Here is a 72,089-nt window from a genome sequence, read left to right on the forward strand (position 1 = left end):
TGCTGAACAAAGTGACAATTAAGAACAAGTACCCTCTTCCCAGAATAGATGATCTATTTGATCAGTTAAAGGGGGCAACAGTGTTCTCTAAGATAGACCTGCGCTCTGGGTACCATCAGTTGAAAGTGAAAGAAAGTGATATACCCAGAACAGCTTTCAGGACCAGATATGGACACTACGAGTTTGTAGTCAAGCCTTTTGGTGTGACTAATGCACCTGCAGTCTTCATGGACTTAATAAACAGAGTGTTCAGAGGATACCTTGACAAGTTTGTCATCGTGTTCATCGACGACATTCTGATCTATTCAAGAACCCCAGAAGAGCATGACACGCACTTGAGAATAGTACTGCAGACCCTTCAGCAAAGGCAACTTTATGCCAAATTCTCAAAGTGCGAGTTCTGGTTAGAGCAGGTGGCATTTCTAGGTCACATCATTTCTAAAGAAGGTATCCAGGTGGGTCCTGCCAAAATAGAAGCGGTCAACAACTGGTTTAGTTGGGTATTACAGAAAGTTCGTGGAGGACTTTTCCAGGATAGCCTCTCCACTAACAGCCCTCACTAGGAAGAACAAGAAGTTTGAATGGTCAGACAAATATGAGCAAAGTTTCTAAGCATTGAAGAAAAGACTGACCAGTACTCCCATTCTGACTGTTCCAGAGAGTAACAAGAGGTTTGACATATACAGTGATGCTTCCAAGATGGACCTTGGAGCTGTTCTCATGCAAGAGGGGAAGGTTATAGCTTATGCCTCCAGACAACTCAAGGATTATGAGAAGAACTACCCCACTCATGATCTTGAGCTGGCAGTTGTGGTCTTTGCACTAAAACTCTGGCGACATTATTTGTATGGAGTTCAGTGCAGAATCTTCACAGACCATCAGAGCTTGAAGTATTTCTTTACCCAGAAAGATTTAAACATGAGACAGTGCAGGTGGCTAGAGTTGGTTAAAGATTATGACTGTGAAATTCTCTACCACTCAGGTAAAGCTAACAAAGTGGCAGATGCACTAAGTCGAAAGTCCAGTGCAACTCTAATGCACTTGTCATCATTAGCACTGCCACTGCAGAAGGAATTGTTAGATTTTGGAGTTGAAAATGTTTATGGGAAACTCTCTGCATTGACCTTAGAGTCAACCTTGCTTGAGGATATATAGAGAAAGCAAAGTGAAGATCCAGATATCCAGAAGATCAAGCAAGGGATACAAAAAGAAGAAAATTCAGAGTTTCGGGTATCAGACAGTGGAATCCTTTATCAGGGGAGTCGCCTTTGTGTCCCCAATGATGAGGAATTGAGAAAGAAGATTCTAGAGGAAGCTCATAGTACACCGTACTCCATGCATCCTGGTTCCATCAAGATGTATCAAGATTTAAAGTAGAGATTCTGGTGGTTCAGACTCAAGAGAGATGTAGCAAAATATGTCAGTACCTATCTGACATGTCAGAGGGTCAAAGCAGAGCACCAGAGATCAGGAGGAGTTCTACAGTCTCTCCCAATACCAGAGTGGAAGTGGGAAGAAATATCCATGGACTTTATAACAGGTCTTCCAAGAACTACTAATGGATATGATGCGATATGGGTGATAGTGGACAGATTGACCAAGTCTGCCCATTTTCTAGTCATTAAGGTGTCCCACTCTATAGAGCAATTGGCACAACTATATGTTAAGGAAGTGATCAGGCTTCATGGAGTCCCGAAGTTGATTGTTTCCGATAGGGATGGGCGTTTCACTTCTCATTTTTTAGAGTGTGTTCAAAATGCATTAGGCAGCAAACTCAAGTTCAGCACAGCCTTCCATCCCCAGACTGATGGACAGACAGAACGAGTAAATCAGATTTTAGAAGACATGCTCAGGGCTTGTGCATTGGATTTTAAAGGCAGTTGGTGCAAATATCTGTACTTAGCTGAATTCGCCTACAACAATAGCTACCAGGCCACTATCAAGATGGCACCTTATGAGGCATTGTATGGTCGAAAGTGTAGATCACCCATATGCTGGCTGGAGACTGGAGAAAGAAAAGAGATGGAATCAGAATTGGGCAGGCAGACCGAGATGATAGATGAAACCACTCAGGCTATCCAGAAGATCAGACAGAAATTTAGACTGCCCAGAGCAGACAGAAAAGTTATGCTGACATGCGCCGTAGGCCACTTGAATTTCAGGTAGGGGACTCAGTCTTTCTCAAAGTTGCTCCTATGAAGGGAGTGATGAGATTTGGCAAAAAGGGCAAGTCAAGTCCCCTCTACGTAGGACCCTATCTGATCACGGAGAGGATTAGGAAAGTAGCTTATAAGCTGGACTTACCACAAGACATATCAGCAATACATAATGTATTTCATGTCTCCATGCTAAAGAAGTGCCTTCACGACCCTAGCCAAGTGATTCAACCTCAGTCAGTACAGATCCAAGAGGATCTTAGCTATGAGAGCAGACCTACACAGATAGTGGACAGAGAAGTTAAGAGACTAAGGAACAAGGAAGTACCACTAGTGAAGGTCATCTGGTAGAATCAGAAGCACGAGGAAGTTACTTGGGAGTGTGAAGACAACATGAGACAGAAATATCCAGAATTATTTTAAGTTTGAGGGCGAACTTTTTATAAGGTACGGAGAATTGTAACACCCCAAATTTCATTATTTGGAGTTCTAAAAGTGCTTATAAATATTTATAAATGCTTTAGAAATATTCTAGAGATTTTTTGAAATTTTTAGAGTATTTTTATGTAATTTCGAAGGACGTTTGATATTTTTACCAAAAGAAACAAGTTGCAAAAAAATAAAGAGGTTGAGTCGAGGTTTGAACCGAAGACCTCTGGTTAAGCAAAGTCTTAATTTCGCAGGGCCGTGCTGATCAAAGAGAGGGTGAAAATACTTTAAGCAGTAGTAGATAACAGAAATATCTAGGTATTAAAATGGATAAGTTAAGAGAGGAATTGGAGTTATTTTTCCGTGACCTAAACCCTTCCCCTCTTCTCCCGACTGCGCGCGGCGTCTCTGCTCGGGCGGAAACGAAGCCAGAGCTAGGGCTTCGTCTCCGGCGGTCGGCCAAGGGTGGCTCCGTGAGATCTTCACACGTTCGTGACCGGCTCGTCGAGGAGAACCCGAGGGTACGAAGAGGAGGCCAAAACTTGCAATCTCCGAAACCCTAGAAGTCCTTCTTCTTCGGTTGTAAGTCCAAGAACAAGGTAAGTGTTTCTCACCTGCAGTACGAGTAGCTATTGGAGTTTTTTTTCTTCCTTATTGTTTCTGTTCGAAGCATATTATAAGAAACGGTGCTTTTGTGCTAGCTGCCGTGAACCTCAAAGAAAGGAAGAGGATGATTGGTATAGGTTAAGCATGTGGGTTGTTTTCTTCAGGCTTTGTATTGGAAATTCGGATTGATTTTTGATGTAAATCTTTCTGTTTATGATCTTAATGGGCATGATCAGTTCATATGGAGTTTTTCCCAGATTTTGGATTTTTGCTACTAGTAAATGAACATGAGATAGTATAGAATTTGGGTTTAAGCATGTGTTTGGCTTATGGTCACTACAATGCACGGCTATGTACAGAAATTCAGTTTCCTTTGTTTTCCTTGCCTTGGCACTGAGCATGAAGAACAACTATGTCTTTTTAGGTTTCCAGTAGCAAATCCTTTACTAGTTGCAATGTGTATACACTGCCACATTGTTGGTGAGCATGCCGTGAGTTTTTACCTTGGTTTTGGGCGCACTTACCATGAACAAATAGTTTTAGTTTTAGTTCTTAAAGTATGTAATTTTACATTTTGCAGATTTAGTTTTGTGTTGAATAATTGAGCATGAACAACCACCAAATTGTAGTGCAGGTTATTTCTGTTGGTTGGTTTTGTTTATGCTGCGCAATGGGCATGAACAGCCTAAGCCTAGTCTTAGGAGAATTCAGCAGAATTTTGTTAAGCTTGTATGCAGATTTTTGTTAAGCTTGTATGCTGATTTTTGTTCAGTTTTTTTTGAGGTATTCTTTTATTAGAAGTATTTATAAGTAACAAGTATTTTATTTGAAGAGGCTAGTACCCGACTTCCGACGTTGTCGTTAAATAAATCCAGGTGACCAATTCTGAGGTCTTAGCCCTGGTAAGACCAAGGTCTTTACCCTCGTAGGACTGGTGGCTTGCTACCTCAGTTTCTATCAGGGAGCGCGTAATGGTACTAAGCCTGGGCCCAAAAGATTATTATTTTGACGTATAAAAGTATAAGTTTGAACAAGTGAAATAAGCTTTACATGGTTTAAAGATCAGCAAGTTTAGTTTTCTTTTATGCTAGCATGTTGTTTAGATTTTCATACTGTTGTTAGATGAGCATGAGCAGCTTTACATGTTTAGCATTTCAGTATGTTTGATTCCTTTGCTATTAGATGAGCATGTGTAGTATTTCTTTTAAAGTATTCAGTTTTTAGATTTCTTTCTGTCAACATGTTCATCCGAGTTTTGTGAGTTAGATAACGTTTACTAAGCATTCGCTTATAGTTGCATTTCCTCTTACTGCAGATAAAGGGAAAGGAAAGGTATAGTGAAGGCGACAAGGAGGTGTAGGATGGATGTGTGATGTCTGGACTATGGAAGCCTTGGGACCTTAATTAAAGAATTTATTAAGTTTTTGTATTTAAGACTAGTTGTGAAATTTAGGTGGTTTTAGTCTTTCTTGCATTGTTGGAATAGTTCTTTTATGTTGATGGTTTTGTTCTTAGAATGTTTTTATGTATTTAGAACTTTTCCATTTAAATTGCTATGCACATTAGTTCCATTTTTCTTTGAGTTGTATTATTCTCACATGCATGTGTAGATTGATATGCTTTAGTTGTGAACATATGCTTGAGTAGAATGTTGAGAAGAGTTATTTAGGTTTCCTATTGTTTTTTAATTGCATGTCTTGAGTCTCTGAGAGTTTCAAGTAATACTTTCAACATGTGAGCAAGATTAGTTAAGTAAAGTTAGTAGTCCAGTGTCGTCTCACCCTCACAGACCAGTAGGGAGGAGGGTGGGGTCGTTACAATTCAAATAAGGAAAGTTTTTAAATTTAAAATCTCTCTTTGAAAACTTGTAGTTTTCTACAAAGATAAGATTTTTAAAAATTCAAAAATACCCCTCCATTTTTGAATTATTGTGGTCGGCCCCTACATGCTTGGGCACCAAGCAAAGGGCCAGCCATATTAAGAGGAGATGTGGTCGACCATTGCTTGGTCACCAAGCAATGGTCCGGCCCCCTTCTTGGACACCAAGATGGGCCTTTCTTTGGATGAACTTGTGGCTTTAATGAGGCTACAACAGGGACCTAGAGGAGAAATTGGTTTTGGCCTTCCGATTAACTTGAGTATCCCGTGTTCGCCCCGAACACACAACACAAGTTCATCGATAATAACTCATTCCATTAAAGAGTTATTATCACACTACCGCACCAATCCCAAATTACATTATGAGCTCCTGCTTATCATGAGTGTGTGTTGGGTTTTTCGGGACGCAAAAACCGCTTTTTGCGTTGCGAAAACCCCGAAACCCCAGCCACCGGATCCGTGCGAAGATTAAAATTTTGGAAACATTATGAGTACGAGTTTCTTACACTAGTTCTAAACTAGATCTACAAGGAGAAGGAATTTACCCTTGATGCAAAGCCCTTCGCAATCCCGCTCGTCCTCGGTTCGCCGGATCTCGAAAGTGTCAAAGTAGACACTTCTCTATGTGTATCCACACAAGCAAGAGATGGAGAAAAACCTCTAAGGATGTGCTAGCAACCTTAGAGATCAGTAATGGAGGAGAGGGAGAGCAAGAAGAAAACTAGAGAGGAAGAAGATGATGGAGTTACTCACACACCACACACAAAATGCACTAACTCCTCATCAAAAGTGGCCGACCACTTTAAGGGGGATTGTAACCTCCATGGGATGCCAAGAGTCACAACTCTTGGTAACTCCCATGAGGTGGCATTCCACTTAAGCAACCATGATGATGTGGAGCATCGTCATTGGACCACTTAATGCCAACTCACCAATGAGGTGGCAAATGGTCAAGTCAAAATTGACCCTTCATCTTCCTCTCAAGTCAAGTCAAACTTGACCACTTCTCTCCCTTGGTTGATCTAATCTAACCATTGGTTCAAGTCAATTTTAATTTAATGAATCTCTATTCATTGAATTAAATTGATTAAATGAGTCTAAGTCCAAATTAGACTCACTTAACACATGAACCAAATTGAGTCCAACTCAATTAACCTACTTTGGATTACTCTTAATCCAATCTGGTTCATCATATGAACCTAATCATTTAGGTTCATCAAATGAACATAATCTCCATCTAATTGTCCTTTATGTGTAATCCTATAGGTTCTTGTAACGTTGGCAATGCTCCTAAACCCATTTAGAAGCATAAGTAATGAGCGATATCTAGCAACACATCATTACTACCCAAGTTACAAGAATGTTGAGATCCAACATCACCTTGTGACTACTAATTATGACTCCTCACAATATATGACATTGTCCTTCTATCCTAGACATCTAGATTGATCAATATGAAGCATAGGCCGTGTCATCCTCTAATCAATCTAAATCTTGAACTCCAAGTAGACTCACTCGATCAAATGAGCCCATTATCTTATATTGACTCATTTGGGCATGACCATGCACTCAGTGGTCTCACTCTATCAAGAATATCGATGTCTCTCCCGTCATATAGGAGGGATAGATCCCATCTACATCACTCACATCCCTCCGCATAATTTGTTACATACCCAGTAATCACTTTTATAGTCCACCCAGTTACGGGTGACGTTTGACGAAGCCAAAGTTTGTAACTCCTTATGTAGGGAACCATAGTGACTTCAGGTCCAAGGACTAGTAGTCATACTAATAGTCACATGAGAAAGTATATGCCACTTATATAACGATCCATGATATTTTCTCATGGCAGGTCATTTAGTATACATTCTCCAATGCATACCCATGTATCAACTTGATATCTCTATATCCATGACTTGTGAGATCAAGTCATCTAGTTGACCTACATGTTAGTCTCGTCGCATTAACATTGTCCCTGAATGTTAATACTCGTCTAGGAATGATTAAGAGTAGTGTTCCCTATATCATCTTACTATCGATTCAACCAATCGATTGATATAGGTAAGAACCCTCTACTCAAGGATGCTATTATATTTAGTTATTTGGCACCAATACAAGTAAGTATAATAACCAAAACAAATGCCTTTATTTATATACAAGAATATGATACAATGAGTCCATACAACAATCATCAAATGATTGGCTCTAGGGCTCTAACTAACAATCTCCCTCTAGCACTAGTGCCAATTAGTGTAGGCTCTAAGGCCTAATAACCTAGTGTGACCATCATGCTTTCTCTGTGCCAAAGCCTTGGTAAAAGGATCTGCGATGTTAGCCTCTGAGGGTACTCTGCAAATCTTCACATCTCCTCTCTCGATAATCTCTCGAATGAGATGGAAGCGCCGTAGTATGTGTTTGGTCCGCTGGTGTGAGCGAGGTTCCTTAGCCTGCGCAATTGCTCCATTGTTGTCACAATAGAGCTCAATGGGGTCAGCGATGCTAGGAACCTCCCCAAGTTCAGTGATGAACTTGCGGATCCAAACTACCTCCTTTGTTGCTTCTGATGTAGCAATATACTCGGCCTCTGTCGTAGAATCAGTTATTGTGTCCTGATTCTAACTCTTCCATCTCACAACACCACCATTTATGCAAAACACGAACCCTGACTGCGAACGATAATCATCCTGGTCGGCCTAGAAGCTGGCATCACTGTAACCCTTTACAGCTAGCTCGTCATCACCTCCATATATCAAGAAATATTCTTTAGTCCTTCTTAAGTACTTAAGAATATTCTTGACCGCTATCCATTGACTTTCACTTGGATCTGACTGGTATCTGCTCATCATGCTCAAAGCATACGAGACATCAGCACGAGTACATAGCATGACGTACATGATAGATCCTATGGCTGAGGCATAAGGGATCTGATCCATGCGGTCTCTCTCCTCTCTAGAAGAGGGACCTTGAGTCTTCGAAAGACTCACGCCATGTGACATCGGCAGAAATCCCTTCTTGGAGTTCTGCATGGCAAACCGTAGGAGTACCTTGTCAATATATGTACTCTGACTTAGGCCAAGCAACCTCTTAGATCTATCTCTATAGATCTGTATGCCTAGAATGCGGGATGCTTCACCTAAGTCTTTCATTGAGAAACAAGTCCCTAGCCAAGTCTTGACAGACTGTAGCAAAGGGATGTCTTTCCCAATGAGTAGTATGTCATCCACATATAATATGAGGAAGACAACTATGTCCCCTACAACCTTCTTGTAGACACAAGGTTCATCTTCATTCTTGATGAAACCAAACTGTTTGTTTGCATCATTGAATCGAAGATTCCAGCTCTGAGAAGCTTGCTTTAGTCCATAAATGGATCTATGCAGCTTGCATACTCTACTAGTATGCTGTGGATCTACAAAACCCTCAGGTTGTGTCATATACACATCCTCGAGCAGGTTTCCATTCAGAAACGTGGTTTCGGCATCCATCTGCCATATCTCATAGTCATGGTATGCTGCAATAGCATGCATGACCCGAATGGACTTAAACATCGCTATTGGAGAAAAAGTTTCATCATAATCAATACCATGAATTTGCTTGAAACCTTTAGCTACCAAGCAACCCTTATAGATAAGTCCATCCATGTCAGTCTTTCTCTTAAAGACCCACTTACACCCAATGGGTTTTACCCCTTCAGGTGGATCAACCAAAGTCCATACTTGGTTAGTGTACATGGATTCCATCTCGGATGTCATGGCTTCTAGCATTTCTCGAAATCTGGTCTCAACACAGCTTCTTGATAGGAGGTGGGCTCATCCTCTATGAGCACAACATCATCATGGTCAGACAAGAGAAATGAATATCTCTCAGGCTGACGACGTACCCTATCAGACCTGTGAAGAGGTATGTCTACTTGAACTGGTTGTTGTTCCTCAACTCCTTGTGGAACAACATCATCCACAACACTTTGTGGTTCCAGTTCAACTTCCATCGAGGCTTCAGTACTATTGTTCGCATCTTGAACTTCTTAAGATCGAACGTACTCCCACTAGTCTTTCTAGAAACAAAATCCCTTTCTAGAAAAACCCCAGTCTTAGCCACAACTATCTTATGTTGACTGGGAATGTAGAAGTAATATCCCTTCGTTTCCTTGGGATATCCAATAAAATAGCACTTGTCGGATTTGGGTCCCAATTTGTCTGAGACTTGACGTCTAACGTAAGCCTCACAACCCCAAATCCTCATAAAAGATACCTGAGCATCTCTCCCAGTCCATATCCTATATGGTGTCTTTATTACAACCTTAGATGGAACTCGGTTGAGAATGAACGCTGCTGTGTCTAGAGCATAGCCCCAAAGGAATGTAGAAAGATCTGTGTGACTCATCATAGATCGTACCATATCTAATAGGGTACGATTCCTCCTTTCAAATACACCATTCCACTGTGGTGTTTCAGGAGGAGTGAGTTGGGATAAAATCCCACACTCAGCTAGGTAGTCACGAAACTCATGGCTAAGGTATTCCCCACCTCGATCTGATCGAAGTATCTTAATACTCTTGCCAAGCTGGTTTTGTACTTCATTCTTGAATTCTTTGAACTTTTCAAAGGATTCTGATTTATGTGTCATCAGGTACACATAACCATATCTACTGAAGTCATCAGTAAATGTAATGAAGTACCTATAACCACCTCCAGCAGTGACATTGAAAGGGTCACATACATCACTATGTATAAGACCTAATAAGTTAGTCGCTCTCTCACTGTGTCCACTAAAGGGAGTCTTGGTCATCTTGCCTAGTAGGCATGACTCGCATGTCTCATATGATTCAAAATCAAATGAGTCTAGCAAACCATCTTTATGGAGCTGGGATAAGCGTTTGTCATTTATATGACCTAAGCGACAGTGCCAGAAATAGGTTGGGTTCAAGTCATTTGATTTGAACCTCTTGGTACTTATATTATAGATAGGGCTCTCAAGGTCTAGAATATAGAGTCCGTTCATCAGAGGTGCACTCCAATAGAATATGTCATTTAAATAAACTGAACAACATTTGTTCTTTATTATAAATGAAAAACCTTTCTTATCCAAACAAGAAACTGAAATTATGTTCTTAGTTAAAGTAGACACATAACAACAATCATCTAACTCTAGTACAAGGCCAGAGGGCAGAGATAGAAAATAAGTCCCTACAGCAACAGCAGCAACCCGTGCTCCATTGCCTACTCGTAGGTCCACCTCACCCTTTGTCAATGCCCTGCTATTTCTTAATGCCTGCACATTAGTACAAATGTGAGAAGCACATCCGGTATCTAATACTCATGATGAAGAAATAGATAGATTAACTTCTATAACATATATACCTGAAGTGGAAGTCTCACTTCTTTTCTTCTTAAGATCTTCCAGGTACACCTTGTTGTTCCTCTTCCAGTGCCCGGTCTGACCGCAGTGGAAGCAGGTAGCATCCTTGGCGACCCCTCCTTTAGGCTTCAGTGCCTTGCCTTTGCCCTTGGCTTAGGACATTCCCTTACCTTTAGGCTTGCCCTTGCCCTTGTGTTTCTGAACCATCAGAATAGAGTTGGGCTTAACCTTCTTAAGGTTGAGCTCAGCAGTTCGTAACATACTAAGCAGTTCGGGCAGTGGCTTGTCAATTTTGTTCATGTTGTAGCTCATGACAAACTGACTGTAGCTCTCTGGCAAAGACTGCAAGATCAGGTCAGTGGCCAGCTCTTGGCCAAGTGGGAATCCCAATCTCTGTAGATTCTCTATGTACCCAATCATCTTGAGTACATATGGACCTACGGGAGCCCCATCTGACATCTTGCACTGAAATAGTGCCCTTGAGATCTCAAATCTCTCGTGCCGCGCTTGTCCTTGATATAGTTGACGAAGATGTTCAACCATATCATAAGCACCCATTAACTCATGTTGCTTCTAAAGCTCAGAGTTCATGGTGGCGAGCATTATACATGATACATCTAATGCATCATCTTGATGCTTCTTGTAAGCATCTTTGTCTGCTCGCGTGGCATTGGCAGGAGGAGCCTCCGGAATGGACTGCTCTAGAACGTACAATTTACCTTGTTGGGTGAGAACTATTCTCAGATTCCTGTACCAGTCCAAGAAATTTGCTCCGTTGAGCTTGTCCTTATCAAGGACAGAACGCAGAGAGAAGGTGTTAGTGTTTGACGTCATGGTAATCTACAACAGAAAAATGTAGAAAATAAATAAACATCATATTCTAGTAATCACTTAATTAGGCCTTTAATTAAATGATGCTCCCACTGAATTCTATAATTCATGTGGGACAAGATCCACATCATACTACGCCTTGAGTTAGCTTTGGCTAAATCCCCCAAGACTTAGTATGATCGGTAGGTAACTAATTTACCAATTACATCTCTATGCAACTCTTGTTTATAGGATCGAGATCCGCATTTATATTGAAACTCGAGTTAGCTTTGGCTAATACGCCCAAGAGTTAATATAAACGTGATTTTATCCTATCTTCCAACTATTGGATAAATACCTACAGTTAAACTTGATTTAACTAGTTATACTCAATCTAATTGAGTTTTACTCACCCATGCGTTGATAGGCGGGACCAAGATTGTCTCTCCGTACCCTACCAAGATAATATGTGGTGCTATGCTTTGGCAGATTCAACAACTACATGTGATCGAGGTAGTGATAGGTATCACGACATGGTAGGCATTACGAGTTGTCGTGATTAAGATCTAATCTAATCGACGAGGTGTATCATATACTCGATTTTGATCTAATCTAATCGTTAGGGCGCATCATGTACGCGATTGATCGAATCGAATCGTTAAGGCGCTAATTAACTACTTTACTAGTATGCATCAAATACACACACACAACCAATTAATTATACTATTTGTGATTAGTCATGGCCCTACTATGATCTTCTCAAGCCAATGAGAAGATTGGATGATCAACCTAAGGTCAACAGCTTCTTCAAGCTCGTCCCTTTGACCACCTTGTGTTGCTCGCGCCCTCCTCGTAGCTCCGTCTCGAGTGGACCGTCCACCGGCTCATTTTGTACATTACAAAAGGGTGAAACTCGAGTTACATTCGAGTCTAAACTATTTTTTGTTGGTGCAATATCCCTCAGGTCAAGGTTGACCTGGGTAACCAAGCTGAGTCTTAGTTTGGGTTTAGATGTTTGACAATAAGATATTGATTGAAGAAAAGTCAAGTAGGTCAAGGTTGACTGGATACTTGACTGGGAAGTCCTAACTGGGATGTTAGGCAAAATGAAAGTCCTGGTAAGTGAAGCCAGGCAGAAGAAAAGTCCTGGTGAGTGAAGCCAGGCAGAAGAAAAGTCCTGGTGAGTGAAGCCAGGCAGAAGGAAGTCCTAGTGAGTGAAGCTAGGCAGATGGAAATCCTGGTGAGTGAAGCCAGGTGAAAGTCCTAGTGAGTGAAGCTAGGCAGATGGAAATCCTGGTGAGTGAAGCCAGGTGAAAGTCCTAGTGAGTGAAGCTAGGCAGATGGGAAGTCCTAGTGAGTGAAGCTAGGCAGATGGAAATCCTGGTGAGTGAAGCCAGGTGAAAGTCCTAGTGAGTGAAGCTAGGCAGATGGAAATCCTGGTGAGTGAAGCCAGGTGAAAATCCTAGTGAGTGAAGCTAGGCAGATGGAAAGTCCTAGTGAGTGAAGCTAGGCAGATGGAAAACCCTAGTGAGTGAAGCTAGGTGAAAGTCCTGGTGAGTGAAGCCAGGCAAGGAAGGAAATCCAGATGGATCAAGGATGATCGGACATCTGGTGTTGGGAAGTCCAAGTGCAAAGGATTGACTGGATACTTGGCAAGGAAGGAAATCGGATGGATCAAGGATGATCGGACATCTGGTGTTGGGAAGTCAAGTAGGTCAAAGGATTGACCGGATACTTGGCAGGAGGAAAACCAGATGGATCAGGATGATCGGACATCCGGTGTTGGGAAGTCAAGTAGGTCAAAGGATTGCTGGATACTTGGCAAGGAAGGAAGTCGGATGGGTCAAGGTTGACCGGACATCGGTGGAAGTCAAGTAGGTCAATGGGTGACCGGATACTTGCACGACGAGTAAAAGTCAAGTGGGTCAAAGGGATTGACCGGACACTTGGTGGGGAGTCTGGCCAAGGGGGTGACCGATGCGAGGCATGATGTACCAACAGGTCAAGGTTGACGGATGTTGGTTAGGAGGTTTGGGACTTGGTTTTGGGCAAAAACCAAGTCTTGGATCGATCCGTGGATCGATCGATCGTGGATCGATCGGTGGATCGATCCGCATTCCAATGACGAAGCACGGATCGATCCGTGGATCGATCCGAGGTCGATCGATCAGCCGATCGATCGGGACGATCTTCGGCGTGATAGCCGGATCGATCGTGGATCGATCGGTAGCTTCTGACAGGCGCTCAGATCGATCCGTGGATCGATTCAAAGCCCCGATCGATTCGGAACATTCGAATCGATCGGGATCCGACCGTTGCGTCGGCCGCAGGCGAGCGTGGTCTTCGATATCTCTTCACGAGCTCTTCTCAGATTCATTCCAGCTCCTCCACAGCTCTCTACAAGCACGTGATCGCCAGTTCTTGAAGGTTCTTGGAGGCTTTCCAAGTCAAGAGGCGGATCTATTGCAAGAGGAAGAAGTTAGGGTTAGGGTTTTTACGGCACATCTTGTAAGCTTTTGCTTAACTTGTATTTCCCTTTCTTCTTCTTGTATTGAGAGTGTTGTAGGGCTTCTCCGCCTTTGGTAGTTACCATAAAGGAGTGTTATTCATAGTGGAGGGTGTGTGCGTTGGTGTGGATCCTTGGATTAGTCACCTCTTGTGAGGTGGATACCAAGTAAACTCCTAGTGTTAGCGTGTTTGTGTTTGTTTATGTATTTTCCGCTGCGCATTCTTGAAGAAACAAGCAACAACAAGCAACACCGAGCACCGAGCAAATGCGACAAGCTATTCACCCCCCTCCCCCCTCTAGCTACTTTTGGTCCTAACAAGTGGTATCAGAGCAAGGCCGCTCTTCACCGGAATCATCGCCGGAAGGGTCAAGCATAACAAGAAAAGCTAGAGGGGTGAAGAAGTTGGAGCAAATTCTTCAAGTTCAAGATTTTATCAAGCTCAACTTCAAGATGCAATTCCAAGATGGACTTGGATTTGACACAAGGGTGGCTCCACCATATTCATCTACAAGCTTTGATTCTTGGAAATCAAGAATCGAAAATTTTCTTATGATGGAGATAGAGCAATGGTTTGCTCTCATGGAAGGTTTTGAAGCTCCCACAAATTCCAAGGGCAAAGTACTCAAAAGGAGCAAGTGGAGCCAAGAGCAAGTCCAAAGGTGCGAGGCCAATGACAAAGTGACCAAGCTTTTGGTAAATTTATTGCCAAGCATCATCCTTTGCAAAATTGGAGAATTTGAAGATGCAAAGGATTTATGGAGCAAATTGGCCAAGCTTCATGAAGAGATCCCCTCCACTGTATAAGAGCAAGAAGTATCCGGAGAGGGTGACTCTTTGGAGCAAGACCAAGAGGAGGACTCCAAGGTTGAGAGATGCTCAACCTCCGAAGAAGAGGAAATCCAAGAAACTTCATCCTCAAGGGAATGCAACGAAGGGAACAAGGAGGGAGCATACTCCTTGTTTCATATTCAAGATGATGAAGCCTCCACCTCTAGGATTGAGGGGGAGCAATTCTTGGTGACACCGGATCAAGAAGAAGGAGAAGCTTCTACATCCGGGTCAAGAGACGAAGAGGAGGAAGTAGATTCTACCTCCACAAGTCAAGAAAAATCAAATGGAGGAGAATCAAGGTCCGATCAAGAGGAAGCTTCTACCTCCGGATCCAAAGAAAAAGATGCCACCCCTACAAGCAAAGGTATAAATATTTCAATTAATAATAAAAATCATATTATATGCTTTGAATGTAGGGAACATGGGCACTACAAGAGCAAGTGCCCTAAATTAGCCAAGAAGAAGGGCCAAATGGCAAAAAAGGGCAAGGAGAAGCTCAAGGAGACCACCCCCGGGACAAAGAAGAGCAAGGAGCACATTGTGTGCTTCTTGTGTCAACAAAAAGGACATTACCGAAGTCAATGCCCCAAGGGGAAGAAGATGGTCAAGGCTCAAGGAGGCACTAGTCAAGGGGGAGCCTCCAAGGTAAAAAGGAAGGTAACTTTCATTGAGCCTATTCCCTTGCAAAATGGTAAAAAGCACGCTAGGTCAAATTTTTATCATTTTAATGCGATTTACCATAAGAATAGGAAGCATGAGGGCTTTAAGGAAAAGCATGTGGCCCTACATGCCAAAACTACTATCCCTAAGGCTAGGAATGTAGGTAAAAACCTAGGCGATAACTCTAAGGATTTAAGATACAAGCCTAGAAATAAAAATGCTCATGGATCAAATACTAAGGACTTAGTGAGAGAAAATCAAGTCTTGAGGTCAAGACTTGATAAAATGGAGATGACTCTAAAAATGATGGAAAATATCCTATTAGGGCAAAGTGAGCATAACTTAGGTTTAGGAAAATCAAAGCCATCCAATGGCCATAAAGGTTTGGGATACAAACCAAAAGCTAAGAAGGATGTGCCTAGTTATCATAGGGTTCCATATAGTTATGGAACGAATCCTAAGTCTAGAGGTCAAGTCAAGGATACAAGGGAAGATATCCCTAGAAGTATCTTTGCAACCAAAGTGACTAAGACTTCTAAGAAGTCTAAGAAAGTCACGAACAAGGTTACAAGGGAGGCTATCCCTAGAGTTGACCTAGAAAATGTGACCAAGGCCTCTAAGAAGCCCAACAAGGTCACTAGGAAGGTATCTAGGGAAGTTATCCCTAGTGAGTACCTAGAGCATCCAAGGAGCACCAATAGGTGTTGGGTTCCTAGGAGCATCTTCTCTACCCCATAGATGGGTTAGAGAGTGTCAACTCCGATTAGAAGGGTAGTTAACCCAACTTTGAGGAAATTGACACTCAAGGAGCATTTTCAAGGTTTTTGTTAACCTTTGAAAATGAAATGGAATTATTGATTACTCCTTGAAAGAGTAAAATGTGCCTAATGTTGGAAGAATTGATTTTAATCTTAAATGGCACATATTGGAAAATTAATAAGAACTATCAAGTTGGGTTTTTGGTATGTTCTTAGGCAATTTAAGGCAATCCGGGCCTTAAATTTAAAAGTGCTACTCTTGAGGAAAAATGAAATATGCCAACATTTGAGGACATGTTTATTTTAATTGGCATAAATTAATCAAGGGAATAAGAAATGCAAACTTAGGCTTTGGCATTTTCTTGAAGCACTTTGGGCAAGCTAGGTTTTAAGTTTTAGGATTAGCTAAGATTAATGATACTTAGATAGGTAATCTAGGTATATTTTACTTATGCTAAACCTTGTCATGATTGTTTGCTCATAATATGCCATGACATCATATTTTATCTTATTTGTATTGTGCATTCATGACTTATCATGAAAAATACAAAAATACCATGTCATGCCATACATACATCATGTAGTTATAGGAATCTTTCTTTTGAAAGCTATTTTCTTTTGATGTATGCCATAACATAATCATGCATTAAGTTTAATTCCTTGTAATTAAGGACAAATGGCATCTAACGACACTTATTGACAAGTGACATCCTAGGTGGATGTCTAATATTTCTAAAATGCCTAGATAAATATGCATGATCCCTAGAATAGGGCAAAACCAAAATCTTACATCTCACAAAGACCTATAAGATGACTTGTATGTGTTTCAGTGCACATTAGATACAAGTGAGATGTTAGGATGATGAACAAAACTCAAGATGTTGATTTAGTGCATTCTTTTGAGTTTTAAGTTCATCAAAACACATAGTTATGTGTTTTCCCATCATTGGGAAAGCTAATGTACAAGTCATGTGCATTATGCCCAAGGAACATGATGGGATATTGGTTTTGAAAATGGTTTTAAAATGGTTTTGGAAAACCTTGGTGAAGGCTATCTTTTGATAGTAATCACCATTGAATAGTTAGACACAAACTTGAAGAAAAACACTAAAGTTTTTGCAAGTTTTCAAGTTTGTGTCAATCTTTGAAAATATGATGTATTTTCATAGAAAACTATTTTTCCATGATTAAGTATGCCCTAAATAATGTCTACACGAAATTTCATAATTTTTGGATTTTGTAGAATTTTCTAGGGGTTTCTGAAGTTGACTGAAATGGAATTTCAGCAACTATCGAGTCTCGATCGATCCATGGATCGATTGAGTTCTGAATCGATCCGTGGATCGATTCAAGCAGTATCGTGAGCAGAAGCTCGCTGGATCGATCAGCCGATCGATCCGAGTCTGAATCGATCAGTGGATCGATTCAGAAAGGTTCAATCGATTGGAACCCAACTCCAATCGATCCAAGTTGCTGATTTTGGTTGGGAAGGCCTGATTTCAGCATCTTTGAACCTCTTCGAGTCTAGGTAACCATTCCAAACCCCTTAAATACATTTGTATACATACAAAGGGTGTTTTCATGTTGAAAACAAGGATGGATTGGTTAACGAAGACTAAGTAGAAGTTTAGGTTGAGGTTGTTTCAAATTTTGAATATTTGAACCTCAAAACTTCTATATTTGGGTTTCCTAAAGGTTTAGGGATTCCAAGTCATTGTTGGTGCAATGACAGAAGTTACCACCATGTCTTTAGGGGGAGGGACTCTTTAAAGACATAAAAATTACTTTTCATGAACCTTGGAAGGTGGTTAACCTTCTGTTGCGAACTTGCTCAAGGTTGAGCATTTAAACTTGAAATGGGGAGAAATGGGGAGTGGATATCCTCATTATTTCAAGTGGACACTCAAGTGGTAGATAATGCTCAAGGTTGGGTAGTTGTCTACATTGAGGGAGAAGTTAAGGATAAATGAAGGGTATGGGACCTTCATTATCGTGTTGATCACAACGAGTGATGTTGTGAACAACGATGAGCAACTCTTCAGGGGGAGAGTCTTCAACAAATGGATTTGTTGAAGAGTGCCCAGAATTGGAGCATAGGTTGATGTGTGTCCAACGATGGGTTGATGTGTGCCAATAGGGGGAGAATGTATGGTTAAGCTTAGTCCTTCATTACCTATGGGAAGGTCATAGGGGGAGAATGAAAGGACTCATGAAAGGGAGTAAGTTAGGCTTTCATTACCTAGAGGGAGTTTGCCCTCTTAGGAGGAGAATGAAGAGCTTAATTTATACTTTCATTACCTAGTGGCATGAAGAAGGAGGCTATGGGATTAGCCTAACTTACATATGGGATTGTAAGTGTTATTGTGGTATTGTCAAACATCAAAAGGGGAGATTGTTGGTGCAATATCCCTCGGGTCAAGGTTGACCTGGGTAACCAAGCTGAGTCTTGGTTTGGGTTTAGATGTTTGACAATAAGATATTGATTGAAGAAAAGTCAAGTAGGTCAAGGTTGTTGGATAATCTAGGAAGTCCTAAGCGGGATGTTAGGCAAAATGAAAGTCCTGGTAAGTGAAGCCGAGTGAAGAAAAGTCCGGTGAGTGAAGCCAGGCGGAAGAAAAGTCCGGTGAGTGAAGCCGGGCGGAAGGAAGTCCTAGTGAGTGAAGCTAGGCGGATGGAAATCCCTGGTGAGTGAAGCCGGTGAAAGTCCTAGTGAGTGAAGCTAGGCGGATGGAAATCCTGGTGAGTGAAGCGGTGAAAGTCCTAGTGAGTGAAGCTAGGCGGATGGGAAGTCCTAGTGAGTGAAGCTAGGCGGATGGAAATCTGGTGAGTGAAGCCGGTGAAAGTCCTAGTGAGTGAAGCTAGGCGGATGGAAATCTGGTGAGTGAAGCCGGTGAAAGTCCTAGTGAGTGAAGCTAGGCGGATGGAAAGTCCTAGTGAGAAGCTAGGCGGATGGAAAGTCCTAGTGAGTGAAGCTGGCGGATGGAAAACCCTAGTGAGTGAAGCTAGGTGAAAGTCCGGTGAGTGAAGCCGGGCAGGAAGGAAATCCAGATGGATCAAGGATGATCGGACATCCGGTGTTGGGAAGTCCAAGTAGGTCAAAGTGACTGGATACTTGGCAAGGAAGGAAATCGATGGATCAGGATGATCGGACATCCGGTGTTGGGAAGTCAAGTAGGTCAAAGGATTGTCTGGATACTTGGCAAGGAAGGAAAACCAGATGGATCGAGGATGATCGGACATCTGGTGTTGGGAAGTCAAGTAGGTCAAAGGATTGATTGGATACTTGGCAAGGAAGGAAGTCGGATGGGTCAAGGTTGACCGGACATCGTGGAAGTCAAGTAGGTCAATGGGTGACGGATACTTGCACGAGTAAAAGTCAAGTGGGTTAAAGGGATTGACCGGACACTTGGTGGAGAGTCTGGCGGGTCAAGGGAGTGACCGGATGCGAGGCATGATGTACCAACAGGTCAAGGTTGACGGATGTTGGTTAGGGAGGTTTGAGACTTGGTTTTGGGCAAAACCAAGTCTTTGGATCGATCCGTGGATCGATCCGAGCTGTGATCGATCGGTGGATCGATCCAGTTCTTCACTGGGTTATCGGATCGATCGTGGATCGATCCGGAGGTCCCGATCGATCGGCCGATTGATCGGGCGATGCTTCGCGTGATAAGCGCCGGATCGATCCGTGGATCGATCGGAGTTTCTGAAGCGCCCGAATCGATCCGTGGATCGATTCAAACCTCCCGATCGATTCGGAACATTCGAATCGATCGGGATCCGACCGTTGGCGTCGGGTTTAACAGGCGAGCGTGGTCTTCGATATCTCTTCACGAGCTCTTCTCAGATTCATTCCGGCTCCTCCACAGCTCTCTACAAGCACGTGATCGCCAGTTCTTGAAGGTTCTTGGAGGCTTTCCAAGTCAAGAGGCGGATCTATTGCAAGAGGAAGAAGTTAGGGTTAGGGTTTTTACGGCACATCTTGTAAGCTTTTGCTTAACTTGTATTTCCCTTTCTTCTTCTTGTATTGAGAGTGTTGTAGGGCTTCTCCGCCTTTGGTAGTTACCATAAAGGAGTGTTATTCATAGTGGAGGGTGTGTGCGTTGGTGTGGATCCTTGGATTAGTCACCTCTTGTGAGGTGGATACCAAGTAAACTCCTAGTGTTAGCGTGTTTGTGTTTGTTTATGTATTTTCCGCTGCGCATTCTTGAAGAAACAAGCAACAACAAGCAACACCGAGCACCGAGCAAACGCGACAAGCTATTCACCCCCCCCCTCTAGCTACTTTTGGTCCTAACATTTACAACAAGAATATAAATGAAGGAAGTCACGACGCGCAGGTCGCGAATCACATATACAACACGCATAATCACATGACGGCACGTAGACCGTATTATAAAATACACCACAAATATTCCAATCAAATTGGGTCTTTTGGGTCATGACCATCACAAATTATACATAATTCTAAATTGTGTAATTTTCATAATTTTCTGTGAATTTAATACTATTTTTACAATTTTTATGAGTAAAGAATTCCCGGCAGTCCCGATTAGCGATTTTCAGGCGCAATCGCGGAACGAAGCCCCTTGCGGGGTCAGGGGCAGTACCCCTACCCGCGATATAACCATCACGAGTGTCCCTAAGCGATCCTACAGTGCCTTAGTACGCTGTCCCAAAACAATTTGGGGTGAAACCTTACCGTTTTGGAAAAATCTTCTCGGTAGTCGAAGCCAACAAGTGTCTAAACACTTGTGCTTCACTTCTATGAGAAAAATACCCATAAAATCTATAAAAATCGAAAATTCACAGAAAAGTATAGTACTGTAATTTTTCATAAAAAATACAAACCAAACTCATACACGCACTGCACGTGGCTCTGATACCACTGTTAGGTTTTTCGGGCCGGAAAAACCGCTTTTTGCGTTACGGAAACCCCGAAACCCCAGCCACCGGATCCGTGTGAAGATTAAAATTTTGAAAACATTATGAGTACGAGTTTCTTACACTAGTTCTAAACTAGATCTACAAGGAGAAGGAATTTACCCTTGATGCGAAGTCCTTCTCAATCCCGCTCGTCTTCGGTTCGCCGGATCTCGAAAGTGTCAAAGTAGACACTTCTCTATGTGTATCCACACAAGCAAGAGATGGAGAAGAACCTCTAAGGATGTGCTAGCAACCTTAGAGATCAGTAATGGAGGAGAGGGAGAGCAAGAAGAAAACTAAAGAGGAAGAAGATGATGGAGTTACTCACACACCACACACAAAATGCACTAACTACTCATCAAAAGTGGCCGGCCACTTTAAGGGGAATTGTAACCTCCATGGGATGCCAAGAGTCACAACTCTTGGTAACTCCCATGAGGTGGCATTCCACTTAAGCAACCATGATGATGTGGAGCATCGTCATTGGACCACTTAATGCCAACTCACCAATGAGGTGGCAAATGGTCAAGTCAAAATTGACCCTTCATCTTCCTCTCAAGTCAAGTCAAACTTGACCACTTCTCTCCCTTGGTTGATCTAATCTAACTATTGGTTCAAGTCAATTTTAATTTAATGAATCTCTATTCATTGAATTAAATTGATTAAATGAGTCTAAGTCCAAATTAGACTCACTTAACACATGAACCAAATTGAGTCCAACTCAATTAGCCTACTTTGGATTACTCTTAATCTAATTTGGTTCATCATATGAACCTAATTATTTAGGTTTATCAAATGAACCTAATCTCCATCTAATTGTCCTTTGTGTGTGACCCTATAGGTTCTTGTAATGTTGGCAATGCTCCTAAACCCATTTAGAAGCATAAGTAATGAGCGGTATCTAGCAACACATCATTACTACCCAAGTTACAAGAATGTTGAGATCCAACATCATCTTGTGACTACTAATTGTGACTCCTCACAATATATGACATTGTCCTTCTATCCTAGACATCTAGATTGATCAATATGAGGCATAGGCCGTGTCATCCTCTAATCAATCTAAATTTTGAACTCCAAGTAGACTCACTCGATCAAATGAGCCCAATATCTTATATTGACTCATTTGGGCATGGCCATGCACTTAGTGGTCTTACGCTATCAAGAATATCGATGTCTCTCTCGTCATATAGGAGGGATAGATTCCATCTACATCACTCACATCCCTCCGCATAATTTGTTACATACCCAGTAATCGCCTTTATAGTCAACCCAGTTACGGGTGACGTTTGACGAAGCCAAAGTATATAACTCCTTATGTAGGGAACCATGGTGACTTCAGGTCCAAGGACTAGTAGTCATACTAATAGCCACATGAGAAAGTATATGACACTCATATAACGATCCATGATACTTTCTCATGGCGGGTCATTCAGTATACATTCTCCAATGCATACCCATGTGTCAACTTGATATCTCTATATCCATGACTTGTGAGATCAAGTCATCTAGTTGACCTACATGCTAGTCTCGTCGCATTAACATTGTCCCTGAATGTTAATACTCGACTAGGAATGATTAAGAGTAGTGTTCCCTATATCATCTCACTATCGATTCAACCAATCGATTGATATAGGTAAGAACCCTCTACTCAAGGATGCTATTATACTTAGTTATTTGGCACCAATACAAGTAAGTATAATAACCAAAACAAATACCTTTATTTATATACAAGAATATGATACAATGAGTCCATACAACAATCATCAAATGATTGGTTCTAGGACTCTAACAAACAGTGTGTTAGTCTCCATGTGTTTAAGATAACGAATGTCCACTAATTAAGTAAGTTACTGATAACTCACTTAATTAATATCTATCTCCGTGAGTAGTACCACTCAACTTCATCATCATGTCGGACTAAGTCCACCTGTAGGGTTTAACATGACAATCCTTATGAGCTCCACTTGGGGACATTCTCAACCTAGATAACTAGGACACAGTTTCCTTCTATAATCAACAACACACACTATAAGTAATATCATTTCCCAACTTATCGGGCCTATTGATTTATCGAACTAAATCTCACCCTTTGATAAGTTAAAGAAATAAATATTAAATATATGTGCTTGTTATTATATTAGGATTAAGAGCACACACTTCCATAATAACTAAGGACTCGTTCTTTTATTAAGTCAGTACAAAAAGAACTTGCCTTAATTGCTCCTACTCAATACACTTAGAGTGTACTAGTGTAATTTATTAGTCAAGATAAACTAATACCTAATTACACTACGACTATTCCAATGGTTTGTTCCTTTCCATCTTAGTCGTGAGCAACTGTTTATAATTTATAAAGAACTGACAACATGATCTTCTGTCTGTGACACCACACACCATGTTGTCTACTATATAAATTAATTGAACAAATTACATTTAACAAATAAATGTAGATATTGACCAATGTGATTCCTTTATTTCAATAATAAATGTTTACAAAAGCTAGGCTTTTAGTATACACTCTAACACGGCCACCACCAAGGAAGAGAGGAGAGGAAAATAGAAGAAAGTTGTGTTTCATGAAGGCACCCCTACCCTCTCTTTTATATTTCTTGGTCTTGGCAAATAAAAATTTAATTATAATTAAAATTCCCTTATTTTCCTTGCCATTAGTTAAAAAGGAAAATTTAATTAAAAATTCCTTTTAACCCTTATTATGGTCGGCCCCTACAATTGCTCTAAATAAGTTAAGTTTTAAACACAAAATTAAAATTTTCTTATTTATTTCCAGAAATTTTTAAAATAAAAATTTCTCTATTAATTTTTTCCTTATTGTTGGTTATAAAAGGAAACTTTTATAAATTAAAATATCTCTTATTAAAACATATGGATGATTTCTAAAAAGGAAAGTTTTCTTCAAAATTAAAAGTTTCCCTTTAAATCTACAAATAAGGAAAGATATCAAATCTTTCTTTTAATCTTTTGTAGAAAGTTATAAAAGTAAAGATTTATAATTTTTAAACTCTCTTTTAAATAATGAACATAGTTACAAAAAAGGAAAGTTTTATCAAAAATTAAAATCTTCCTTTTAACTACAAATAAGGAAAGATATTAAATTTTTCTCTTGATCTTTTGTTAGAAAGCTATAAAAGGAAAGTTTTAAATTTTAAACTCTTTTTTAAAATCATGGCTTCCATATAAGGAAAGATTTTAAAAATAAAATTCTTTTAATTTTATATGGTCGGCCACACTAAGCTTGGGCTCCAAGCTATGACCGGCTATTAAACTTGGCTCAAGCCCTTGGCTTTGGCCGACCCAAGCTTGGGCTCCAAGCTTGCTTGGTCGGCCACCTAAGGGTGGGTAGGAAGTGAGTATTTGGTGGATATAATTCTCTCTATATAAGAGACTACGATACGGACTGAGAGGAGGAATTGATTTTGGTCTCCCGATGAAATTAAACTTCCCGTGTTCGCCCCCAACACCCAACTTAATTTTATCAATAATAATTCATACCACTAAAGAATTATTATTGAACTACTGCACCAATCCCAAATTATATTTTGGGCTCCTTCTTATCATGAGTGTGTTAATCTCCCTGTGTTTAAGATGTCGAATGTCCATTAATTAAATGAATTACTGACAACTCACTTAATTAATATCTTAGTCCAAGAGTAGTACCACTCAATTTTATTGTCATGTCGGACTAAGTCCACCTGCAGGGTTTACATGATAATCCTTATGAGCTCCTCTTGGAGACATTATCAACCTAGATTACTAGGACACAGTTTCCTTCTATAATCAACAACACACTATAAGTAATATCATTTCCCAACTTATCGGGTCTCTTGATTTATCGAGCTAAATCTCATCCTTTGATAAGTCAAAGAAATAAATACTAAGTACACATACTTGTTACTATATCGGGATTAAGAGCACACACTTCCATAATAACAAAGGTCTTATTTTTTTATTAAGTCAGTATAAAAAGAACTTACCTTAAATGATCCAATTCAATACACTCTGAGTGTACTAGTGTAATTTTATAGTCAAGATAAACTAATACCAAATTACACTACGACTATTCCAATGGTTTGTTCCTATCCATCTCATAATTTCAAAAGTTTTATAACCTTCCTTGGTTTCAAAAATTATTTTCATGTCTTTAAGGAGTAGCTCCCCCTCAAAACATATTCCAAGCTTCTATTATTGCACCAACAATGACTTGGAATTTCTAAACCTTTAAGAAACCCAAACTTTGAAGTTTTGAGGTTCAAATATCAATATTGAAATGCAAATCTCATTCTAAACTTCAACTTAGTCTTTCTTAACCATTCCAATCTTATTTTCATCAAGAAAACCACCTTAAATGATCATAAATGAATTTCTTAGGGTTTAGGATGACGAACATGGCTAAACATGACTTATTGAACTTAAATAAACTTGTTTAAGCTGAAAAATAAGCTGTTAAGTGCTTAAAGAAGGCTCTTAATCGCTTAAGACCAACCGTAATCGACTGAAGTTGGGATTCAATCGATTCCGAGGTGTTAATCGATTGTTGTAATCGATTAAACCTTTAAGCGATTGTTGTAATCGATTAAACCTTTAATCGATTACTCTAATCGATTCTATAAGCCTTTGTACTTATATAACTCATCTTAATCAATTGCTGTAATTGATTACGGTGGGATAATCGACTGCCCTAGTCGATTAAAATTTTTGATTTCTGAAATGGAATTTTGTCCAAATTTTATAAATACCCCAATAAATATATAAAATTATAAAAAACATAGAAATCCTTGTAGGCATTATTTAAGGCATACACTTTCATGTGAAAATAGTTTTATAAGAAAATACATTTTATTTTCAAAGATTGACACAAAATTAGAAATTCTTGAAAGCTTCAAAGTTTTTTTCAAGTTTATGTCCAACTCTTCAATAGTGATTACTATCAAAAGATAGCTTCACTAAGATTTTCCAAAGGCATTTTGAAATGATTTTCAAAACTAATTTCTAACCATGTTCCTTGGGCTAGATGCACATGACTTGTACATTAGCTTTCTCAATGATTGGAGAACACATAACTATGTATTTTGATGAAACTAATATAAATGTACTAGATCAACATCTTGAGTCTTGTTCATCATCATAATATCTCACTTAGCTTGTATCTAATGTGCACTAAAACACATACAAATCAACTTATAGTCTTTATGAGATATAGACTTTGGTTTTGTCCTAATATAAGGGTTTATGCATATCTATCTAAGCATTGTTAACTTGATCATCCACTTAGGATGTCACTTGTTGATAAATTCCTTTACCACATTTGTTGGTAAATGTCATTGTCTTTAATTATAAGGAATTTAAAATAATGCATGATGACTTATAACATACATCAAAATGAATATTTTTCAAAAGAAAAATCCTGTAGCTACATGATGTATGTATGACATGATATGATATTTTTGTTATATTTTTCATAATAAAAAGAATACAAAATATGATGTCATGACATATGTGTTGGTAGCTACTCGGAATACTATTCTACTTCCCCTGTACAAAAATTTGTACAAGCATAGAACTATCCTAGCTACCCATGTGCTCTACTGAAGTTAAATTTGGATTGCAAACAATGCTTAACATTATTAATCCAAATCGTCCTTCAGAAGTTAAACTTGGATTGAAAACAATACTTAATATTTTTACTCCAAGTTTAACCGATGTGATCTTCCTAAGTTAAACCATATTACAAAAGTTAATTAAATATCTATTTCAAAGATCGGCTTCCGGGTTAAACATGGCGAGACACTAGGCCTTCTTAGGTATGAGATCATCCACCACTTCCTAGACAAAACCTTTCAAAAAAATCAGATATTTAACTTCTTACAGTAAAATAGGTTTAACTACAGAGACCTCAATAGAAACACAATATCGAAACATGAAATCAAAAAATAAAATCGATAACAAAACGATAAACTAAAACTGATAGCCTTTTGTGTTTGGTTTTTCAAGATCTATACAAAGAAGATGAACTAGTTATGATGCGGAAACAAATAACTAGTTATACCTTTCTTTGTAGCTTATAGACCTCTTGATCTTCTGCTATATTCCTCTCCTACTCTTGGACGTCGTGTGGGCGACGATCTTCCAATATGAAATCCACCCTAGCTTCTTCCTTTGCTTCCAAGTTTCGGCCACCAACTAACCTTCAAGGGATGCTAGAAAAGAGAGCTTCCTTCTCTTCTTCTTCTCCTTCAAGCAACCGGCCACCAAGAGAAAACCAAGCTTGATGTCGTCGACCTCCAAGAGAGAAAACAAAAGGAGAAGAGAGAACGAAGAGGACCGGCCACCAAGGAAAGAGAGGAATTTCGGCCACAATAGAGAGGATGCAAGGCTTAGGTTGTTCTCTATGAGGCACCCTCTCCCTCTCTTTTATATTCCTTGGTGAATCCAAAATAGGAAAGTTTTAAAATAAAAAATTAAAACTTCCTTTTATTTCTTTACATGGTCGGCCACCACTTGTGCATCAAACAAGGAAAAATTTTAAACAAAAATTAAAATCTCTCTTTTAAAATCCCTTTTATGGTTAGCTATAAAAGGCATGTTTTACAAAATTAAAATCTTCTCTTTTAAATCTTTTTGTGGATGTTTATAAAAGAAAAGATTTAAAATAAAACTCCTTTTATATCATGGGTACAAAAAGAAAGTTTAAAATTAAAATATTTCTTTTAAACATTATAGATAACTACAAATAAGGAAAGATTTCAAATCTCTCTTTTAATCCTTGTAGAAAGCTATAAAAGGAAATATTTTCAAATTTAAAACTCTCTTTTAAAACCATGTAGAAAGCATCATAAAAGAAAAGTTTTTAACAAAATAAAAACTCCTTTTGTAACCGATCTAAAAAAGAAAAGTTTTATAATTAAAATCATCCTTTTAAATCCTTTTAATGGATTTCTATAAAAGGAAAGATTTTACAAAAAAAAATAAAACTTCCTTTTCTATGTGTGGATGGTGTTGGATCGAAAGCGCTAGAGGAGGGGGGGGGGGTAAATAGCGCTCGTGGCTTTCACAATCGATTTCGTAAAACATGAGTACTAAAGCAGCGGAAATAGTAAAATGCACAAACACATAGAATGTTGATGCAGGAAGCATCCGACGATCGAACTCGTATTTTGATAATGACAAAGGATTCAAAGTTAAGGTACCTTGTGATCTAACAAGTCTGCTTGAGTATTTCAGGAAACTTCTAGCTGCGGTTAGGCAAAGGGAAAAACCCTAGGGGGTGGTAACCCTAGGTCATAGGGGGAGGTAACCCTATGCGGAAAGTTTTGGCAGGACGATGGCTTCAGACAAAAGTCCTAGGGGGTGGTAACCCTAGGTGGAAAGTCCTGGTGTCGCTGTAACGCCCGAAAATTCTCAAAAGTATTTTAGAAATATTCTATGATTTTTCTGGAATTTTAGGATATTTTTACAGAATTTTTAGAGTAGCAGAAGTAGCAAAAATAAATAGAATCGTAAAATAGTCTACGCGGGAATTGAACTCGAGACCTATTGGGTCCTACGACTTATGGTGAACTCTAGTAACCAAGTGAACCCAACAGGGCCGTGCTGAAAGGAAAGGGGAACAATTATATTTATATTTGAGTTGGGCCGAATTAACCACTTAATATAAATAGGGAGGTTAAGTGAGGAGTTGTTTAGGAAACATAATTTTCTTTTCTCTCCTCACCCTAGTCATGCCGCCCCTTCTCCTCTTCTTTCTCTCGGCGCACCAAGCCCCAAGGGCTAGGGTTCCGTCCCAAGGGTTCCAAGGGCACCTTCCGGCGACAACTCCGGCACGAGGACGCTCCTCTCCGCGAGAGGAACACGTAGACGCAAGGAGATCGTCGAGAAGATCGTCTCCACCGGAAAACTAGCGACTAGATTCGTAAGAAAACTAGAGCAAGAGGTAAGAAACCCCTCACCTGCAGTATAAGTAGCTTCCGTGTGATTTTTTTATGCTTCAGTTTAGTAGTATGTAGATTTTCGACACAAAGGATGCGAATTAGTGCATACCAAGTGTTCGATTAAATTATTAGCACGGTTAAAATGCAACTTAAGCATTTTACTAGCTTAGCTAAATGCAATAGAGCATTCATTCAGTATGTTTAGCTTTAGTACAACTTATATGGGACTACGGTCCAATGGGTGGGCCCCCATAGTCGCCTCTAGGTTCAGATAACCTAGCTCTGGGTTCAGATAACCTAGAAATAGCAAGAACAGCAAAATTCAACAATAATCAGTATTCTATTTTATCAGTGGCACTGTACAGGATTAGATATCCATTAGGTTGGACTCCCATAGTCATCCCTAGGTTCAGCTAACCTAGTAAACTCTACTAGATTCGGAATTTGCAACCCCGGGTTTAGTTAGGGATACGCGCACAGAAAGTACAGTTGTCGGGCCCATCAGCAGCATGATTAGTATTTTCATCTATTATATATATGTAGTTTTTGATCTCTCACAAGATAGTTATGTGAATTCAGTATAGCTTTAGCATTTGTCTAGCATTAGCCTAGCTCAACTTTTTGGTATCAGTGTAGTTTTCATTATTGATACATGTGATAGTTCCATGATTAGTTTTGGTTTCCATGTTGTATGATGCTATGCCATGCTCTCACCTGTTCAGCATATATTTCAAATAGCATGTTTTAAAAGCATAAATTGCATTGTATGCATGTTTTTTTAGATAGATGGTTTCTTACTAAGCGTAAAGCTTACAGATACTCTTTCCTTATACTGCAGATAAATGTAAAGGAAAGATGGACTAGTGGAGGCTGGAGGGCAATGCGAAGAAGATGTGTGTGGAAGGAACCTGGAATAAAGATCTTGGAGAAATTAGCAAACCAAGACTTTAGTTTTATATAATGTTATTTTCCGCATTACTAGTTATTTCCATGCCTTGAATCGTGAACGACTTGCTTAGATTGTTAGTACTTATGCTCATACTCTTAGTTATGTAGTATTGGTATGTTTCCAGCTATTATAGAACTCTTGTAGGTGAGTTTGGCATGAAACAGTACTGAAATCAGAGGTTTGCTGCGAAATCAGAAACCCCAATCGATCAGCTGATCGATTGGGGGCCCTCAATCGATCAGCGGATCGATTGGGAGCCTGGTTCTGATAACAGTAAGCTTTTGGATCGATCAGCCGATCGATCCAGTCGTATTCTGTCGCAAACAGAGAGTTCAGGGATCGATCGTTCGATCGATCGGGAAATCGCTCCCGCGAACAGAGAGCTCTGGAATCGATCACTGGATCGATTAGCCAGTCTGGATCGATCAGCCGATCGATCCAGAATATTATCCCGAGCACAGTAGCAATCTGAATCGATCCATGAATCGATCCAACGGCTTGTAATCGATCGAGTTCAATCTGGATCGATTGGTAAGCTGGGTTTGACCCCGAGACCTTGTAATTCAGTTCCTTGACCATAAGGGATGTAGGATACGTCATGTATACCTTAGATTGCATCCTTCAGCACATGTAGGACCAAGAATTTGTATTAGCTTGGCAAAATTTTAAATTGGTACAGCTTTCCGCACCTAGACTTAGTAATGATCATGGATATAGCTTAGCACAGCATAATGTGACGGTCCGGCCTTACAGCCTAGCCAGTAGAAGGCGGGTCGTCACAGAGTGGTATCAGAGCAGAAAGTTCCATACTTCCTACACACACATCAGCATTGAACCTGCAGCTTCCAAGTAAGAAACGTCTCTCACTTTATTATGTTCTTTCTTTCATGTTTATAGATACTGTAGCATGTTGATGGATGATAGTACCTAACATGATAGTGATAGTAGTTATATAAACATGATTGCCTTAGTTATATATGTCCTCTATGTCTTTAGAAATGGCACGAGGACGCCCAGCTAGAAGGGCACCAGCTACTGAGCCCCAGCATGAGGCAGGCAGTTCAGTGCCTCCCCCAGACCTTACAGCAGTAGTGGCTCAGCTACAAAAGCAGCTAGCAGAACAACAACAGGAGATAGCCACCCTAAGGGCTAGTCAGCAGAACACTCCCACTGTCACTCTGGAACCTAACATGGCAACCCCAGCAGTTATAGCGGTTCCACCAGTCCAAGCTGCAGCACCGATAGCCCCAGCAGTAGGGGCAAGGAGGGAAGCCTATCTAATCCAGTGGCAGAAAATTAAGCCAGAGAATTTCTCAGGCACCAGTGAACCATGGGATGCCCAAGCCTGGTTCAAAACACTGGAGAGTACGATGGAGCTTCTGGACTGGCCAGAGCATGAAAAGGTGAAGTGCGCCTCTTTCTGCTGGACAGGAGATGCACGTATTTGGTGGGAGAGAATTAGAGCGAAGCGCCCAGTGAACCAGATGACATGGGCTGACTTCGAGAAAGAATTCTTCGAGGAGTTCTTTCACATGCGGGTCACAAACTGCTACTACGACGAGTTCACTGAGTTTCGTCAGGGTAACCTATCAGTTGAGGAAGCCGTGAAGAAATTCAATAGATTGGCTCATCTATGCCCTGAATTAGTAAGCACAAAAAAAGAACGAGTCTGGTTGATGCTCAAGATGCTGAGGTCGGAAATAGCAATGAACGTGGTTGGCGGCGTTCATATGCCGCAAACCACCGAAGAACTAGTCAGCAGTGCTCTGACCACCGAGCACTACCAGAATAATATCAAGCAGCAGAAGCAAGTCCTCTCAGAGTCCAAAGGGCAAGGAGGCTCAAGTACTCAGAAACAACAGGGCCACAACTTTAACTGGAAAGGGAACTCCAGCAACAAGCGCAAACCTGGGAGTTACCCGAAAGGAGGACCAGCTAGTAAACAGCCTAGTTATCCCAAATGTGCTACTTGTGGGAAACTTCACCCAGGAGTTTGTCGCAAGGGCACACGAGGATGCTTTGAATGTGGACAAGAAGGGCATATGGCTAAGCAATGCCCAAACAAGACAAGTCTTCCTCAATCACAGGCGATACAGTATGGAGGCCAGCCAGCACAGCTACATCAGATGCAGGCCGTTATAGAAGGTCCACACATCAGCCAGGGCAGACTAGAAGCCCCTCCAGCTACGACAAATGCGAGGATCTACTCCTTAACCAGAGAGAATGTAGCGAATGCCTCGACGGTTGTTATAGGTCAGATCAGTATTTTATAGCAAAGTACAACTGTCTTATTCGATACTGGGGCAACCCATTCTTATGTATCTAGGGCATTTTTCGAAAAGTTAGCAATACCTCCAGAGGTACTCCGTGGTCAAATTTTGACCACACTACCTTCAGGAGAAATTATGGCATCCACGCACTGGCTCAGAGCAGTGCCAGTCATTATAGCAGACAGAGAGCTCTTTTGTGATCTGATAGTGCTAGATATGACTGATTATGATGTCATATTTGGAATGGACTTCCTAATCAGATATGGTGCCTCTATCGAGTGCCGTAAATAGAAAGTCATATTCCAACCTGAAGCAGGAGTACAATTTGAGTATAGCGGAGGACCAAAGAGAAAAGCCAAGAAATTCCTCTCAACTCTGAAAGCACAGAAATTGTTGGATTCAGGATGTACGGGATTTTTAGCGCATGTAGTCAGTGCCAGTCAGGACAAGGACCAACAGCTAGCAGAGGTCTGAGTCGTATGTGACTACCCAGCAGTCTTTGTGAGATCTCGGAAAATTTAAATAAATAGGGTTATTTCAGAAATAGCCTTATAATATTTTTCCGGAATTTTTAGAAATTTTCTGGGAATTTTTCGGAGCTCGTACGACGAGTTTTGAGGGGATCAATTCCGGGTACGGATAATGCCTGTTTGGGATACCCAATTAAAGAGGAAATGTTTATTATTTATATTTCGTTTCTTTTTAATTCACTAAACCTATCGCCGAACCCGAGCCCCTCTTCTCCCCCGACTCCGGCCTCTTTCTGTTCTCTCCCTCTTGCGGACAAGCGACGGCGACGGGACCAGCTCCGGCGATTCCTTTGCCGGCATCGACGCCTGGTAACCAAGATCCAGCCGAGACCTTTTTTCATCCTAGCTTCGATCTCTTCTCCTCGCCACTGGTTCTTTCACAGGGATGAGCCGACACCACTGATCGAGCGAGATCCACCCGATCGCCGGCGAGGGTTTGCTTCCGGAGGTTTGAGAGTAGGGCTAGTTTCACCTGAGCCCTTCCTCCTTGTGCAACCGTGCCCTAAATCCCTTCCATCGGCTCCGATCAGTCGTCGTAGCGTCGACAAGCCGTGCCCTAGCTACGATCCTGGAGGCAAGGATCGTTTCCTTGCGGGCAGTTCTTGATCTTCTTCCTATTGACCTCACGGGGTCAGATCTTGATCCTCTTCCTTGAGGCCGATTTAGGTCACGGATTGGGCAATTTCTGTTGGAGACAACCGATTGGGGTAAGGTAGGTTGTTATTTTGGTTGGTGTTTGGATCAATGATCTGTGCTTGATTCCTTCTTGGTCTGGTTGATCCAGTAGGTTGATCTTCTGTGGTGTTCTTGATTCAGCACCCTTTGCTCCGGCAGCTACCTTCCTGAGAGCAATACTTCTTAGGGTGGATCAACAGAAGGGAGGGCTAAGCGTGAGGTATGGTGTAATTTGATTGTTCTAGATTGGAATTAGGGTTTGACTTAGTTGTTTATGTGGAGGGATTTTGATACATGTTGTAATTAGTTGTTAAATTGCGTAGATGTAATTGTGTAGAATAAATCCAATGAAATGGTTAGGGTTAGGGTAATTAACCCTAATCAACCGTTGGATTTCTAATCTAATTGGTGATTAGGGATTAGGTAACTAACCCTAATCGACCATTAGATTTAAATTGGTAAGTTGTGATTGTGGTGATTAGGGTTTTGCCCTAATTTAGTTTTGGGAATTTTATTTAGCTAGTTCATTTAAATTTAGCTAAATAAAATATGTATGTTGTTTGACACAGGACTCTGATTCGAGACGGCGTCTCGACGTCGACTTTGGATTGCGTGATTTGTACCTTCTATTTGAGGCGGGTACCCTCTGACTTATCTTTTGATAATGTCTTATGATATGTGTAGCTTATATATATTTACTAGTGGTAGATAGTAGATTATTCTCCCTCTTGGTCTTAGCTAGTTGATACCTATCACATGCTTCATCTGCTAGTTGCTTTACTTTAGGATTGGATACTGTTACCGCTTGCCATGTGTATATGTTCATAGAGATGTATATCTATAGTGCTCTACGCTACTGATTAGTTGCTGTACATGTGTGATACATGCTCTTGGATTCATGATACTTATATCCTTGTTATATGTGAGGTCTTTGGATTTATGCTGTTTTATATCATGGTTATATATATGCGTTTACCTTTTGGGCACACACATATATGGAGGAGGCTATGTTTAGGTATGACATACTGTAGCCGCATGCACCATATTGTATGATTGTATGTTGGGCGATTGACGACTCCATTATTGTTGAGCTCGTCGGCCGGCTACATGGACCCACACACAACGTGTTCACTGCATGGGTAGTGGCACAGCACTCAGGGTGTGTAGGGTAGATTGCCCGGTAGTGCTCCGCTAGGACGCTCATGGGTAGCGTGACAGGAGCGTGGTAGCACACCGGGGTCCATCCCCGTCACTGCGTACCGGGAGATGAGAGCGTTACGCTCCCTCACTATGTTTGAGGCAGGAGGATAGGTGTACTCCGACAGCATCCCGTTCACTCGGTCACTCATCAGGGGTAGTGACGGCAGAGTGCACGGTTGTCACAGCCCTACCCAGTCGGTCTCACCATTGTGTGTGAGACGGCTGAGCATGGCAGTAGGGGTGACCAGGACATGTCATTTGCATCATATGCACAGATTGCATTATTTATGATTGATGCATTTTGGTGATTGCATATGATTGACATGCATACAGGTTATATGATTTTGCTCTGACTATTTTTATCTGTGTATGCTCACAGTCATTCGCCCGAGCCTCGCAGGTGAGTACAGTTTATTTCAATTATGCACTTCTTATATTCTTGCAATAGATTGTATTTTATGCTTATTGTTGGTTACTGCAGTTTATTTAGTCTTGCATACCTGTTATACTTAGGAGACTGTACTATATAGATTGTACTGTCAGGAAACTGTACTATAGATCCTATGGTTTAGGAGACTGTACCTTAGGACATTACTAGTAGTTATATATTGCTGTACATGTCTATTGGATTACCTGCTGAGTTCTTTGAACTCATCCCGTTGTTACTACTTTTCAGGTTGAGACCGTCGGGAGATATTCCAGTCGCTAGCCCCATTATCGCGAGGATTTTCTTTGTCGGATTATAGTTTGCTTTTGCATCTTATATACTTGTATTGTGGGTTTGTATTGTGGACATTGAACATTCGGGTTTACTACTATTGTTTTCCGCTGCAGATATTTTCATTACTTCGTGGATTTGGTTTTTCTTCGATGTAGTGGAGTAGGATGTTTACATATATTTTCGAGATTTTATATTGTCTTTTCTTATTAAACTGCATGGATTGATTATATGTTGACTTATGTGGAATGTTGATATAAACTGCGTGGCTTGTTCTTATTTGTATTGTATTATTCCGGCCGTGTGTGGCCGAGGTATGGAGATATATGTATACTGTGCTTCATATTGTCCGCCGTACAGGGGAGATGCTGCCGAAATTTCTTCGGACAGGGACTACCTGGGGCGTGACAATTTATTTGGTATCAGAGCTTATCGGATACTGGTTCTTACGAGTTTTACGAGCTTATCCAGATATTTTCGGATTTTGCGAATTTCCGTCGATTTTCTCGTTTCGGAATTCCGAGGTATTTTGACGAGATTCTATTTGGGGCTAAGCAGCGACAGGACATCTCCAGACGGCAAATAGGTAAATGAGGTAATTTTTCAGTTCTTATACTTGTAGTGATATCTGGGTAACATTTTGTTACATATATGACACCTACACGTGTTCCGGTACCGAGACGTGGGCGACCACGTAAGAGGTCGATAGATTCTCTGGAGATAGAGTCTCCGGAGAGATCTGCTCGGGTCGAGCTTGTCCGTTAGGGACAGACTCGTCAGGATATTATATGCACGTTGGATTATAAGACCCCGACGGTTCCGACTTCAGAGGTATCTACCTCGACTTACCACTAGTGGTATTACCTTCAGTATACTTGACACCCCCTCCAGTCGTGCCTACTACTGTGTACTTAAGGTACGAGATGAGGCAGAGAACTGGTGGGACACGCAGCGCTCGATTATAGGCGAGCAGCATATTACCTGGACGACATTTAGGGAGGCATTCGAGAGTCAGTATTTTCCCCGGGCGTATCAGATGACACGACGACAGGATTTTCTGAGTCTTCGACAGAATAACCGCTCAGTGATGGAGTATAATGCCGAATTTAATCGGTTGGTTAGATTCTCCCCTGAGTGGGTTGTCGAGGGAAGATCTCGTATGCTTCAGTTTGTCCAGGAACTGGACGGACATCTGCAGGTGAAGATTACCGGTCTTGGTATATCATCATACACCAAGACACTGGATAGAGCTCTCATGATTGAGTCTACTCATCGGAGAGTGAATGCAGATAAGAAGAGGAAGCAGACTGATCGGATTTCGGGACAGATCCAACAGGCACAGACTACGGGACAGCAGCAGAGAAATCACCCTTAGATGGGTCAGAGTACTTCTAGGTCATCTGGCCGACCCCAGAAGTCAGGATGTTGTTCATCAGGATGTTCCCGGTCTTCTCAGCAGAACCGGAAACAGTCTACTGGTGACTCTTAATGCACTTGATATGGATCCCCAGATCACATCACCTCTGCATGCACCCTGGGACAGTCAGTTTGCTATTATTGCAAACTGCCTGGGCACTTGAGCCGAAACTATTCGCTGAAGGCTCAGCATGTAGCGTCCGGAGTTTCTGTTCCGAGAGGATAGTTTAGTCAGTCCAGGAGATCCGCAGTTTCTTGGGCTTGGTTGGATATTACCGACGATTCGTTGAGGGTTTCTCCAGCATTGCTATGTCGTTGACACGTCTGACTCGGAAAGGCGTGAAGTTCATGTGGTCAGAGGCTTGCGAGACCAGCTTCCAGGAGCTGAAGCGGAGATTAGTATCGGCACCAGTTTTGGTTTTACCTTCTGGTGATGACGGATTCGTACTTTATACAGACGCATCGCTTCAGGGCTTGGGCGCTGTTTTGATGCAGCACGGTAGGGTAGTCTCCTATGCTTCTCGTCAGTTAAAGGAGCATGAGAAGAACTACCCAGTACATGATTTAGAGCTAGCCGCTATTATCTTTGCTTTGAAGATTTGGCGACATCATCTTTATGGTATTACTTTTGAGATTCTTACTGATCATAAGAGTCTCTAATATATTTTCACCCAGAAGGAACTCAATCTCCGACAGTGGAGATGGATGGAGTTCCTGAAGGACTATGATTGTACTATTAGCTACCATCCGGGTAAAGCTAATGTAGTTGCTGATGCACTTAGCAGGAAGTTCAGAGGGACTTTAGCTTGTCACCGAGTTTTAGTCACGGACTTGATTCAGGGATTCTCCGAGTTGGGCCTTGAGGAGCAGGGACGGACAGAGCAGGGTATTCTTGTTACCATGGTTGCTCAGTCGTCGATCAGGATGAGGATTCGAGAGGCCCAGGTCGGAGATCAGCATTTACGGTTCATTAGCAGCCAGATAGCTTCCGGATAGCAGACCGAGTTTACACGAGATGATGAGGGGATTGTTTATTTCCGAGGTAGATTATGTGTACCTCAGTCTCACCCGGTCAGGGAGGAGTTACTTCAGGAGGCTCATCGATCTAGATTTGCTATCCACACAGGCGGGACCCGTATGTATCGGGATTTGAGGCGTTCCTATTGGTGGAACGGTATGAAGAAGGACATCGCGGAGTTTGTTGCTAGATGTCTTATCTGTCAGCAGGTGAAGGCTGAGCACCAGAGACCTGCTGGTTTACTTCAGAGGATCCCTATTCCAGAGTGGAAGTGGGAGCATATCACTATGGATTTTGTGGTAGGATTGCCTAGGACTCGACGAGGTCATGATGCGATTTGGGTAATCGTTGACCGATTAACCAAATCCGTACACTTTTTAGCGATCCGGAAGACTGATTCTCTGGATCGATTAGCTGAGTTATACTGTCGAGAGATTATCAGATTGCATGGAGTTCCGTTGAGCATCATATCTGATAGAGACCCACGGTTCACGTCCCGATTCTGGCAGAGTCTGCAGCAGGCCTTGGGCACACAGCTTCGTTTCAGTACGGCATTCCATCCGCAGACAGATGGGCAGTCAGAGCGGACTATTCAGACATTGGAGGACTTGCTGAGGTCTTGTGTCATGGACTTCGGAGGCAGTTGGGAGGACCACCTGCCATTAGTGGAGTTCGCCTACAACAACAGCTATCATTCGGCTATCCAGATGGCACCGTTTGAGGCGTTGTATGGTAGGCCTTGTCGTACACCCATCCTCTGGGAAGAGGTTGGGGAGGCCCAGCTGATAGGACCTCAGAGAGCTCAGCAGGATGCAGAGTTAGTTCGCACTATCAGACGGAGGATGTCAGAGGCTCAGGACTATCAGAAGAGTTATGTTGATCAGAGACGGAGACCCCTGGAGTTCTCCATCGGTGATCATGTATTTCTTAGAGTTTCACCCACGAAAGGGGTGAAGAGATTTGGTCTCCGAGGTAAGCTAGCTCCCCGATATATTGGACCATTCCAGATCTTGGAGAGGATTGGAGCAGTAGCTTACCGTCTGGCGCTACCACCATATCTAGCTGGCATTCACGATGTATTCCATGTATTTATGCTGAGGAGATACGTATCCGATTCGGCACATGTTCTGTCAGATATATCTGTTCCTATTCAGCGTGATGTTACTTACGAGGAGGTTCCGGTGCGGATTCTGGACCACAGGGAACGTGTTAAGTTTTGGATCAAACGTGTTAAGTTCCGCAGGCGATCCAAAATTTAATTTAAAAGAACACATGGTAGCTAGGAAAAGGTTCAGACCTTTGTACAAAATTTTTGTACAGTGGAACCTCTAGGCTTTCCGAGTAGCAACCAACAATTGGTATCAGAGCTAGGGTTTTGCCTCTGTGTATTTGGTATTAGTTTAATTATGCACATGTCATACATAATTTAGGCAGGATAATAGTAGGATGTGCTAACTTTGTGGATGCAGGATCCAACTATTATGGCTTATAGTTTTATGTGTGTGATTGGACCCTTGGACATGTCAAGGGCATTTATATGTGTGTGCATGATTGTATTATAAAATACAGCAGCTGTATTTAGTTTTATTAGGATTTTATTTTTGATCTAGATACATGTACATTCCTTTTATGGAATATAGGATCAAAATTGTAAAATTCTATTTATGTCGCGGATCGAATCTTGCAAAGCGTGGAACCTTCTAAGGACCAGAGGCGCAGTGGAACAAGGAGCAAGATGGATGCGACAGCTAGACCCGGTGGCGGTGGCCAAATATGGCAGCAGCTTGGGATGACAACACACGGAGGACAACTAGAGATAAAAGCCATAATAGTTGAAAATTAGATTTTCTATTTATTGCTTTTATATTGTGCTGTGTGTGCATGTTAGTATACATGACTAGTAGGCTAGCATAGTTAAAATTCCTCGTTTATAAATAACTAAGTGGGAGAGGGATTTTTAAATAAATCCCATGGTCTCCATTACTGGTTTGTAAGTGATGCAAACAAGCTTGCGCGTTGGCTCTGAGTGCCTTCCTCCATAACGGATGAGCTTGTTTGTGGATTACTAGAACAGACTTCCATTTTTGGATGACTATAGGAAGTTAATTAAGAGCGTGTGATCTTCCCCAACGGAAGGGGCATAATCTTATTAATGGACTTAGTGTCAAGTAATGGTATACACTTAGACACATCTAATAGTATCCTCCCCATCGGAGTCACTGCTATTATTTGTGTGACTAAATGAAACCAACTATTAATTTGTCATAAAACTAGGTTGACAAGATAATAAAATTAAAAGGGTTAAAACCCCTCTTACAAATGATTGATTTTGTATACGTCCACACTAACGTGGCATACAAAATTAACGGTGTTTGAGATAATTTTATTTGTCATAAAGATACGTTGACAAGATAGTTAATGGGTAAAACCCTCCTTTTACAATTATTGAATTTGTATACGTCCACACTAACGTGGCATGCAAAATTCACGGTGTTTGAGGTGTTGGTGAATTTAAATAATATTGTTTGAGGAATCAATATTTTATTTTAAATTCAAAAGGTTTTGACCAAATATTTGATCAAAGACAGATCAACTATTAATTTTATTCGTCATAAAGTAAAGTTGGCGAGATAATAAAATTAATGGATAAAATCTCCTCTTTGATTTTGTATACGTCCACACTATCGTGGCATACAAAATTCATGGGGATTTTAAAGAATTGATCTTGACCAAATATTTTTGTGATTCTTAGGATTTAAAATGTTTGTCAATCCCCTAGTAGTCATACTATAAGAAAGACTTAGCAATCCCAATTGTAATGATTGGAAATAGGACTTGGACATTAAGGTAGACTGTCTTCTTAGAACTAAGAACAATATAGGTGTATTTAATTCATTGGTTGAAACATGTTTAGTGGTGTTATCTACCAGAACCTGGAGTGTAGATACAGATGCCATTAATCATGTCTGCAATTCATTGCAGGGTTCCAGGAAACCCGGCAACTAAATGAAAATTAAAACACTGTCTACATGGGCACTACTGTAAAAATGGTAGCTGTTGCAGTGGGAGATGTTTATCTTTTGATAAGAATAAAACATGGATTTTTGAGTAATTGTCTTTACGCACCAAGTTTAGAAAGAACTAGTTTTCAGTTTCTAAACTATTCAAAGAACTTGATATTCTGCCTCTTTTAATAACAAAGTTGTTATTAAGAAAAAGAGGGAAGTTATCTGTTCTGGTACGTTGGTTGGCAATTTATAAATCCAATAACTCTCACAATGCAACAAATGGAGATTAGTAACACATCTTCTAACTTTAAGAGAAAGTAACCTTCGAAAATGAACCAATTATATCTTTGACTTCTAAGGCTAGGTTATATTAACTCGAGTAGGATTCATTGGTAGCTGATGAACTTTTGGGTTCATTAGTAGTGGAAATCTTTCCAACCTACGAGTCTTACTTGGAAGGAAAAATAACCAAGAAGCTTTTAAGTCTAAGGGGTAAGGAATCAAAGATATATTGGAATTGGTTCATTCTGATTTGTGTGATCCTATGAGCATCCATGCAAGAGGTTGTTTCAAATATTTCATCTATTTTATAGACAACTATTTGAGATACGGATACATTTACTTAATGTGCCGCAAGTCTAAGTGCTTTGATTAGTTCAAAGAATACGAGGCTGATGTGGAGAAACGGCAAAGTAAAAGTATCAAGACACTACGGTAAGATCGTAGTGGCAAGTACCTCTTGGGAGAATTTAGGAGTCATTTATCAGAAGTAGGGATTCAATCCCAATTAACTGCACCTGGTACACCCCAACAGAATGGTGTAGGAAAAAGAAGGTATAGGACTCTTATGGAAATAAGTAGATTGATGAGTTATTAAGAATATTATCAAAATCATTTTAAGGATATACTCTGGAAACAGGAGTGAATATAGTACCTTCTAAAGTCAGAACTCTCTACTCATATAGAATTGCTGAATATGCGTAAGCCTATTTCGAAGCATATTCGGATTCGGGTAGTCCAGCACATATGCAGAAGAGAGACAATGATAAGTTGGACAGGAATTCACTTGTTTGTGGGTTATCCTAGTGAAATGAAAGTAGGTTTATAGTCTTAAAAATCAGAAGGTCATTGTTAGCGTCAATGACCGATTTTTAGAAAAGGACTATGTAATAAACCATGTGCCTATAAGAAAATTTGTTCTTAAGGAAATAATAAAAGGCATGTCTAATCTAGTACCAACTGTACAAGATGAGATACCACAAGGAAACTGCAACACGTATCACAAATGATACACAATTGCAGAAAGTGCCTTGTCGTAGTGGGAGGGTTGTTTGGTAACCTAAAAAGATTCATGTTTTGGGAGAGTTTTTGGACTCGATCCCTGGAGGACATGAACCTGATCTCCGGTCATATGATAAAGCACTCCAAGATAAAGATGCAACATCTTGGCAAAGAGTAATGAATAAAAGAATTAGAATATATGTATTCTAAATCTGGAAGCTTGTAGAACCACCAAATGGTGTAAAAGCCTTTGGGTATAAAAAGGTCTATAATAGGAAAAGAGGGATAGACAGGAAGGTAGAAACTTTCAAAGCAAGGCTAGATGAAAAAGGAAACTTTTTCACTGGTAGCCATGCTTAAGTCTATCCGGATTCTTTTATCTATTTGGTAAGTGGATGTCAAGACAGCATTCCTTAATGGAAGTCTTGAAGAAAGCATTCATATAAAGCAACCAGAAGGGTTCATTGCAAAGGGCTAAGAGCATCTTGTGTGCAAGCTCAATCAGTCTATGGACTGATACAAAGCTTCAAGGTCTTGGAATATCCGGTTTATCAAAGTAATCCAGACCTTTGGATTTATTGAGTAAACGGATAAGTCTTGTGTATACAAAAGATGTGATGGAAACGTGGTGGTATTTCTTGTACTATACGTAGATAGCATTTTTGGTAGTTGGAAACAATATCAAAATGTTGTCAGAAGTAGGGGTATGGTTGTCCAAATAATTCGATATAAAGGACTTGGGAGAATATATATATTCTTGAGATCAAAGTAATAAGGGATCACAAGAAAAGAATATTTTACTTATCCCAAGCTTCATACATCGGAAAAATCCTTGCTCGTTTTAAGCATACAAAACTCCAAGAAAGGTTTCTTACCTTTTCAGGATGAAGTAACTTTATCTAAAGATATGTCTCTGTAGACATCAAAGGAGATAAAGGAAATAAAGGCAGTTCTTTATGCTTCGGCTGTCAGAAGCCTAATGTATGCTATGCACGAGATCAGAAATCTGTTTTGCCAAGGGCATAGTTAGCAGATATCAAAGTAACCCTAGACAAGGACATTGGACTGCAGTAAAGCATATATTAAAGTACCTTAGAGGCGCTAGAGATTATATGCTAGCTTACAAGGCAGTTAATTTGGTCCCTGTGGGTTACACGGATTTTGGCTTCCAATCGGATAGGGACAATAATAAGTCAACCTCGGGGTTTTGTGTTTACTTTAGGAGGTAAAGTCATAACTATGGAAGAGTGATAAGCATAGGTGTTTTTCTGGACTCCACAATAGAAGCTTAGTATATGGCAAGTCTCTGAGGTAGCCATAAAAGCTGAATGACTCAATAACCTCAAGATAGACTTAGATATGATTTCTGGTTTGTCCAAAAAATTATTACAATTTATTGTAATAAAGTTGGTGCAGTAGCAAACTCGAAGAAACCATAAGTCTATAAGGCAAGTAAACACAATAGAGCGCAAGTACCACCCAATACGAGGAATCGTATAAACGAGGAGAAGTTGTTGCCGCCTACATTGCATCAGGTGATGACCTATAGATCCTTTCACTAAGGTCCTTAAGGCAAGAGCTTTTGATGGGCATGTTGAAGGGATGGGAATCAGATGTATGGCAGCAGATATGGCAGCTTAGTCTTTTAGTATAAGTGGGAGATTGTTAGAGTGTATACTAAAAGCCTAGCTTTTGGTATAAACATTTATCTAGAAATAAGAATCACATTGGTCAAATGTCTACATTTGTGATAAATGTAGTTGTTCAATTAATTTATATTGTAGATAACATGGTGTGTGGTGTCACACACAGAGGATCATGTTATCAGTACCTTATAAATTATAAACAGTAGCTCACGACCAAAATGGAAAGGAACAAACCATTAGAAGGTCGTAGTGTAATTAGATATCAGTTTATCTTGACTGTATAATTACACTAGTACACTTAGAGTGTATTGAGTAGGACCATTTGAGGTCGTTTCTTTTATACTGATTTTATAAAGAAACAAAGACCTCGGTTATTATGGAAGTGTGTGCTCTTAATCCTGATATAATAACAAGCACATATATTTGATATTTATTTCTTTAATTTATCAATGGGTGAGATTTAGTTCGATGAATCAATAAGCCCGATAAGTTGGGAAATGGTATCACTTATATTGTGTGTTGTTGATTATAGAAGGAAACTGTGTCCTAGAGATACTAGGTTGAGAATGTCCCCAAGAGGAGCTCATAAGGATTGTCATGTTAAACCCTGCAGGTGGACTTAGTCCGTCATGACGATGAAGTTGAGTGGTACTACTCTTGGAACTAGATATTAATTAAGTGAGTTGTCAGTAACTTACTTAATTAGTGGACATTTGTTATCTTAAACACAGGGAGACTAACACACTCATAATAAGAAGGAGCCCAAAAATGTAATTTGGGATTGGTGCGGTAGTTCAATAATAATTCTCTAGTGGAATGAATTATTATTGATAAAATTAAGTTGTGTGTTCGGGGCGAACACGGGATGCTTAATTTTATCGGGAGACCAAAACCAATTCCTCCTCTCGGTCCCTATCGTAGCCTCTTAATTATAGATTACTATACCCACCTATACCCACCTTCTTACCCATTCTATAGGGGGCCGGCCAAGCTAGCTTGGAGACCAAGCTAGGGCCGGCCATGTTTTGGTTCATGGGTGAATTCATGTGGCCGGCCCTAGCTTGAACTCAAGCTTAGGTGGCCGACCCTATTAAAATAAAAAGGAATTTTATTTTTTAAAATTTTCTCATGTGGATAACATGATTTAAAAGAGAGTTTAAAAATTTAAATCTTTCCTTTTATAAGATTCTACAAAAGATTAAGAGAAGAGTTAAATCTCTTTCCTTATTTGTAGATTAAAAGGTTGATTTTAATTTTGGTAAAAACTTTCCTTTTAATCATGTTCATGATTTAAAAGAGAGTTTAAAATTAAATGTCTCTTTTATAAAGCTTCTACAAGGATTAAGAAAAGATTAGATATCTTTCCTTATTTGTAGATTGGAAGAGATTTTAATTTTTAAAGATAACTTTCTTTTTATCCACATGTTTAAAAGAAATATTTTAATTTATAAAATTACCTTTTTATTAACCATCATGAAGGGAAAATTATTAGAGAAATTTTTTATAAAATTTCCGGAAACAAATTAGGAAAGTTTTAATTCTTGATTGAATTAAATTTCCTTTGCTTGGTTTAAAGTGGCTGGCCACATTATTGATGAGAAAAAAATTATTTTTAATTAAATAAATTTTCCTTATCAATGGCAAAAGAATTAAGGAAATTTTTATTTAAATTTCCTTATTTGCTAAGGCCAAGGATTATAAAAGAGAGGGTAGAGGTGCCTTCATGGTGAACAACTCTATTTATTTTTCCTCTCTCTTTTTCTTCCTTGGTGTGGTCGGCCATCCTCTTCTCCTTTCTTCTCTTTGATGGCCGAACCTCATCCTTCTTGTGGAGACCCATATGGTGGCCGGATCAAGTTTAGAGAAGAAGAAGAAGAAGGAGAGAAAGAAAGCTTTGTTTCTAGCATCCCTTGGAGCATGGTGGTGGTGGCCGAACCTCTTCATCCTAGAAGAAGTTTTGATGGCCGAAATTTGCAAGGAAGAAGAAGGTGCTTGGTGGTTCTCATCTCGGAAGATCGTTGCCCACACAACGTCCGAGGTTAGAAGAGGAATACGATAGAAGATCAAGAGGTTTTTCTAAAAGGTATAACTAGTAATTTTTCTTTCCGCATCATACTAGTTATTTTTGGAAATAATACTAAATACAAGAGGCATACGATTCTAGAGTTTCGAATTTGTTTTCGATATAGTGTTCTTTTGTTTTTCTTTTCCTTGTGATTTGATTGTTCTTTTCGGTTAACCTAAAGTTATTTTAGGAAATTAAATATTAGCTTTCTATAAAAGGTTTTGTCTAGTCGGTGGTGGTTGCTCCCATATCCAAGAAGGCCATGTCCCTCGCCACGTCAGTACTGGGAACCGATTATGGAAATTAATATTTAATGGAATTAATAACTTAAGGTGACTTGGGTCGAACGTGTTAAGTTCCGCAGGAGATCCAAGTCAAAACCTAAAAGAACAAATAGATTAAGTTTTGGATCAAACGTGTTAAGTTCCGCAGGCGATCCAAAATTTAATTTAAAAGAACACATGGTAGCTAGGAAAAGGTTCAGACCTTTGTACAAAATTTTTGTACAGTGGAACCTCTAGGCTTTCCGAGTAGCAACCAACACTGTCAGATATATCTGTTCCTATTCAGCCTGATGTTACTTACGAGGAGGTTCCGGTGCGGATTCTGGACCACAGGGAACGTCAGCTACGGAACAAGACTGTCCGATTAGTTAAAGTCGGATGGCGGCATCATTCTGACGAGGAGGCTACATGGGAGCTCGAGGATACGATCCGAGCTCGATACCCTCATCTTTTTGCTTGAGGTATGTGGGTTAGAGTTCCTTTCAGTATTTATACCGTCGGTTATATTCTAGTGTTTGCTGTTGGTTATAGTGAAATTTGGGGCCCAAATTTTTATTAGTAGGGGAGGATGTGAGATCTCGGAAAATTTAAATAAATAGGGTTATTTCAGAAATAGCCTTATAATATTTTTCCGAAATTTTTAGAAATTTTCTGGGAATTTTTCGGAGCTCGTACGACGAGTTTTGAGGGGATCAATTCCGGGTACGGATAATGCCTGTTTGGGATACCCAATTAAAGAGGAAATGTTTATTATTTATATTTCGTTTCTTTTTAATTCCCTAAACCTATCGCCGAACCCGAGCCCCTCTTCTCCCCCGACTCCGGCCTCTTTCTGTTCTCTCCCTCTTGCGGACAAGCGACGGCGACGGGACCAGCTCCGGCGATTCCTCTGCCGGCATCGACGCCTGGTAAGCCCAGATCCAGCCGAGACCTTTCTCATCCTAGCTTCGATCTCTTCTCCTCGCCACTGGTTCTTTCACAGGGATGAGCCGACGCCACTGATCGAGCGAGATCCACCCGATCGCCGGCGAGGGTTTGCTTCCGGAGGTTTGAGAGTAGGGCTAGTTTCACCTGAGCCCTTCCTCCTTGTGCAACCGTGCCCTAAATCCCTTCCATCGGCTCCGATCAGTCGTCGTAGCGTCGACAAGCCGTGCCCTAGCTACGATCCTGGAGGCAAGGATCGTTTCCTTGCGGGCAGTTCTTGATCTTCTTCCTATTGACCTCACGGGGTCAGATCTTGATCCTCTTCCTTGAGGCCGATTTAGGTCACGGATTGGGCAATTTCTGTTGGAGACAACCGATTGGGGTAAGGTAGGTTGTTATTTTGGTTGGTGTTTGGATCAATGATCTGTGCTTGATTCCTTCTTGGTCTGGTTGATCCAGTAGGTTGATCTTCTGTGGTGTTCTTGATTCAGCACCCTTTGCTCCGGCAGCTACCTTCCTGAGAGCAATACTTCTTAGGGTGGATCAACAGAAGGGAGGGCTAAGCGTGAGGTATGGTGTAATTTGATTGTTCTAGATTGGAATTAGGGTTTTACTTAGTTGTTTATGTGGAGGGATTTTGATACATGTTGTAATTAGTTGTTAAATTGCGTAGATGTAATTGTGTAGAATAAATCCAATGAAATGGTTAGGGTTAGGGTAATTAACCCTAATCAACCGTTGGATTTCTAATCTAATTGGTGATTAGGGATTAGGTAACTAACCCTAATCGACCATTAGATTTAAATTGGTAAGTTGTGATTGTGGTGATTAGGGTTTTGCCCTAATTTAGTTTTGGAAATTTTATTTAGCTAGTTCATTTAAATTTAGCTAAATAAAATATGTATGTTGTTTGACACAGGACTCTGATTCGAGACGGCGTCTCGACGTCGACTTTGGATTGCGTGATTTGTACCTTCTATTTGAGGCGGGTACCCTCTGACTTATCTTTTGATAATGTCTTATGATATGTGTAGCTTATATATATTTACTAGTGGTAGATAGTAGATTATTCTCCCTCTTGGTCTTAGCTAGTTGATACCTATCACATGCTTCATCTGCTAGTTGCTTTACTTTAGGATTGGATACTGTTACCGCTTGCCATGTGTATATGTTCATAGAGATGTATATCTATAGTGCTCTACGCTACTGATTAGTTGTTGTACATGTGTGATACATGCTCTTGGATTCATGATACTTATATCCTTGTTATATGTGAGGTCTTTGGATTTATGCTGTTTTATATCATGGTTATATATATGCGTTTACCTTTTGGGCACACACATATATGGAGGAGGCTATGTTCAGGTATGACATACTATCTATAGTGCTCTACGCTACTGATTAGTTGCTGTACATGTGTGATACATGCTCTTGGATTCATGATACTTATATCCTTGTTATATGTGAGGTCTTTGGATTTATGCTATTTTATATCATGGTTATATATATGCGTTTACCTTTTGGGCACACACATATATGGAGGAGGCTATGTTCAGGTATGACATACTGTAGCCGCATGCACCATATTGCATGATTGCATGCTGGGTGATTGACGACTCCATTATTGTTGAGCTCGTCGGCCGGCTACATGGACCCACACACAACGTGTTCACTGCATGGGTAGTGGCACAGCACTCAGGGTGTGTAGGGTAGATTGCCCGGTAGTGCTCCGCTAGGACGCTCATGGGTAGCGTGACAGGAGCGTGGTAGCACACCGGGGTCCCTCCCCGTCATTGCGTACCGGGAGATGAGAGCGTTACGCTCCCTCACTATGTTTGAGGCAGGAGGATAGGTGTACTCCGACAGCATCCCGTCCACTCGGTCACTCATCAGGGGTAGTGACGGCAGAGTGCACGGTTGTCACAGCCCTACCCATTGTGTGTGAGACGGCTGAGCATGGCAGTAGGGGTGACCAGGACATGTCATTTGCATCATATGCACAGATTGCATTATTTATGATTGATGCATTTTGGTGATTGCATATGATTGACATGCATACAGGTTATATGATTTTGCTCTGACTATTTTTATCTGTGTATGCTCACAGTCATTCGCCCGAGCCTCGCAGGTGAGTACAGTTTATTTCAGTTATGCACTTCTTATATTCTTGCAGTAGATTGTATTTTATGCTTATTGTTGGTTACTGCAGTTTATTTAGTCTTGCATACCTGTTATACTTAGGAGACTGTACTATATAGATTGTACTGTCAGGAAATTGTACTATAGATCCTATGGTTTAGGAGACTGTACCTTAGGACATTACTGGTAGTTATATATTGCTGTACATGTCTATTGGATTACCTGCTGAGTTCTTTGAACTCATCCCGTTGTTACTACTTTTCAGGTTGAGACCGTCGGGAGATATTCCAGTCGCTAGCCCCATTATCGCGAGGATTTTTTTGTCGGATTATAGTTTGCTTTTGCATCTTATATACTTGTATTGTGGGTTTGTATTGTGGACATTGAACATTCGGGTTTACTACTATTGTTTTCCGCTGCAGATATTTTCATTACTTCGTGGATTTGGTTTTTCTTCGATGTAGTGGAGTAGGATGTTTACATATATTTTTGAGATTTTATATCGTCTTTTCTTATTAAACTGCGTGGATTGATTATATGTTGACTTATGTGGAATGTTGATATAAACTGCGTGGCTTGTTCTTATTTGTATTGTATTATTCTGGTCGTGTGTGGCCGAGGTATGGAGATATATGTATACTGTGCTTCATATTGTCCGCCGTATAGGGGAGATGCTGCCGAAATTTCTTCGGACAGGGACTACCTGGGGCGTGACAGTCTTCCCTGAGGAGTTACCAGGCCTAGCACCAGACAGGGAGATTGAATTTGAGATAGAACTCATTCCCGGTACGAATCCTATCTCCAAAGCACCTTATCGCATGGCTCCAGCAGAACTGAAGGAACTTCAGGAGCAACTATAGGAGCTGCTTGACAAGGGCTTCATACGTCCTAGTCACTCACCATGGGGAGTGCCTGTATTATTCGTGAAGAAGAAGGACGGGAGCATGCGCCTGTGTATAGATTACCGAGCACTGAACCAAGTCACCATCAAGAACAGGTATCCTCTTCCCAGAATAGATGACCTGTTCGATCAGCTAAAGGGAGCAGCAGTGTTCTCTAAGATAGACCTCAGATCATGTTATCATCAGGTGAAAGTTAAAGAAGGGGATATACCCAAGACAACATTCAGGACTAGATACGGACACTACGAGTTTGTAGTCATGCCCTTTGGCGTGACAAATGCTCCAGCTACTTTCATGAACCTCATGAACAGAGTATTCAGGGACTACCTAGATAGATTTGTTATTATGTTTATCGATGACATTCTTATCTATTCAGGAACTCAGGAAGAACACGTAGCGCACCTGAAAATGGTATTGCAGACCCTTCAGCAGAACCAGCTGTACGCCAAGTTCACGAAATGTGAATTTTGGTTAGATCAGGTGTCCTTCCTGGGTCACATCATCTCAAAGGATGGTATTATGGTAGACCCCAGTAAGATCGAAGCGGTGAGTAACTGGAAAAGACCCAAGAACGCCAGTGAGATCAGGAGCTTTTTGGGACTAGCAGGTTATTACAGAAAGTTTGTAGAGGACTTCTCCAGAATAGCCTCCCCACTGACAGCTCTTACCAGAAAGAACAGAAAATTTTAGTGGACAGAGGACTGTGAGAACAGCTTCAGTGAGTTAAAGAGGAGATTGACCAGTGCTCCCATTTTGACTCTATCAGAAAACATAGACGGTTTTGACATTTATAGTGATGCCTCTAAATTGGGACTAGGAGCAGTACTGATGCAAAATGGCAAGGTAATCGCCTACGCCTCCAGACAACTCAAGGATTATGAGAGGAACTACCCTACTCATGACCTCGAGCTTGCAGTAGTCGTGTTCGCTCTCAAAATTTGGAGACATTACTTGTATGGAGCTCAGTGCAGAGTGTATACAGATCATCAGAGTCTGAAGTACTTCTTCACTCAGAAGGATTTGAATATGAGACAGCGCAGATGACTTGAGCTGGTCAAAGATTATGACATAGACATCCTCTACCATCCAGGAAAAGCCAATAAGGTGGCAGACGCACTTAGCAGGAAGTCCAGCGCCACCTTACTATCCCTAGCAGCCATGTCACCGCCCCTACAGAAAGAGATCACAGATTTTGGTCTCGAACTCATAGTGGGACAGCTCTCTACTATGACGTTAGCATCTACCCTGCTTGGTGACATCCAGACAGCTCAGGAATAGGATCCTGAAATTCAGAAAATCAAGCAAGGGTTAGCAGAATCAGAAAGTAGAGAATTCAGAGTGTCCGATAGTGGGGTATTATACTTCGGTGACAGACTCTGTGTTCCAGATCAGGAGGAACTAAAGAGGAAGATTTTAGATGAGGCTCACAGGACTCCTTATGCGATGCATCCAGGTTCCACCAAGATGTACCAAGATCTAAAGAAATGATTTTGGTGGCCCGGGAGGAAAAGAGACATCGCTCGATATGTTAGCACCTGTCTGACCTGTCAGAGGGTCAAGGCAGAACACCAGAGACCAGGAGGAGTTCTACAGCCTATCCAGATTCTAGAATGGATGTGGAAAGACATTTCTATGGATTTTATAGTGGGACTATCCAGAACCACGAATGATTTTGATACCATCTGGGTAATAGTTGACAGATTAACTAAATCAGCCCACTTCTTAGCTATCAGGATATCCTACTCCATGGAACAGCTAGCTCAGTTGTATCTCAAGGAGATCGTCAGACTGCATGGAGTCCCATGAACCATCATTTCAGACAGAGACAGTAGATTCACATCACACTTCTGGGGGTGTGTACAGTCAGCATTGGGCACTAAGTTGAAATTTAGCACAACTTTCCATCCTCAGACAGATGGTCATACGGAGCGAGTAAACCAGGTACTCGAAGATATGCTCCGAGCATGTGCCCTACACTTCAAGGGTAGTTGCTACAAATATCTGAGTTTAGCAGAATTTGCATACAACAACAGCTATCAGGCCACCATCGTCATGGCACCTTACGAGGCTCTCTATGGGCGGAGGTGTAGATCTCCAATCTGCTGGTATGAAAGTGGTGAACAGAAAGAACTAGAACTTCAGACAGATCTAGTAGCAGATACCATAGCAGCTATACAGCAGATCCGCCAGAGGATAGAGACAGCTCAGAGCCGCCAGAAAAGCTATGCTGATATACGGCGCAGACCCTTAGAGTTTTCAGTTGGAGATACGGTATTTCTCCGAGTGGCTCCCATGAAGTGAGTAATGCGTTTTGGGAAAAAGGGCAAACTAAGTCCCAGTTATGTGGGACCATACCTTATCACTAAAAGAGTTGGCAAGGTAGTATATGAGCTAGAGCTACCACAGGAGATGTCAGCCATCCATAATGTATTTCATGTCTCTATGCTGAAGAAGCATATTCCAGATGCCACCCAGGTGATTGAGCCCCAGTCGGTACCAGTCCGCGAAGATCTCAGCTATGATAGTCGGCCTATTCAGATAATAGACCTAGCAGTTAAGAAATTGCGGAACAAGGAGGTACCATTAGTAAAAGTCATTTGGCAAAATCACACAGCAGAAGAGACAACTTGGGAGACAGAAGCTAGTATGAGGCAGAAGTACCCAGAGTTATTCTAAGTTCGAGGATGAACTTTTTATAAGGTATGGGGGATTGTAACGCCCGAAAATTCTCAAAAGTATTTTAGAAATATTCTATGATTTTTCTAGAATTTTAGGATATTTTTACAGAATTTTTAGAGTAGCAGAAGTAGCAAAAATAAATAGAATCGTAAAATAGCCTACGTGGGAATTGAACCCGAGACCTATTGGGTCCTACGACTTATGGTGAACTCTAGTAACCAAGTGAACCCAGCAGGGTCGTGCTGAAAGGAAAGGGGAACAATTATATTTATATTTGAGTTGGGCCGAATTAACCACTTAATATAAATAGGGAGGTTAAGTGAGGAGTTGTTTAGGAAACGTAATTTTCTTTTCTCTCCTCACCCTAGTCACGCCGCCCCTTCTCCTCTTCTTTCTCTCGGTGCACCAAGCCCCAAGGGCTAGGGTTCCATCCCAAGGGTTCCAAGGGCACCTTCCGGCGATAACTCCGGCACGAGGACGCTCCTCTCCGCGAGAGGAACACGTAGACGCAAGGAGATCGTCGAGAAGATCGTCTCCACCGGAAAACTAGTGACTAGATTCGTAAGAAAACTAGCGCAAGAGGTAAGAAACCCCTCACCTGTAGTATAAGTAGCTTCCGTGTGAATTTTTTTATGCTTCAGTTTAGTAGTATGTAGATTTTCGACACAAAGGATGCGAATTAGTGCATACCAAGTGTTCGATTAAATTATTAGCACGGTTAAAATGCAACTTAAGCATTTTACTAGCTTAGCTAAATGCAATAGAGCATTCATTCAGTATGTTTAGCTTTAGTACAGCTTATATGGGACTACGGTCCAATGGGTGGGCCCCCATAGTCGCCTCTAGGTTCAGATAACCTAGCTCTGGGTTCAGATAACCTAGAAATAGCAAGAACCGCAAAATTCAGCTATAATCAGTATTTTATTTTATCAGTGGCACTGTACAGGATTAGATATCCATTGGGTTGGGCTCCCATAGTCGTCCCTAGGTTCAGCTAACCTAGTAAACTCTACTAGATTCGGAATTTGCAATCTCGGGTTTAGTTAGGGATGCGCGCACAGAAAGTACAGTTGTCGGGCCCATCAGCAGCATGATTAGTATTTTCATCTATTATATATATATAGTTTTCGAACTCTCACAAGATAGTTATGTGAATTCAGTATAGCTTCAGCATTTGTCTAGCATTAGCCTAGCTCAGCTTTTTGGTATCAGTGTAGTTTTCATTATTGATACATGTGATAGTTCTATGATTAGTTTTGGTTTCCATGTTGTATGATGCTATGCCATGCTCTCACCTGTTCAGCATATATTTCAAATAGCATGTTTTAAAAGCATAAATTGCATCGTATGCATGTTTTGTGAGATAGATGATTTCTTACTAAGCGTAAAACTTACAGATAATCTTTCCTTATACTGCAGATAAAGGTAAAGGAAAGATGGATTAGCGGAGGCTGGAGGGCAATGCGATGAAGATGTGTGTTGAAGGAACCTGGAATAAAGATCTTGGAGAAATAAGCAAACCAAGACTTTAGTTTTATATAATGTTATTTTCCGCATTACTAGTTATTTCCATGCCTTGAATCATGAACGCCTTGCTTAGATTGTTAGTACTTATGCTCATACTCTTAGTTATGTAGTATTGGTATGTTTCCAGCTATTATAGAACTCTTGTAGGTGAGTTTGGCACGAAACAGTGCTGAAATCAGAGGTTTGCTGCGAAATCAGAAACCCCAATCGATCAGCTGATCGATTGGGGGCCCTCAATCGATCAGTGGATCGATTGGGAGCCTGGTTCCGATAACAGTAAGCTTCTGGATCGATCAGCCGATCGATCCAGTCGTATTCTGTCGCAAACAGAGAGTTCATGGATCGATCGTTCGATCGATCGGGAAATCGCTCCCGCGAACAGAGAGCTCTGGAATCGATCACTGGATCGATTAGCCAGTCTGGATCGATCAGCCGATCGATCCAGAATATTATCCCGAGCACAGTAGCAATCTGAATCGATCCATGAATCGATCCAACGGCTTGCAATCAATCGAGTTCAATCTGGATCGATTGGGAAGCTGGGTTTGACCCCGAGACCTTGTAATTCAGTTCCTTGACCATAAGGGATGTAGGATACGTCATGTATACCTTAGATTGCATCCTTCAACACATGTAGGACCAAGAATTTGTATTAGCCTGGCAAAGTTTTAAATTGGTACAGCTTTCCGCACCTAGACTTAGTAATGGTCATGGATATAGCTTAGCACAGCATAATGTGACGGTCCGGCCTTACAGCCTAGCCAGTAGAAGGCGGGTCGTTACAGTCGCGAACCAGGTGAAAGACTGGTCTAGCCGGGAAGCGGATGTCCAGCAGAAAGTCCGGAAGCGTCGAGTGTTGAGCAAAAGTCCAGTCGATCTAGAGGATCTCACTGGCAACAGGTAAATCTCCTGAGTGGAGTAGGTGAGAACGCGTTCCCCGTAGAGGGAACAGTAGGCGTCGGGTCGACCTAGGGTTTCCGGTCGGAAATCCGAAGTCAGACTCGGACAGTCCGTAAACTGTCATTATCATATCTATTATATTTTATGTGCTAACTTTGTGCTGCAGGGTATATTTGGGACTAATGTATCTTGCAGGGACCAAAGTGCAAAGATTAACCTCGGATGAACAGTGTCCGAGGCGCAAAACCTGAGCTGGCTGCGAAGCAAGCTTGGAGGCGCCTTGAAGGAAGCCAAGGCGCCTTGGATAGCTTGTTGAAGGCGCCTTGAAGGAAGCCAAGGCGCCTTGAACCTGATAAGGTTCGACCAGTTCAGCACTTATCTCCGCGGCTGACTCGACTCCTTCAAGGCACCTTGGTGAACAGTAGAAGGCGCCTTGAACAGCCTTTATAAGGGGTCTCGACCAGCAGCTCATTACAACAATTCCCAGGTCTTCTGTCTCCAACGTGCTGCTTTGAAAGACGCCCGAAAGTGCTGCTACAAGTTTACGACGACCCGAAGCTCCTAGATTCTACTCTTGTCGTCGGTATAATTAGTTTTTGCATTTACTTGTACTTCACTTTGTAATCATTTTATCGAGATTATAGTTGTTGCCCACGCAAAGCGATCAAGGATCGCGGGCCTTCGAGTAGGAGTTGATCAAGGCTCTGAATGAAGTAAAACTCTCTATGTCCTTCTGTTTGTGTTACTTTACTCTATTTCGCTGTGTTTTAATTACTTCGATTGTTTTACGATTCCGATAATCGAAAGAAATAGCCGCGAGCGCTATTCACCTCCCCTCTAGCGCGTCTCAATCCAACAATTGGTATCAGAGCGGGGTTGTTTTGAATTGGTGCAACCACCATTCAAAACATTTTTTTCGTGCCATTTATTTTTCGGAGTCAATTAGAAATTAGCCTGTAGCTAAACTTCTAATTCTTTTCAAAATCGGTTTTGCTCAAAGTTGGTCAATACCACTTGAGCTCGTTTTTTTTCTTTCTTCCAGCACTACTAATCCAAGACTCAGTCTTGGAATAGATCTTCTTGTTTCTATTTTTTCCAGATCTAAATGGCCCAATAAGAAGGATATAGCACTGTTCATCCCCCACTATTCTCCGAAGAAGACTTCGGGTATTGGAAGGGGCGAATGGAGATATATCTTAAAACCCAGTTCGACACCTGGATGATAGTCAAGACGAGACTACAATTACCAACTGATGAAGACGGCAAGCCCACATCTTGCGAAAAGTGGGAACCAGCCCTTATTAAAAAAGTAGAAGCCGATGCCAAAGCCACCTGCACCCTCCAGTGCGGTCTTACCAAGGAAGAGCTCAACAGAGTCGGTCCGTTCTCTTCCGCAAAGGAGCTGTGGGAGAAACTGATCGAACTTCACGAAGGCACCTCGGAAACCAAGGTAAGTAAGCGTGATTTGTTACTTAATAAACTATACAATTTAAAAATACAGGAAGGCGAGACGGCAAATTCACTACACGCAAGAATCCAAGATATCCTTAACTCCCTTCACGGAATCGGGCAGAAGGTAGAAAATAGGGATATCATAAGGTATGCTCTTAATTCATTTCCTAGAAGCACATTGTGGGCATCAATGGTAGATGCCTACAAAGTCTCCAAGGATTTGTCTTCGTTAAAATTAGATGAATTGTTTAGTGAATTTGAACTTCATGAACAAACTAATGCACAATCGACCGAGAAGGGTATTGCTTTGGTTGCAGGTACTAGTCGAACACGGGAACCAAGAGTACGACGAAAAATTGAACCGGAATCAGAAGATGAACCCGACTCAGAAGACTCAGAAGACGAACTAACCAGTGAACTAGTGAACCTCGTGAAGAAGCTCTACAAGAAGAAGAAGGGCTTCAACAAGAAAGACCTGAAGAAGGTAGTACAATCCAAGGAGGCCCAACCGAGCTCGAAGGTAAAGTTTGAGGTTACTTGCTACGGGTGCAACCAGAAGGGGCACATCAAAGCCAACTGCCCCAACCAAAAGGAGGTCAAAAAGCAAAGAAGAAAGAAGGCCCTGAAGGCAACCTGGGACGAATCTTCTTCGGAGGACGACGATGACGAACTCGATCAGACGAGTTTACTCGCGCTGATGGCCTGGGACCAGATCGTCGAGAGCGAGAGCGAGAGCGAGTCAGAGGCCGAGTCCGAGCAAAGCCACGGATCCGCATCCGTTTCCGAAGGGCCAGACTCCACTGTAAGTATTCCGAGGCTTAATAATTTAGTCAATTATTTATTACGCAAGTTAGCTAAGTCAAACCTTAGGATTAAATCACTTCTAAAGGAAGTAGTTGTCCTTAAAGAAGTGACTAACACTAATTCCTTACCTGATCAAGTTCAGACTGGAAATTCAACTCAAGTTCAAAAACTTGAGGAAGAAAATTCTAGTTTGAAAAATCAGATTAAGGACTTAAAAATTACCTTAGAACGGTTTTCTTTAGGTTCCAAGAATCTTGACCTAATTCTTGGGACACAAAGAGCCGTCTACAATGAACTGGGCTAGGATATAAAAGTAAAAGGAAATATAAATCTTATTTATCCTTAATAAACAAACAAAATAGTAAATCAGTCCAAGCATGGGTCCCCAAGTCCAAATTGATCAATCAAGTTGGACTTGGTAAATACTGGGTTCCGAAGGATCAAATACACTACCTTGATAGACCATATCGACGCCATGATCCAGGGGGAACAAAAAGAAAAATGATTTAAAAAATTTAAATTATAAACTCAAAATTCAAAAAATCAAATCAAATTAAAAATTTAAAATCAAATTAAAATTTTGAAATTAAATTATAAACTCAAAATTAAAAATTCAAAATCAAATTAAAAATTCAAAATCAAATTAAAAATTTGAAATTAAATTATAAACTCAAAATTAAAAAAAAAATCAAAATCAAATTTTCAAAATAAAAAATAGATGGAGGATCCAGACTAGCTGGCACCCCCAACTGAACTACCCGACAGGGTAATTGAACCTAATCTACCCGAAATGGGTAAAACAAGAGTAGATTACCCGGCAGGGTAATTAAGGTTAGATTAAATCGGGCTAGGTTTAACTTGACCCAAAGTACTGGTGAAGTTTTTGGATAATAGTACGTTAGGGAAGCTTGGGCATCGCATGTCTAGGAAGATATGGTTTTGACCTGGTGCATTTGGCCAAGTGGAACTGACCGAAGCTACCCTTAAATGGATCCTAACTAGTTAGACCAAGGATTAGTATTAAGTTCAATGGGTAGGACTATTTGGGAAACCTCGAAGGCATGGTTACTTTAATGAGCTCCCTGTGACTCACCATAGCCCAGAAGTTTATCCAAAGAATACTTACTTGTTGAACCCAAAGCTAAACCTGAATCTAACACAAAGTTAAACCAGACCCTTAAATTCAACAATAATTCATCTCACAACAATTATAGGTTTCCCTGATTGACAATTTAGATCGAGTGAGATGACAAAGAAATTAAAATTGACTTGAACTTAAATCAAGTTAATTAACAATTAAATTATCTTTAATTAACCTAAATCATTTTAAAACTTAATTTCAAAATTATTTTTAAAAAAACTTAATTTCAAAATTATTTAAAAAAAAAACTTAATTTCAAAATTATTTTAAAAACTTAATTTCAAAATTATTTTAAAAACTTAATTTCAAAATTATTTTAAAAACTTAATTTCAAAATTATTTTAAAAACTTTATTTCAAAATTATTTTAAAAACTTAATTTCAAAATTATTTTAAAACTTAATTATTTGAAAACTTAATTTCAAAATCATTTTAATACTTAATTTCAAAATCATTTTAAAACTTAATTTCAAAATCATTTTAAAACTTAATTTCAAAATCATTTTAAAACTTAATTTCAAAATTATCTTAAAACTTAATTTCAAAATTATTTTAAAACTTAATTTCAAAATCATTTTAAAACTTAATTTCAAAATCATTTTAAAACTTAATTATTTTAAAAAAAACGCCTCATGAAGGCGCCTCCCACACGGGAAGGCGCCTCCAAGCGCGGTGGGAAAATTCCCGCCGCATCTTCCTAAGGCGCCTCGGATCGATCCGAGGCGCCTCCAAAACACTACTTAAGGCGCCTTAAGATGCTTAAGGCGCCTTCAAACCCCAACTTTAGGAAACGAACAGATTCTTTCTGTTCGTTTTCTGTCGACGCCGAGCACGTCTTCCGCGTGCAAATTCTAGCAACCAAGGCGCCTTCAACCCGTTGATCTTCCCTCAACACTCAACAATGCCTCCTAGGTATAATCTCAACCCTTCCCAATCAAATTTTACATAAAATTTCTGCTTATTTTTGCCAATTTTTGGTAAAATCATTGAAAATAGGAAGCGCCGTCACGTTGATCCTACTCCAGCTTGACTTCCATCAGCAGATATCAGATTCTCTACTGTACATCTTAGGGATACCTTTGCTAATTACTCTTTTGAACCTATCAAACCTAGATATGTAAATAGGACCTTTTTTACCCAGTATTGTCAGCCATCTATCCAGATGATGGAGCACTATCAGCTGGACCAACTGGTTTACTGCACTGATACAGTGAATCAGGAATTATGTACACAGTTCTATCACAACCTTGAAAGGGTTGGTGATAGTAGGTATTCCACTAGAGTGGCTGGTGTTGACATTGAGCTTACTCCCTCATTGTTACGTACCACCCTAGGACTTAGGGCTTCAGAGTCTGCTTTCCTATGTTACCCCAGTAGGGACCTGCCATTTGGCGATCCTTACTCCCATATTACGTTAGATACTATCTATATGTATTTCTTCAGGGAAGAGAGACCTCTTGGCCTGACTGAGTTCAGGTCAGTCTCTCTTCGGGTTCAGGACTATGTGATGTATAGGGTCCTGACAGCATGTATTTTGCCGATCTCATCTCGGGATGTCCCGAAGATGAGGCCTTCACACTCATTTTTCTTGTACACCTTATGTCATTGATTAGATATCGATATAGCCTTGCATATGTTCCAGAACATTATTTGTGCATCTGGGACAGTCACTTCCAGGATAGTACACATGCCCTATTGTCATATTTTGACACGCTTCTTTTCGACCATAGAGGGTATAGATGTGACCAGGGGAACAGTCATTCCTCTTACTATATATGACGAGCTAGGATCCCGTAGTTGTAGACTAGCCGATGCTGATATCACTGCTGATGGAGTTCTAGCCTGGACAGGACGACCATAGATAGCGGCTGCCCCTATCGCTCCAGCAGCCGAGGATATTCCAGGCGAGGGAGAGGAGTGGGCTGATTTCTTAGCTGAGGATCTCTTCGCGGATCCCGCCCCGTCTGCCAGACCATCCACCTCAGCTGGACCTTCGACCTCTGCATCACTTTCCGTCGAGGACAGACTTGCTCGACTCGAGGTCGAGTCCACCCAGACACGTCGAATAGTTCTCTCCATTCGATCACAGATGGCTGCCGGATTTACGTCCCTCCATGACGAGATACGATGTCTAGGTCAGCCAGTACCCGAGCAGCCCCATGCACCACGACTTACTCAGTTTCAAATAATCTGGGTCTATCTTATTATTTTTCAAAATCTAGGAAAAATAGCTTTTAAAATTCCAATTTATTAGAGTTTTCAAAAGTTGGACTTAGCCTAAGCTTACCCCCTAGAAATCATGTTCCCATAGAATTAAGCCAGAGCATCTCACAAACACCTAGGTATACCTTGATTGTGGTTAAAAACATAGAACGGCGTGAGATGCATAGAGTACAGCCTGGACTCAAGAATGCTTATATCTATGCATCAATATGAGTCTGGGCGTTAAACACGCAATATACATCAATCAAGTCAAGTCTTCCAGCTCTAGTCAAGTCTAACTGGACCAAATTGACTTAACTTGACTAACCGTGTGAAAGTTGTTGCCCTATAGGCAATCAGCAAGTAGCTAAAGGTTAGATAGTTGGTAAAGGTCACTCAATTTTCTGGTTAAGCATGTTTTTATCTTTAGGGCTCTGATACCTCTTAAAATCAATCTATTAAACTTGATTCATGCTTGGACTTAAGGACCAACTGACTTCTTAAACCAAATTTTTTAGCTACCCTGCTCCCTCCTAGCCTTAAAATTTAATAAATATTGTTTAAAATTAAGCTAAGTTTTTTTAAGCCATAGCTTTCAAAATCCAATATGTAACGACCCAATTTTCCCTATTTCGAGTTTTAAAAGTCCATAAAAATATTTGGAAATGCTTTTAAAATATTCTAGAGATTTTTAGAAATTCTTAGAGTATTTTTACGCAATTTTTGGAGGTCATTTAGTATGTTTACAAAAAGAAAGAAAGTTTGACAAAAACTGTGGAAGGCGAGGTTCGAACCCACGACCTCGGGTCGGACTGACCCAAGTAAAACCGGCCCAACCAGCTGAGCTACAAGATTTTGTTAACCTTATATGGAGGAAATTAGGCTTATAGCATAGTTTTGATCAAAACCCGGATATAAGAAACAAAGTTAGGTTTTCATTTTTCGGAAAAAATTAAACCTAAACATTTTCTCTCCTCCTCCCTTGCGACGGCATCTCCTCTCTTCGGGCGAAGACCGCAGCTCAAACCTAGGCGATTCCGGCGGCCGGCGAGCTCTCTCCTCCACGGATTCTTCACGAAGCCGAACTTCTCTCGGCAAGGAGAGCGCGCGGGCACAAGAAGAAGTCAAAAGTTTCAAGCCTTCGAGCCCTAGGTCCCTTCCTCCGTCGGCTGTAAGTCATACAAGCAAGAGTAAGTACTACTCACCTGCGGTAGGAGTTGCTCCGAGCTTCGATTTGATTTCCTTGCTTCCGAATTTCACAGTGCCGAGTAGAATTTTGTGCTAGGGTTTTTCCTTCCTTGCTCTGTTTGTCAAGTCGAACGGTTATACCTAATTGCATGAGAGTTTTGAGTTTTGTAATGGAGATGCTCCAATTGTAGCAGACCGAACAACCCTTGTTTGAGGTTTTGTTTCTCCTTGTGATTAGAACTGCCGAGAGTTTTCAAGGCTTAGAGGTGTTCGGTTGGGGAAATATAGCACTCCCTGTTGGTACCATTAGTTCCTTGATTATGATATTGGTTCATGCTGTTAGTTTAAATTTATGCTATTACAGAATTGAAGCTCTTTATACCGGGTAGATTAGAGCATCTCTTGCATGGAATTTCTGTTTTGAATTCTTGTTGAACCGGACAACCCTGATTTCAGCCTATGGTTGTCTTTTAAGCGTGCCTTTAGTCTTAAATTTGGTACCCGTGTAAGTCTAATTGCTGCCATAAATTCCAGCAAAAAGGGATTCCTTTGCCCTGTTTTTACAGCATGATAGAAAGTGTAAAGTTGCATTCTTTTGCTTTTATTACAGCATACTTAGAAAGCCCCAAAATTAGCTTCCTTTTTGCTTTATTTTATAGCACGTTTAGAAGGCCCAAAGTTACCTTCTTTTGCCCTATTTTATAGCATGATTAGTAAGCTTAAAGTAGTTCTCTTTTGCTCCATTTTGTAGCATGATTAGCAAGATCAAATTAGTTTTCTTTTTGCTTTATTTTGTAGCATGATTAGTAAGGTTAGATTAGCTTTCTTTTGCTTTATTTTGTAGCATGATTAGTAAGGTTAGATTAGCTTTCTTTTGCTTTTATCACAGTATGTTTAGGAAATCTAAATAAGCTCTCTTTTGGTTTATTTTACAGCATGTTTAGTAAGTCTAAGTTAACTTTCTTTTGCTCTATTTTACAGCATGTGTAGAAAGTCCAAATTAGCTCTCTTTTGCTCTATTTTATAGCATGATTAGCAAGTTTGAATTAGCTTACTTTTGCTCTATTTTATAGCATGATTAGTAAGATTAGATTAGTTTTTTTTGCTCTTATCACAGCATGTTTTAAAAGTTCAAACTAGCTCTCTTTTGCTCTATTCTAGAGCATGATTAGTAAGTTCAGAAGTGCTTCTTTTCCTTTGTTTTACAGCATGTTTAGAAAGTTCAGATTTGCTTTTTTGTTGCTTTGTTTTATAACATGCTTAGAGAGAGTCTAGATTTGTTTCCCTTGTATTGTTTTTATAGCATGCTTAGTTAATTGTAATCCTACACTTGTTAGGTATATCTACAGGATTCTAATAAGTTCTAATAAAGGAGTATGAGAAGTATAAGTAAAGAAAAGACTAGAGTCTAGTTAAAAAGAGATAACTAGTAAATTAAAGTAAGAGGCTAGTACCCGACTTCTGAGGTTGTCGTTAAACAAATCCAGGTGACCAATTCCGAGGTCTTGGCCCTGGTAAGACCGAGGTCTTTATCCTCATAGGGCTGGAGGCTCGCTACCCCAGTCACTATTAGAGAGCGCGCAAAACAAAGATGGTACTAAGCCTGGGCCCAAAGAAGAAAAGAAAAAAAAAAGAAGAAGAAAAGAAAAGTTAAGAAGAAAGAAAGAAGAAGAAAGTAAAAGATAGAAATTAAAAGATTAATTTCTATTACAAGGATATAGGAAATTGAAACAAGTTTTATGCTTAGAATAAATAAAAAGTTAGTTTCTTTAATTCTAAGCTTACAGTGTTAATTTCCTTATTATCCTGTCAGTTAGTGAGCATGTTTAGTATCCAGTTTTATTTCTGTATACCATGAGCACATGCAGATTTACTTTAGCATTTCAGTTTCAGTATTATTGCATTACTTTTTATGCACTTCGAGTTTTTGTGAGATAGATTAGTACTTACTAAGCGTTTCGCTTATAGATCTATTTTCTTTCCTCCTACTGCAGATAAAGAAAAAGCTAAGATATGAAGGGAGGCGACAGGGTGGTGGTGATGATGAATGTGTGTGGTGATTGGACTATGGAGAGATCCAGAGAGTGCTAGCAAACTTGCAGGACCTAATGATTAGAGTTTATGCTTTAGTTCTTTTCTTTAAATACTGTTATGAAGTTTATGTGATTGTGATTGAGTTTGATTCGTATTGTAGCTTATTTATGTCCTATTCTGGGAGTTGTGTTTAGTTCTTGTTGCTAGTCTAGTCTTTTGGTTATAGTATGAATTTATTACTGTGTGGTTGTGAATAAAATGTGTTCCAACCGCATGTGGCTGCGTATATATCTTGTGTATTATAGATTTGGTCACCGGTACAGGGGAGACTCTGTCAAAATTTTTCGGTAGGAATTCCTCTGAACTGTGATAAATCTAACTGACTCTAACAATAGCGTCAGTGACACTAGATAGAGAGTTGTAGTTAGGTAACATTCGCCCTTAGAGAGTAGAAGTAAGAAGGGTGGGTGGTTACACAATACTTGCAAAGAACTTAGCTTTATTTTCTTTAAAACTTAGCTTACGTTGAAATCTAACTTTTTAAACTGTTTAAAGCACAGTTTTCAAAAATTAAAAAGCTACTTCAAAGTATTTTCTTTCTAAATAAGAAAAAATTAAAGTTTTACTAGCTTTTTAAATTGTCAAAAAGATCCACTTTCTAGTCTCCAAAAAGCTAAACATCAGTTTCTCACTTAGCTAAATTGTTAACTATTTTTTTCAAAGTATTGTTAAATCAAATGCCTATTTTTGCTTATGTTTGATATATGGCAAAGGGGGAGAGTAGAAAATTCAAAGTAGAAAAAGTAGAAAATTCAAAAATAAATAAAGAGAGAAAAGTTCAAATAGAAAAGTCAAATACTTCAAACTTAAAATAATGAATATTAAAGGGGGAGCTACAGTTAAGGGGGAGCCTATACCTTAAATTATTTGTTAAGCTTGCTTTAACTGTTTATTTTTTGTTTGTTTGATATCTGTTTACTTAACTTTGAATTCAAGTTGTCATAATCAAAAAGGGGGAGATTGTTGATGCGGGAAGCATCTGACGTTCGAACTCGTGTTTTGATAATGGCAAAGGATTCAAAGTTAAGGTACCTTGTGATCTAACAAATCTGCTTGAGTATTTCAGGAAAGTCCTAGCTACGGTTAGGCAAAGGGAAAAACCCTAGGGGGTGGTAACCCTAGGTCATAGGGGGAGGTAACCCTATGCGGAAAGTCTTGGTAGGACGATGGCTTCAGGCAAAAGTCCTAGGGGGTGGTAACCCTAGGTGGAAAGTCTTGGTGTCGCAAACCAGGTGAAAGACTGGACTAGCCGGGAAGCGGATGTCCAGCAGAAAGTCCGGAAGCGTCGAGTGCTGAGCAAAAGTCCAGTCGATCTAGAGGATCGCACTGGCAACAGGTAAATCTCCTGAGTGGAGTAGGTGAGGACGCGTTCCCCGTAGAGGGAACAGTAGGCGTCGGGTCGACCTAGGGTTTCAGGTCGAAAATCCAAAGTCAGACTCGGACAGTCCGTAGACTGTCATTATCATATCTATTATATTTTATGTGCTAACTTTGTGCTGCAAGGTATATTTGGGACTAATGTATCTTGCAGGGACCAAAGTGCAAAGATTAACCTCTGATGAACAGTGTCCGAGGCGCCTCCATGGAGCTTGGAGGTGCCTCGGGTGCAAAACCTTAGCTGGCTGCGAAGCAAGCTTGGAGGCACCTTGAAGGAAGCCAAGGTGCCTTGGATAGCTTGATGAAGGCGCCTTGGAGTGATTGGAGGCGCCTTGAACCTGATAAGGTTCGACCTGTTTAACACTTATCTCCGCGGCTGACTCGGCTCCTTCAAGGCGCCTTGGTGAACAGTAGAAGGCGCCTTGAACAGCCTTTATAAGGGGTCTCGACCAGCAGCTCATTACAACAATTCCCAGGTCTTCTGTCTCCAACGTGCTGCTTTGAAAGATGCCCGAAAGTGCTGCTACAAGTTTACGACGACCCGAAGCTCCTAGATTCTACTCTTGTCGTCGGTATAATTAGTTTTTGCATTTACTTGTACTTCACTTTGTAATCATTTTATCGAGATTATAGTTGTTGCCCACGCAAAGCGATCAAGGATCGCGGGCCTTCGAGTAGGAGTCGATCAAGGCTCCGAACGAAGTAAAACTCTCTGTGTCCTTCTGTTTGTGTTACTTTACTCTATTCCGCTGCGTTTTAATTACTTCGATTGTTTTACGATTCCGATAATCGAAAGAAATAGCCGTGAGCGCTATTCACCCCCCCTCTAGCGTGTCTCAATCCAACAATAGGGTGGGATTGTTGGGGTTGCAAGGTTACAAACATAGTCCCATATTAGAAATACATGGGAAAGATCATGAGTTTATAAGAGAAAAGATATCTCCATCGGCATGAGGCCTTTTGGGCAGAGCCCAAGAGCAAAGCCATGAGGGTCTAGGCCCAAAGTGGACAATATCATGCTATTGTGGAGATATCTAAATTCTTTTCGATCCAACAATTGGTATCAGAGCCCGGACTGCAGGAAGGTTTAACCGCCGACTGTGCACAAGTGCTATGGTCTGATTAAGTCATGTGGGTACAATATTGACCTCGAACAAAGAAAGTGGGGGCTCCTATGTTCGGATCAAGAGGATCAGACACCAGGCAGGAAGTCCTAGTTGCGACTAGGCAAGGAAGTCCTAGTAGGTCGGGTGGACCGAGGGGCAGGAAGACCTGGTGGGTCGAGGATCATACGTGGGAAGCCTATGGTCCTTTGTTTGAGGGGGGGGGATTGTTGGGGTTGCAAGGTTGCAAACATAGTTCCATATTGGAAACACATGGGAAAGATCATGGGTTTATAAGAGAAAAGATATCTCCATTGGCATGAGGCCTTTTGGGGAGAGCCCAAGAGCAAAGCCATGAGGGTCGAGGGCCAAAGTGGACAATATCATGCTATTGTGGAGATATCTAAATTCTTTTCGATCCAACATAGAAGACACGAGAAGTTACTTTGTTCGGAGCCTATCTCGACTCCTACTCGAAGGCCCGCGGTCGTTGATCGCTTTCGGTGGGCAACAACTATATAACATAAATCTTTACAAGTAGATGAGTACAAGTATGAGCTTAAAAGAAAGATTATACCGACAAAATACAATATATTAAGAGTGGTCGCTGATTGTCGGAGCAGCAGGGCGTTGTTGAAGCGTACGGAGCAGCACACTAGAGTGCAAGAGATCTTCTGTTCGAGAGTGATTTTGAAGTTGCACTCTAAGCCTCCTTTTATAGCCTCTGCAAGTCTGATCCAGATCCCCAAGTCTCGGGATCAGCTTTGGCCCGAAGCGGATTGGTCGATTGATCCTCATGTTTGGTCGACCGATCAGATGATCTCCACTGCATCTGATCCGTCGATCCATCGCTCCGCTTCGATCTGGTCAAGCTCTATCCCCGGGTTCGGTCGACCGACCCCAAGGTCCGGTCGACCGATCAATCTCCTCTGACCCACTCACCTTGGCCTGATCCAGTCGACAATATCCCAGGTTCAGTCGACCGATCCCAAGGTCCAGTCGACCGATCTCTGGTTGAGCCCGATCCAACTTTTGGAAACCTGATCTGCTAGCTTGGGGGTTCGGTCGACCGATCCCCGGTTGACCGATCCCGGTCAGTTCTAACCCTGCACAAAAGTATTAGTTTCCTGCAAAACAGAGTTAGAACACAAAAGATAATATATATAACTAAATTTGACAGTCCCCCGACTATCCGGGTCTGACTTTGAATTTCTGACCGGAAACCCTAGGTCATCCCGATGCCTACTGTTCCCTCTACGGGGAACGCGTCCTCACCTACTCCACTCAGGAGATTTACCTGTTGCCAGTTCGATCCTCCAGATCGACTGGACTTTTGCTCAGCACTCGAAGCTTCCGGACTTTCTGCTGGATGCCCGCTCCCGACCCATCCAGTCTTTCACCTGGTTCGCGACATCAGGACTTTTCACCTAGGGTTACCACCCCCTAGGACTTTTGCCTAAAGCACTCGACCTGCCAAAACTTTCCGCATAGGGTTACCACCCCCTAGGGTTTTCTACCTGCCTAACCGCAGCTAGGACTTTCCCGAAACACTCAATCAAGCTGTTAGATCTCTATTAAGCTTAATTTTGAACTTCTTTGCCATTATCAAAACAACGGTTCGATCGTCGGATGCTTCCCGCACCAACAATCTCCCCCTTTTTGATTATGGTAACTGAAATTCAAAGTTAAGTAAAATAGATGCATAAAGTTTAAGTAAGGAATCTTTAAACAAATAAATGTTAAATGTGAGCATAGTTAAGCTAGAACTTAATCTTTGTGAGGCTCCCCCTTAATAAAAGCTTTCTTTATAACTTTTACTTTTGAATTTTCCTACTCTCCCCCTTTGCCATTTATCAAAAAATAAACCAGTTTGAAAAAATCTTAACTTTTCAAAAAGGACTACATAAATATAAGGCTTTGAAAGAAGGGAAAAACAATACTTTTATAACACTTAGCTTTTTATAACCAATTTTCACTGAAAAATTCTTAGCTAAGTGAGATAAAGGTCAAGAGAGATATTTTTCTTTCAACTGAGTTAAAAGAAAAGAAATTGACTTTAAGAGATAAATTTAGACAAATTTAGAGACTTAGTTGAATTCTTTGAGAATATGTTGTAATATTTGAAAAGCATCTTGAAACATCCTTTAGGTAAGTTAGAATACTTTGAATGTCTTTAAAACAATCTATTGGAAAAAGAATACTGGGCTTAAAAAAAATGTTAGAGATAGTAAGTTTGAAAGACTTAGATAAATTTGAAAAGCTTTGTTGACAACTATCAAATTCAAAAAAACTTTTAAGAAAAGCTAACGCTAAAAAGAACAAGAGGAAATTTTGGGAAGTAGAAGCTCAATTTTATAAAACTTAGTTTTTGAACAATTCTTAGCCAAAATTTGAACACTTTAAAAATGATATTGAAAACACTAATCTAGAAATGATTTGGATAAATAACTAATTTTAAAACTTTTTAAAGGCAAGGGAGGAGCTTAAAACCTTAATGCCCAAGCATGAGTTAAATAGATTGCAAATTAGTTAATTTAGTAAGGTATCAGAGCTCTAATGTCCAAGCATGAGTAAGCCTAGAAATTTAAAATCAAGTATTTATGTTCTTGGCTATATGTCTAACCATCTAGCTACTAGCTGATTGCCTAGATGACAACAACTTTCACTTGGTTAGTCAAGTTTAAGTCAATAAATCCAGTTAGATTTGACTAAGGCTGAACGACTTAATTGATTAATGTATAGAAAGTGTTTAACGCCCAGACTCATATTGATGCACAGATATAAGTATTCTTGAGTCCAAGTTGTACCCTATGCATCTCACGCCGTTCTATGTTTTTCAAACACAAGTAAGGTAAGCCTAAGTGTTTGTGAGATGCTCTGGCTTAAACTAGGGGAACATGATTTCTAGGGTTAGAGCCTAGGCTAAGTCCAAAATTTGAAAATCTAGTAAGATTGGGATTTTGAAAACATATTTTTCTTAGAATTTTAAAACTGGTAAAGATGATTCTGAAGATGATGATTTTAAAAACAAGTAATTCGAGAACAAGGTAGGAAACTATTTCGAAAATTAAGATCTATTCTACCCAACACATTCCTATCTGCCTTCTAAGTGCACTGAACTCAAGTTCAGGTAAGAGTTTTGTGAAGATGTCAGCTAGGTTTGATTTGGACTCAACATGGTTGAGTACAATTTCACCCTTAGCTACATGATCCCTTACAAAATGGTGTCTCACCTCTATGTGTTTGGTCCTAGAGTGGTGAATTGGATTTTTGGTAAGATTAATTGAACTTATGTTATCAATTAAAATCTTTGTATTTTTATATTCCAGTTGATAATCTTTTAAGGTATGCATCATCCATAAAAGTTGAGAGGCACACTCGCCTAGGGCTATGTATTCATCTTCAATGGTGGATAGAGCAACACAGTATTGCTTTCTGCTTGACCAACTTACTAGGCATTGACCTAGAATCTGGCAGCTACCACTTTTGCTTTTTCTGTCTAGATTACACCCAGCATAGTCTGAATCAGAATAGCCATAAAGGTCAAACATGCAAGTTCAGGGATACCAAAGTCCTATATTTAAGGTGCCCTTAATGTACCTAAGTATTCTTTTAACATATGTTAGGTGTGACTCTTTTGCACAAGATTGGTATCTTGCGCACATACCTACTGCAAATAATATATCTGGTCGACTTGTAGTTAGGTAGAGTAAGCTACCTATTACACTCCTATAGTACTTTGGATCTACTGGTTTTCCTTCTAGGTCAGAATCAATATTGATATTAGTTGCCATTGGAGTATTGATTAATTTTGCATTTTCCATGTCAAATTTTTTAATTAGTTCTTTAGCATATTTGGATTGATAAATATAAATTCCATCTTTGGTTTGTTTTATTTGTAAACCCAAGAAAAAGTTAGTTCCCCAATCATACTCATTTCAAATTCATTTTTCATTAATTTAACAAATTCTTTTAAAAGTTTGTAATTTGTTGAACCAAAAATTATATCGTCAACATATATTTGGGCTATAAAAATATCTTTTTCTAAGGTTTTACAAATAAGGTCTGATCAATTTGGCCTTGTTTAAATCCTTTGGATATTAGGTAGTTAGATAGACGTTCATATCATGCCCTGGGGGCTTGTTTGAGTCCATATAAGGCCTTTTTTAGTCTGAATACATGGTTTGGGTGGTCTAAGTCCTCAAATCCAGGGGTTGGCTCACATAAACCTCCTCCTTAATAAATCCATATAGGAAGGCGGATTTTACATCCATTTGGTATAACCTAAACCCTTTATGAGCTGCATAGGCTAACAACATCCTGATGGATTTGAGTCTAGCTACCGGTGCATAGGTTTCATCATAGTCTAAGCCCTCAACTTGACTAAACCCTTTGACTACTAGTCTAGCCTTATTTCTTATTATTTCACCCTAATCATCCAACTTGTTTCTAAATACCCATTTTGTATCTATTATTGATTTGTCTAAGGATTTAGGTACAAGTTCCCAGACTTGGTTTCTATCAAATTGGGCTAACTCTTCCTGCATAGCAATGATCCAGTTTGGGTCAGGTAGAGCTTCTTCTATAGTCTTAGGCTCAATTTTAGAAATAAGGGCAATCTGACTAAGGTTTCTATAAGAGGGTCTAGTTCTAACTCCTAGGTTTGGGTCACCCAAAATTTAGTCAGGTGGGTAAGAAGTACTCACTCTAGTTGGTCTTATGTTTGAGTCAGAAAGTGGTTCCTCTGGTTTATTAGTGTTAGGTTGAATTTCATCATCTTCAATAGTTCTTGGATTAAGATTTTCTGTATTAACTTCATTTGTTATTTTATTATCTTCATCAAATATTATATTTGTTGTTTCTTCAACTTTTAGGGTGTTTTGGTTATAGACCCTATAGGTCTTACTGGTTGTAGAGTACCTTAAAAAGATTCCTTGGTTTGATTTGGGTGTAAATTTTCCTAAGTAATCTTTGGTGTTTAAAATATGAACTTTACATCCAAATACTTTTAAATATTTTAAGTTAGGAATTTTATTATAATATATTTCATAAGGGGTTTTATTATGAAGTTTGTTAATTAGGATTCGATTTTGAATATAGTTTGCCGTATTTATTGCTTTGGCCCAAAATTGATAATTTAACTTATACTTGTTTAGCATGGTTCTAGCGGCTTCTTGTAGGGTCTGGTTTTTACGTTCTACAAGGTCATTTTGTTAGGGGGTCCTAGGATAAGAGTATTCATGTTTATACCCATTTATTTCACAGAATTGGGTAAACCTATGATTTTTAAATTCCCCCCGTGATCACTTCTTATTCTTGTAATTTTAGTATCTTTTTAATTTTATGTTAATTTGCAAAAATTACTAAATACTTTAAATGTTTCATCTTTTGTTTATAAAAATTTCACCCAGGTGAACCTGGAGTAGTCATCAATTATAACTAAGTAGTACTGGTTCTTGCTTAGCGACTTGGCTCCATGTGAATCAAATAGGTCTAGGTGAAGGAGCTCAAGTAAAGAGTTAGTTCTTTTTATATTAGTTGACTTGTGGGTACTTGGTTTGTTTTCCTTGTTGACAAGCATTACAGATTGAGTTTTCAATAAATTTTAGTTTGGGCAAACCTCTAACTAGACCACTTTGACTCATCTTTGAAATGAGTCTAGTGTGAGTGTGACCCAATCTTCTGTGCCACAGCTCAGTTTCCTCTTGTTGTGTTAGAAAACACCTTATT

The sequence above is a fragment of the Zingiber officinale genome, chromosome 3A, assembly GCF_018446385.1.
Source record: "Zingiber officinale cultivar Zhangliang chromosome 3A, Zo_v1.1, whole genome shotgun sequence".
In the NCBI taxonomy this organism is placed as follows: Eukaryota; Viridiplantae; Streptophyta; class Magnoliopsida; order Zingiberales; family Zingiberaceae; genus Zingiber; species Zingiber officinale.